A 72,089-nucleotide genomic window follows, 5' to 3' on the forward strand; every position below is an offset into this window, starting at 1 on the left:
TACTGCCCTGATCCTGGAGTGACCTTACAGATTGCAGGCCTGAGAGTCCACAGATACTTGTCAGGCGACGGCAGTCAGTCCACCCTTGGAGGTAAACAAATTGGGGTCCGGCTTAAGAGAGAAAAAAAAACGTCTTGCTAAACTCCAGACAACGGAATGTGCCTCCTGAGATCATGTGTTGGATACATGTGTATTTAAAACAGCCCCACTACTGTGTTGAGCTTTTGCAGTACGTCAACGCTTTACCAGAGTGGTTGCACTTTAGCCTCCAGACAGCCTTACGAGGAAAACTGCAGTTTGATATCTTATGAGATAGAAGGCTCCATCTTTGAGGACATTGGCGAGGCAACGCCCTTATGACTCATCTGAGGAAACACAGGCCTTGCACTATAGATGGAGACTGACAGCCATAGAAGTGAGAACTCTTAGGTGTGGGCATGTGACAAAATTACAGTCAATGGAATGAGAATGGAAGTGACACCCACAACAAAATTGAATAAAGCAGTGTAATAGAAATGATTAATAGATAAGTAATGAGACTTTCTGGTACCATTTAGAAACCATATAGGTTTCCATGTGTGTATTTGTAGGTAGATAGGTACAAATTTATGCATTCTGATAGTTTGAGAATACAATAAAATTCAATAAAGCAGTGTTATAGAAATGATTAATAGATAAGTAATAAGAGAATTTCTGGTACCATTTAGAAACCATATAGGTTTCCATGTGTATGTTTGTAGGTAGATAGGTAGAAATTTATTCACTGATATATTTGAAAACAACAATTTTGAATAAAGAAATATAGTAGAATTGTTTAATAGATAAATAATGAGACCTTCTGGGACCACTTTGGTACCCCATAGTGTTCCACATCAATGTAGATATAAGTAGGTATGCATTCTGACATGTTTTCAAAACTTATTAATATTGAATAAAGAAATGTAATATATTTGGTTAATAGGTAATAAAGAGACCTTTTGTTACCATTTGGTTAGCAAATGCTTTTCCACCTATATAGAGATAAAATTTTATTCATTCTGATATTCTTCTAACAATAACATTGAATAAAGAAATGTAATAGAATTGATTAATAGGTATGAAATGAAAGAACTTTTGAGTTTTAAGTCGCTGGTAACTGTGGTTTCTTTGGTAGAGGTGGGGATCACACCTGAGTGAGAAGATAGGAACTGAACCTGGACAGGGATAACAGGGGTAAAGGACAGGGTAGAAGAAGGAATACGATCCATTTCTAGCAAGGGAAAAAGAAGATTCTGGAGAGTATAAGAAGAATCACGAATGGATAAAATGACTGAAGTAAGACACAAAGTTTGAGGGTAGGGTTAAAACATAAAAGCTGAACCAAATTGAAAATGGCAGAAGAAGGTATCAGGTTGACAAGAAGAAATGCAAAAAACCCGCATGGAGAATGGCCTAGGTCTTATGACCTACCAGAAAGGCATTCTAGAAAATAAGATTCAGGGCACATCTTCCAGCATGTTTGGGTCACCTAAATCATAGCTGGGGAAGGTGAATACAAAATATGGGGGAGTCTACCCGCGGTGGCAAGGGTTCACAAATATCCTGAGGGCAGCTGATAACCTGGGACCTAGCCAAGGGAACTGCAGCAGTAGAAGGCCCACCCAGAACACAGCCTGGAATAAATCACCATTTACTCAACACCCATGCAGCAAGGCAGCAGAACTGCAGTGCTTCAATTAACCTTCAAACACACAAGGCCAGTATCACTGAGCCACTTTACTAATGATCTAGTGCTGTAGGATCAAATTGTAAGCAGAGAAACAAGGCCTCAATCTGAGGCCTATGGCCTCAAGTCCTTCGTGATCCCAAGTGCCCTCTGGCAGCCAGCCTGGCTTTCAGAGCACAGCATCCGGAAATTACCAGTAGTGGAGATCACACCTCAAAATAAGGATAGATAAACTGTCAGCTCCTCCACAAATTGCATCACGTGCAGCCTTCAGGAACCATTGCCATCAACCCACGCTCACAAGAAACAGTTGTAGGTGTCCAAATCCACCCTATGCGAGCAGACAGTGCTCATGTGAAGGGTGGGGTGGGCACCGCGGGGGACACCAGCCAATTGCCGCTGGACCTGGAAGCTCAATTTGTGCAGTCTCTTCTCGAGGCCAGAGTGCTGGGGTGACGCTGACCTGTTAGAGGCTGAGGGACAGTAGGGAAGGATAGGAAAGGAATGCAGTGGCACAAGAAGATGGAGGCAGCGCATCATCACCATGCAAAGATTACTAATTTACATTTTAAAATTATTTCTGGAGATAAAATTCACATAACATAAAATTCACATAACATAAAATTCATCATTAAAATGTGTGCAGTTCAGTGGCATTAGTAATTTTTCGAGGTTGTGCACACGTACACACTATCTCATACATAAATTTTTAAAATTCATTTTTATTGTAAACAAATGAGATACATCTTGTTTCTCTGTACATGAAGTAGAGGCATACCATTTGTGTAATCATACATTTACCTAGGGTAATAGTTTTTGATTCATTCTGTTATTTCCCCCCACCCACACTCCGACCCCTCCCACCCCTCTTATCCCTCTATAGAGTCCCTCCGTCCTCCATTCTTACCCTCCTCCCACCCCCTATATGTGTCATCATCCACTTATCAGTGAGAGCATTCGTCCTTTGTTTTTTGAGATTGGCTTATCTCACTTAGCATGATATTCTCCAACTGCATCCATTTGCCTGCAAATGCATAATATTTTTTCTTGTGTATTTTTTTTAATTTATTTTTATTGTAAACAAATGGGATACATGATGTTTCTGTTTGTACATGGAGTAACAGGATACCATTTGCATAATCATACATTTACATAGGGTAAAGATGTTTGATTCATTCTGTTATTTTTTCCTTCCCCCCCAGCCCTCCCACCCCTCCCACCCCTCTTCCCTCTTATACAGTCCCTCCTTCCTCCATTCTTGCCCCCCTCCAACCCCCTCTTATGTGTCATCATCCGCTTATCAGTGAGATCATTCGTCCTTTGGTTTTTTTGAGATTGGCTTATCTCACTTAGCATGATATTCTCCAATTTCATCCATTCTTTATAGCTGAGTAATATTCCATTGTATATATATACCACAGTTTCTTTATCCATTCATCAATCGAAGGACATCTAGGTTGGTTCCACAGTCTGGCTATTGTGAGTTCAGCAGCTATGAACATTGATGTGGCAGTATTTCTGTAGTATGCTGATTTTAAATCCTTTGGGTATAGGCCGAGGAGTGGGATAGCTGGGTCAAATGGTGGGTCCATTCCAAGTTTTCTAAGGAATCTCCACACTGCCTTCCAGAGTGGCTGCACTAATTTGCAGCCCCACCAGCAATGTATGAGTGTACCTTTTTCCCCACATCCTCTCCAACACCTATTGTTGCTTGTATTCTTGATAATCACCATTCTAATTGGGTTGAGATGGAATCTTAGTGTAGTTTTGATTTGCATTTCTCTTATTACTAAAGATGGTGAACATTTTTTCATGTGTTTGTTGATTGCTTGTAGATCTTCTTCTGTGAAGTGTCTGTTCATATCCTTAGCCCATTTGTTGATTGGGTTATTTGTATTCTTGGTGTAGAGTTTTTTGAGTTCTTTACAGATTCTGGAAATTAGTGCTCTATCTGAAGTATGCGGGCAAAGATTTTCTCCTACTCTGTAGGCTCTTCCTTCGCATTGCTGATAGTTTCCTTTGCTGAGAGAAAGCTATTTAGTTTGAATCTGTCCCAGTTATTGATTCTTGCTTTTATTTCTTGTGCTATGGGAGTCCTGTTAAGGAAGTCTGATCCTAAGGCAATAAGTTGAAAATTTGGACCTACTTTTTCTTCTATAAGATGAAGGTCTCTGATCTGATTTCAAGGTTGTTGATCCATTGTGAGTTGATTTTTGTGCAGGGTGAGACATAGGGGTTAAGTTTCATTCTGTTGCATATGGATTTCTAATTTTCCCAGCACCATTTGTTGAAGAGGCTATCTTTTCTCCATTGCATATTTTTTGGCACCTTTGTCTAGTATGAGAAAATTGTATTTATTTGGGTTTGTGTCCGTGTCTTCTACTCTGTACCATTGATCCACCTGTCTATTTTGGTGCCAATACCATGCTGTTTTTGTTACTATTGCTCTGTAGTATAGTTGAAGGTCTGGTATTGCAATACCCCCTGCTACACTCTTCCTGCTAAGGATTGTTTTAGCTATTCTGGGTTTCTTATTCTTCCAGATGAATTTCATGATTGCTTGCTCTATTTCTGTAAGGTACGTCATTGGTATTTTAATTGGAATTGCATTGAATCTGTATAGCACTTTTGGTAGTGTGGCCATTTGGACAATATTAGTTCTGGCTATCCAAGAACATGGGAGATTGTTCCATCTTCTAAGGTTTTCTTTAATTTCTTTCTTTAGTGTTCTGTAGTTCTCATTGTAGAGGTCTTTCACCTCTTTTGTGAGATTGATTTCCAAGTATTTTATTTTTTTCAAAGCTATTGTGAATGGGGTAGTTTTCCTAACTTCTCTTTCTGAGATTCATCACTTATGTATAAAAATGCTTTGTATTTATGAGCATTAATCTTTTATCCGGCTACTTTACTGAATTCACTTATGAGTTCTAAAAGTTTTCTGGTGGAATTTCCTGGTTCCTCTAAGTATATAATATATCATCAGCAAATAGGGATAGTTTGAGATCTTTTTCTATTCAAATCCCTTTAATTTCCTTGGTCTGTCTAATTGCTTTGGCTAAAGTTTTGAGGACGATATTGAATAGCAGTGGTGAAAGAGGGCATCCCTGCCTTGTTCCAGTTTTTAGGGGGAATGCTTTCAGTTTTTCACCATTTAGAATGATATTGGCCATGGGCTTAGCATAGATGGCCTTTAGAATGTTAAAGAATGTTCCCACTATCCCTATTTTTTCTAGTGTTTTGAGCATGACGGGGTGCTGTATTTTATCAAATGCTTTTTCTGCATCTATCGAAATAATTATGTGATTCTTTACTTTAAGTCTATTGATATGGTGAATTACATTTATTGATTTCAGGATGTTGAACCAAGCTTGCATCCCTGGGATAAAACCCACTTGATCTTGGTGCACGATCTTTTTAATATATTTTTGTATGCAATTTGTTAAGATTTTGTCGAGAATTTTTGCAACAATGTTCATTAAGGATATTAGTCTTTTTCTTTCCTCAATGTGTCTCTGTCTGGTTTAGGTATCAGGGTAATATTGGCTTCATAGAATGAGTTTGGGAGGGTTCTCTCCTCTTCTATTTCATGGAATACTTTGAGGAGTATTGGAATGAGCTCTTCTTTAAAGGTTTTGTAGAACTTGGCTGAGAACCCATCTGGTCTTGGACTTTTCTTTGTTGGTAGGCTTTTGATGACTTCTTCTATTTCATTACTTTAAATTGATCTATTTAAATTGTGTATGTCCTCCTTATTCAGTTTAGGTAATTCACATGTCTCTAGAAACCTGTTGATATTCGAGATTTTCTATTTTGTTGGAGTATAGATTTTCAAAATAGCTTCTAATTATGTTTTGTATTTCACTCATGTCTGTTGTGATATTTCCTTGTTCATTCTGAGTTTTAGTAATTTGGATTTTCTCTCTTCTTCTGTCTGTTAGTGTGGCTAAAAGTTTATCAATTTTGTTTATTTTTTCAAAGAACCAACGTTTTATTTTGTCAATTTTTTTATTGTTTCTTTTGTTTCAATTTCATTGATTTCAGCTCTGATTTTAACTATTTCCTGTCTTTTACTACTTTTGGTGTTGATCTGTTCTTCTTTTTCTAGGGCTTTCAGCTGTAGTGTTAGGTCATTTATTTGTTAATTTTTTCTTCTTTTATTGAAAGCACTCCATGAAATAAACTTTCCTCTAAGAACTGCTTTCATAGTGTCTCAGAGATTTTGATATGATGTTTCTTTGTTCTCATTTACCTCTAAGAATTTTTTAATTTCCTTCCTGATATCTTCTGTTATCCATTCATCATACAATAGTGTATTATTTAATCTCCAGGTGTTGGAGTAGTTTCTGTTTTTTACTCTTTCATTTATTTCTAATTTCAATCCATTATGATCTGATAGAATGCAAGGTATTATTTCTATCTTCTTGTATTTTCTAACAGTAGATTTGTGGCATAATATATGCTCTATTTTAGAGAAGGATCCATGTGCTGTTGAGAATAAAGTGTTATCATTCTTTGTTGAATGGTATATTCTATAAATGTCCGTTAAGTCTAAATTATTGATAGTGTTTTTGAGTTCTATAGTTTCTTTGTTCAATTTTTGTTTGGAGGATCTGTCCAGTGGTGAGAGAGGTGTGTTAAAATCACCTAGTATTATTGTGTTGTGGTCTATTTGATTTCTGGCATTGAGAAAGATTTGTTTGACATATATGGATGAGCCACTATTGGGGCATAGATATTTATGATTGTTATGTCTTGCTGATTTATGCTTCCCTTAAGCAGTATGTAATGTCCTTCTTTATCCCTTCTGACTAGTTTTTGCTTGAAGTCCACATTATCTGAAATGAGGATGGATATTCCGGGTTTTTTGCTGTGTCCATGTGCATGATATGTTTTTCCCTATCTTTTCACCTTTAGTCTGTGGGTATCTCTTTCTATGAGATGAGTCTCTTGCAGGCAACATATTGTTGGATCTTTCTTTTTAATCCAATCTGCCAGTCTATGTCTTTTGATTGATGAGTTCAGGCCATTAACATTCAGGGTTATTATTGAGATATGATTTGTATTCCCGGTCATTTGGCTCATTTTTTTTTTTTTGACACGACTTGATTTCTCCTTTATTTGGTTGTTCCTTTAGGGTAGTTCCTCCCGATGCTGATTTGCATCATTGTTTTTCATCTCTTCCTCATGGAATATTTTGCTGAGAATGTTCTGTAATGCCAACTTTCTTTTTGTAAATTCTTTTAGCTTTAGTTTATCATGGAACGGTTTTATTTCGTCGTCAAATCTGAAGGTAAGTTTTGCTGGGTTTAAGATTCTTGGTTGGCATCCATTTTCTTTCAGATCTTGAAAAATGTTGTTCCAGGCCCTTCTAGCATTTAGGGTCTGGATTGAAAAATCTGCTGATATTCATATTGGTTTCCCTCTGAATGTAATTTGATTCTTTTCTCTTGCAGCCTTTAAAATTCTGTCTTTATTTTGTATGTTAGGTATTTTCATTATAATGTGCCTTGGTATGGGTCTGTTGTAATTTTGTGTAATTGGAGTCCTATAAGCCTCTTGTACTTGATTTTCCATTTCATTCTTCAGATTTGGGAAATTTTCTGATTTATTTCATTGAATAGATTGTTCATTCCTTTGGTTTGTTTCTCTAAGTCTTCCTCAATCCTGATAATTCTTAAATTTGGCCTTTTCATGATATTCCATAGTTCTTGTAGATTCTGTTCATGATTTCTTACCATCTTCTCTGTTTGTTCAACTTCGTTTTCAAGGTTAAACATTTTGTCTTCAATATCTGACGTTCTGTCTTCCAGGTGTGCTATCCTATTGGTTATGCTTTCTATGGAGTTTTTAACCTGGCTTATTGTTTCCTTCATTTCAATGATTTCTGTTTGGTTTTTTTTTTTCAATATCTATAACTCTTTATTGAAATGATCTTTTGCTTCCTGTATTTGCTCTTTTAACCGTCAATTGGTGCAATTATTCAAAGCCTGCATTTGCTCTTTCATCTCACCATTCAATGCCTGCATTTGCTCTTTCAACTCCTCATTTGCTTCCCTGATCGTTTTGATTATATACATTCTGAACTCCCTTTCTGACATTTCTTCTGCCATGCTGTCATTGGATTTTATTTTTATACCATCTAGGTTTGTTTGGGACATTTTCTTCTCTTGTTTTCTCATATTGTTCAGGTATTTACCCCTGTAGTACTTAAACTCTGGGATATTGCAGATTTCCTCTATTGACTAATATTGTCTCTGTAGATTTCTAATACCTCACCTCTTAGCCTTCAGTAGCCTGAAGTCCTTGAAGAACTTGATAATGTGGTGCTCCACTAGGTAGCTGGCCTTCTAGGGGTGGTGCCCTTCAGGTGGGGTATATTTCCCAGTGGCTCTGAGTTGGTCCCGAGTCTCTCAATACTTCCTCTTCCTGGCTCCTGGGTCTTATCAAAAGTCCTCTAGCCTCCTGTGGTGTCTCAGGAAGGGAGTTGTCCTTCCAATGATGATGTCCACACCCTCAGGAATAATTCAAAATGCCTGCACCAGCCTATAAAGAAGGTTCTGGCTAACTCCTTGATGGGGGGTTGGGTGACCGCCTGCTACCTCCGTGATGCATGTGGACTGACTCGCTCGCCAACTCACTCTGCGAATGCGACCAACCGGTGATGGCACCAACCTAGGTGCAGGGGTCAGGAGGGGTCGCTCACTTATGATGTCTGTCCTTGGCCTGCTGGCGGGGCGGGATAGTTGCCTGTCACCTACCTCCAGGATGTAGGCAGCCTGGCTCACCTGCCAGCTCGCTCTGCGACTGCCACATAATATTTTCATTATCCCAAAAAGAGATCCTGCCTCTTGTTAGAGGTCATTCCCATTCCCTCCTCACCCTGGTCCCAGGCAGTCATCAATCTCTCTGGTTTTGACTTTTCAGGACATTGCATATTAAAGGAATCATACAATATGTGACTTTTATGTTAGGCTTCTTTCACTTAGAAGACCCTTTTCAAGGATTATCCCTGCTGTAAAGTCCAAGTCTTCATCCCTTTTGACATTGCCTAATATCATAATACCACTTTTGTTTATCCACACTTCACTGGTGGACTTTGTGTTGTTTTCACACTAATTTACTTTTATTGCCAGTTGTTGGCTCAAACTTATCCCTCTTCTTCACAGATAAGGAGATAACGTCAATAATTTGCTCTAGATTAAGAGCTATCCACCAACTGGGAATCTAGGATTTGAACTGTGGCATTCAGACTTTGGAAGTAATGTTCACATGATAGAACAATGAGAAAGATTCAGGAAGAGCACTCAGTGGAAATTCATTCATTATCTCAAATTTTCCAGCCACCATCTTTCCCACTCTGGAGGAGGAGATATCTGCTTTTGCCACTTTTGGGATCTTTCCAGAGAAATTATTTACTTAACCCCGAAAAGTACCTATCACAATTAATCCAACGATCTGCCCCACTGATTTGAAATGTCACGTTTATAGCATACTAAGTTCCTATGTGTTTTTGCATTATTCTCTTTAGAATGTGCCTAGCTTTTTTGTCCTTTATATTTACCATTTGTCTGGAATAATTTTTGATGTTTTAAAAAATTTTCTGTTCTTTTCCATTATCTATTATGTTCATTGACTCTATGTTCCCTTTAGTTTAGTCTTCATATGAGTTCTAGTATCTCATCTAATCCCCATTTATGTTGCTCTTTTTTTTATGTGGAACAAAATATGTAACATTAAACTCGCTATTTCAACCACTTTTAAGTGGATAACTCCTTAGCATCAAGCAGATTCACAGTGTTATTCAAGCATTATCCACTGTCCATCCCAAAATCTTCTCACCATCCCAAACAGAAACTCTGCATCCATTGATGAGAATTCCCCATTCCCCTCTCATATTCTCTCATACTTTGCATTGCTTTGCCTAACGATTTTAGCCAGTTTTGAAACAGAGGGCTACATTTGATCTGCCTGGTGGGTTCTTTTGTGACTTGTTCTCATTGACTGAGAGGATGACTCTTCCTTTTCTTAAAATACCTTTATATGGGATTTGGTTTTAATCTTTTCTTCTCATGCATTTTTACGTGAAATGAGTTTTGTTTGTAAAAGTATGATTGAGGATAAAGATTCTAATGTGATGGAACAACAGCTTCCTCCTCTTCTCCCTCTACCTCTTTCTCTGCTCTTCCCCTCCCCTCTTCCTCCCCTACTCCTCCTGGTCTGCTTGCCCTGGTCTCCTTCTCCTTCTCCTCCTTCTTATTTCTATTCTTCTTGTAGTATTCAAAAACATGGTGGCTTGCTTTCTAAGAGTTTCTGCCTGGTTTCCACCTGCAGTTTTATCCTCTGTGTCTGTTGTTCCTCCCAGCAATTCCTCTTCCTTGTGGGGCCATATTCTGAAAAGAAGCACTGGCTATTCATTTTTCAAGAGAGGAGAAGGACTGAACAGCTTCAGCCCTTCAGATTCCATCATGGGACACTTGTACTTACAGCTGCTCCTTGGTTTCCACAGAGAATGCTTTCCAGGACTCCTCACAGACACCAAGATTCTCAGATTCTCAAATCTTATGTAAAATGAGGTAGTATTTCTATAGAGACTGAATACATCTTCCTGTATGCTTTAAATCATCTCTACTTCTCATACATAATACAACTTAAATGCTCTCTAAATCGTTGTTATACTCTATTGATTAGGGAATAAAAAGAAGAAAAAATCTGTATAGTTTTAGTACAGATGTGATTTTTCTTATGCATGTGTTGTCCTGAAGTTGGTTAAATTCGCAGATGCAGAACCTATAGATATGCAAGACCAACTGTACTCATGTTGTGGTTGGCTAAAACCCCTCTGCTGACCTGCATGCAGTACTTTCCAGGGAATGTCTGCTAGAGGTGCAAAAGCCTCCAGTCTCCCATTTCCTCTGCTGCAAGTAGGACTGCCAGGCAGCTCTGGTGCCTCCTGATGGTGGTTTTCCCTATCCTCTAGTTCTGAAGTTCATAGGGAAAACTCTATATTTGTGGGAAATCCTACTCCAGGGTTTTGACTTTGTTTGATCTATTTCAATGGCCCTAGTCCTAATATATCTTTTTCTTTTCTGTGTTAGGGGAGAGTCAAAACTGCACTGCTGCCTCCATCTTTCTGAAATTCTGATTAACATTTTAATGTAATTATTTTAAATTTAGGACCTTGTAGTTTTCAGTTCCCTGAAGCAGAGCTCTGTTTCCCCCAAAATAGATAAGACTCTGAGGCAGAATGTGAGTCCCCTCTAAGCAACATGGCACCTAGTGCCTGTGCTTGCTCAGGTGGTGTTTTGAATGAGAAGTCAAACAACAGCTTCAGGGTTCATGAGAAAGGGACATCTGGCCAATAGAAGAGAGAATAGTTCTGCAGGACAGGTGGAGAATCTGGACGTGACCTCTAGTCCAAATGGGTCATATTCTTTTCTTTGTAACTACTTTCTAAACATGTATGAAGCAGAATCTCCAATTTGCTCTCCTTCCCCTGGTGGAAGTAGGGAGGGGGGATCTGGTCTATGCATACTTTCCTTATTTTAGTTAATGCCATCTTCCGAGTTGCCTAGGCTAAAAACCTTTGACATCATTTCACTCCTATCTTTCTCTCCCAAACACACAGTCAGAATATTAGGAAATTCCATCTGCCCTCTCTTCACATTGCATCTAGAACCTATTCATTTCTAACTACATTCCTCCATTTTACCTCTAGCATAACCCCTAACTATTTCCTGCCTGTCTCTACCCATGTGAGGGGTCACACACATTTTCTATACAAAGTTGGAGAGATGGTAAGTAAGTCAGTGTTTGTGAGCCAGATTGTCTCTGTCTCCATAACTCTACTCTGCAGTTGTAGCATGAAAGTGGCCATGCAGAATAGTAAACAAATGGACATTAGCTGTGTTCTAATAAAACCTCATTCAGAAAAATCAGTCTGTGCTGATTCACTCACTCTGGATCTGCCTAATCTGCTATGCTCCCTTTCACTCACTCTACTTCAGACATACTGAACCCACTTGCTGTTCCATGCCTGGAATGTTCTCCTCACCTCCTTCAAGCCTTTTCTCAAACCACGTATTTTCAGTGAGGGTTTCTTTGACTACAGTATTGGAACTACCAATCACCTCTTGGTGTTTCTCCCTCCCTTCCATCTTATTCCCTTCACCAAGGACCACTTCTCCTATAGTGCTCTGAAATTTTAAATGCACTATGTAATTTACTTTCTGTTGTGTTTATTATTTTTACTCTCCATTACATCATTGACCATCAGTAAAATTTAACATCCTTGAAGGCAGGAAATTTTCTTGTCTGCATTGTTCACTCTAACATGCACAATGTCTTAAACAGTGTCTGGAACACAAGAGGTAATCAATACACATGTGTAGAATGGCTGACTGAATCAATTTGTTCAAGGAGTATAAATGTAGTGGCATGCAATTCTTCATCCCTCACTAAAATTATACTGTCATCCCACTCCTAGGCCAGCATATACCCACAGAAATTAAAATCAGCACACTTAAGGACATGACCACATCAATGTTTATAGCAGCTCAATTCACAATGGCTAAGCTATGGAACCTAATGAGGTGCCGTTCAGTAGATGAATGGCAAGGAAAATGTGGTGTATAAACACACTGGATTATTACTCAGCCACAATGAACAATGAAATTATGGCATTTGCCAGTAAACTGGAGATTATCACACTATGTGAAATAAGTCAGTCCCCATAAACCAAAGGTCAAATGTTCTCATATGCAGATGATAACACACAATTTTGGGGATAGGGAAGAAGAGATGTTCATCAGATTAGACAAAGGAGAATAAAGGGAAGTGTGGGGTGGGAATAGGAAAGACAGTACAAGGATTCAGACATAACATTCCTATGTTTGTATACCAATACATGATGAGTGTAACTCCACATCATGTACAAAAACAAGAATGGGAAGTTATACTTCATGTATGCTTAATATATCAAAATACATTCTATTATCATATATAGGAAAAAGAACAAATAAAAATATTTTTAAAAAACTTTTAAGTTAGAAATACAAAATGTGTAGTGTCTGCTTATAAGCCAATTTATAAAATAAATATGTGAACCAAATATAAAATGATAAATTCCCTCACCTGAACTGCACCAAATAACCCTAAAATTTCTTATCTCACTTAACTCTTTTGTAATTCTGAACCTTGGGATTACACCTTTTACCTAAAACAAAGATTTTGAATTATTAGGAAATAAATTATATAACTCACTGTTCACTAGCCAGAAATAAAGGACAAAATATGTCTCAAATTAAACTGATTCTTCATGTACACATTTAATGATTAATTTTAACAAACACATCTTTAAGATCTTTCCAAGCATGCATAAGAACTTGCTTTGCTAACTTTTCATTTTTCTTGCTGACAGGAAAGACCAGTCTTTCAAGAAACTATAGGTGGCACTCAAAGCCCCAGATTAATCTCAATGTTATGGTTTTATTGTAACCTTCTTCTGAAGGGACAACTTCACCAGGTAATTCCTACTCCATGTGAAAAAGAACATCATTTGCATCCAATAATAATGTACAAGCTTAAAAGACTGCAATGCATTTGAGGCATTTCCCTATATTTGAACAGATTCATCCCATCTTCTTCTTTCCAAGTATTTACTTTTCAAAATCTGTCATTTAATCATCCCAATGAATTCTCAGCAACCATTTTACCAGTGTGAACAATTTCTCTTTAATACACATTCCATTTCTGCTTTCAGAATCTGGAGCAATGTTCTAGATAGGCTGTTTTAGTGTTGCAATTCATGCAGTTCACCTAGCATCCCCCTGAGAATCTTGTTCACCTTTTAAAGTTGTTTGTCCTGATGGCTCTATGAAAGCCTTAAAGTAACAAAAATATTTCTTTTCATTATAGGTGCTTCCCTGGCTTTAAACTTCAACACCTGAGGAAGCAGGACTCATCAAGGTAAAAGGCAGTATCAGAACCATGACAGAGACCCCTTCAGTAGCATCATGCGGGAACTACTGTGGCACCTGAAACAATGTGTTAAATGAATTATCTGGTGGCTGATAGCAGGTACTGCTGCTGTGGCTGCCATCATCACCTCTGCCTCCACTGCAGTGGTGGCATTGCAACAGCAAGTCCAAAACAACTCATTACCTTCCAAAAATCCATAAAATTTCCACTGAAATGTGGCAAGCTCAAGTACACATTGACTAGGAAATTTTGAGGGAAATTTAACAACAAAAATATTCAATCATGTCAGGAGCAAGAAAAGAATCATTGCTTTGAACTCCATAGCCTTGAACAGCTAGACCGCCCTTTTGGGTTCCTCTCAATACAGCAGTGCTGAAAGATATGTCCACTTGCAGGTGACCGCTGTTAATGGGGCAGAGTTCATCCCTGGTGTGGAATTTATGGGTTCAATAGCTCTGAATTCAGATGCCTGCTGCCCTGGGGTGAAAAAGATACCAGGGCAGCTAAATAATAAATAATCTTGAGGCACCAGCTACTTGGAGAAGGGAGATTTACTGCACAAGTGATGAATCCAAGTCAGGCCAACTTCTCCACAGCTTCTCGCTTTTTGTTTACCTTGAACAATCCTTCCTCACATCAAATTCCTTTGGGGTGTGTTTAACTACAAATAAAGCATTTGAGGCCTTTTTTTTTTTTTTTTTGGCAGGTTCAGACCCATCAAATCTTTTCCACCTGTAAAGCCCTTACCTTCAAAAATATTTTTCATGTCTTTTGTATGATTTCTTAATACTACTTTTCAGATTTTTATTTCCAGCCTGTTCACAACTCCACAAGTTATTTATTCCCTCCCCACGCAGGCTGTGACTGAGAAATTATATGTCTAGGAGAACAAGTACAAGATTGACAAGTTGCTGAAAGACTTCAGTGTCACTATGACATTACCCAATTTTGTATTACTAGAGTTCCATATAATGACACTGAGATTAATTGGCAAAATGTACATAATCACCTGATGGGAATTGGTCCTTTTCAATATACTTCTTTGGATGTGTTAAAATTACAGTCTCAGGTTCCAGCCATGGTAATCCAAAAACTCCTACTTTTGATAATGAAGAAACTTGGGGCAGTTTAGCTGAAAGAATTTCTTGCTCTAACCCTTTTAAATACTTTTCTACACTTGTAACCAGGCTACTAGCTAAAATTATACTGTTAATTTTGTTCTGCACAGACTGTCAAGCTATGTGGAAATGATTGAACCATCAAGAAAATATGGTTCCTAAGTTAATTGTGCTTACAATGCTCCAAAGGACCTGAACACATGAGATCATGGAAGTTGCACCCTGAATTGGAATGGGACATGAAGAATAGGGTCCCCAACTATGTTACTTCCTAAAATTGTTTTCCTAGTACTAGCAAATCAGTTAACCCTCACCTTTCTTATAATAAACTTTCTTCTCCCTATTCTTAATTTTGTACACAATAATTTCTTAATGAGAGGATCTTTCCAGCACAAGCCACCTGCAGAACACAGTCTGACTTTCTGAAACTATAAAAGGGGGATTTTGCCTGAACCCGAAGTCTCTTCCCATATATACCACTCTTAAGCCTCAATCACAAGTGTCCTCATGCCCACTTCTAGAACTCTAAAAGGAGTGGTCCCCGTACTTCACCCCTTCTCATCAGGAAATATTCAGACCTGATATCATCACCCCAATCCTTTATCCCTTTCAGAGTCTGGACTGAAGACTCCAGAGATTAAGAGCATGGAAATGACAACCACCAAAACAGTGGCCTGGGAAGAGGGAGAGAGGAAGAAAGAAAAAAACATTAATAACATCAATCCTTTCCCAATACATCCTTTCCCAGTGACAGGACAATTTGGGGGAAGGAAGCAAACATCACCCAGTGAGAAGAATCCCTGGAAATGGGCAAGTATCGATCACCTCCCAGTATATCCTTTCTCAGGGACAGTACAGTGCACGCTCCTTTCTTGCCCTGTAAAAACACTGCCCAGGAAAAACAAATTTCTAGTATTTGCAACCTTTTTCCTGAATGCCCACATTCTACTGATGTTTTCAATGGCTAAGTCACCTTCCATGTGGTAACCCATATAAACCTAGACCCCTCCTGTAATCGAACCATTTTCCAAGCAGAAAGTATGCCCGTTCAATGCCTGACTCCACCTCTGCAAAGACTTTGCTGAATTCATGAGGTCTGCACAAGTCTCCATCATTTTGTGCTTAGAACCTTAACCTGTAGGAGCTATGTATTCCCTTGATTTCTATGAGAACATAGGGATTGATGTGGCTTATGGATACTTAATATATGCTCTTAATCTCATATTAATTCCAGAAGTAAGCTTTCTGAAGTATGACACTGAACTGAAAAGAAAAAAACCAAAACTTGAAAATTTCACATCATCCAAACTGTATGTTATGCTGCCAAACTATCCACAATTTTTTCTCAGGTAAACATTGTCCCATACACAACCGTCAAGAAAACAGAACAGAATGAATCAAACATCATTACCCTATGTAAATGTATGATTACGCAAATGGTATGCTGCTACTCCATGTACAAACAGAAACAACACACATCCCATTTGTTTACAATAAAAATAAATTTAAATAAATAAATGAATACATAAATAAATAAAAAGATCTTCCCAACTGAAAAAGGACACAAGAATTTTCAATGTTGACTCGGGGGCCCCCAAGGGTCTCCTAACACCTCTCAGAGTGACTGTAAACTCAAAAAACTGTGCCCAAGGGGTTATTTTCTTCTGTCTCATTTTCTCAGCAGTATATGGTGATTTCCAGAAGCTACATGTGAAATTGCAACAGAGTGAATGCAGAAGCAGATAAGAGCCCTGCAGGTTCTATTAAGCCAGACATTAAAAATAAAAATAATGCCACTTTTTTTCACTAACTTCGCTTTGAAAAGTACCATCATTTTTTTTCTAAAAATGTCAACATGTGCTAGGCATGGTGGTACATGCCTGTAGTCCTAGCACACAGGAGAGGCAGAAGAATTGCTTGAGCCCAGTAGTTCGAGGCCAGCCTGGGCAATATGGTGAGACCCCATCTCAAAAGAGAGAGAGAAAAAAAAATGTAGCTGGTATATTGTTTGTTTTCAATGCTGGGGATTGAACCCAGGGCTTGATGCATGTTAAACATTTACTCTACTACTGAACTCCCCCCCAGCTTTGTTTTTATTTTTAATTTAAGTAATGAGTATGTTTTAAACTTCTCAATTTCTACTTCTAGTATAGTAAATATGGATGACTGTATTGCACATAAAGAAAAGCTCTCAGGGTCCTCAACAATCTTGGTAGAGGGATCCTGAGACCCCAACACTTTCCCACATCCTCACTTGGCTCTTTGCTTCTCTCTCCTCTTGGCGGCCAAATCTCCTGAAACCCTGTCTGCTTTCCCCTACTGGCCTAGGAGGGCCTGGCCTTGTGGCTTCCCACCCCTGCTCCTGCAGTTCCTCACATGGAGACCTTCAAGGACCCTCTGGCATTTCATCCAGTGAACACTCCCCTGCCATTTCCCTCCACATCCTGGCAGCATGACAATGTTTCACACCTCCTAGAGACACCCATCCCTTTCCTGGTTCTCCTCCTACCCTCCAGTTGTGTTCCCAATTCCTCTTGCTTTACTCAGACCCCCAGCACTGGGGACCCCAACATTAAGCCTTCCCCATCTTCTCTTTCTCTCCCCTTATGGCCTTAAGCACCATCTGCATGTGTCTGATCTCCAACTCTAGCCCAGATGTCTCTCCTGAGTTTTACACCAACACACCTAGCTGCCCCCAACATCCATGTGGATGGCATGGCCTCGATCCCACAGGCAACCCAAACTTATGCCCACAGTAGATCTTCACCCTTCCCTTTCCAGCTCCAAGGATGGCTCTACCTTCACCCTTTGGTTTTTATCCATAGTTCCTGGCTCATAACTCCCTCTCCAAGGTAGGTCACAGAAACTCTAATCTTACATTCTCTGACATGTCTGATAGTAGATGATAAGACCCCCATTCAGTAGGGGTCCTGACCCATTTCTGCAAGGAAGGAGTGCTGAAGAATCTGAACATCCTGGGGTAGCAGCATGTGCTTGTAATTCCAGAGGCTCAGGAAGTTGAGGCAGAGGATTGAAAAAAAAAAAAGAAAACATATTTCATAAGAACTGGAAGAGGAGGGGGTTTCAAGATGGCGGACTAGAGGGTGGCTGCATTTCATGTTGCTCCAGGACTCAGGATTCAAAAGAGGAGATATTGAGAGACTTGGGACCAACTCAAAGCCACCAGGTGAGTCTCTCCCGTTGGGGAGGTGTCCCGGATGGGGCGGTAGTCCCAGAATGCAGGGAACTTTGTGAAGTAGAGTTGCCCAACGACACACACCTCCCCCCGCTGGAGCAGTGAACTCGGACAACTGGGAGCATCGTAGAGGAGGCGTCTGCCCAGGAGGAGGAGGAGCGCGGTGGGTCACTGGGACTCCGAGTGACTGCCCTGGGCTATTGGCGGTTGGCGGGAGGAGGAGGCACGCAGTGAGTTGCTTGGACTCGTAGTGACCGCACCGGAACACTGGGCGGCTCTCTGGAGGAAGAGGCGTGTGGCAGGTCCTGGGACTCAGAGCGACTGTACGGGGCTCCAGGTGGCTGCTCAGAGGAGGGGCCGCATAGCCAGGTAATTAGGTAAAGAGCAGGGTCCCAGGACCTAGGAGGCTTCTTGGTGGAAGAGCCGCACAGAGACACACTTAGGGGCGGAGCGAAGGTTCCAGGACTGCGGGCAGATTCTCTGAGGAGAGGCAGCCTAAGGAGACTCGTCTGCGAAGGGTGAGGCTCCCAGGCCCAGGAGGTAGGTCCAGGACCCTGGAAACATTGCAGAGGAAGGCAGCCCAGCCCAGGCAGTAGTTGTAGATTGAGGGGAACCTCTAGGAGGGGAACTGACCAGCGAGACGTCCCCACCGGGTGAGTCTTCCCTGCTGGGTGAGGTTTTCCCAAAAGGACGGTAAAACCAGAGACACAGGCCCAAACAGGCCTTGCCTCAGCCCGCAGCCTAGTTCCCCTTTGGATGACCATTGGTCAATAAGTGGAGGCACCTCTGCCCACTAGCAGGGAATATACCACACCTGAAGGCCACCACCCCTAGAGAGGCAGCTTCCTTGTGGAGCACCGCATTATCAACTCCCTCCAAGATTTCAGGCTACTGAAGGCTAAGAGAGGATATACTAGAAATCTTCAGGGACATTGTAAGACAGTAGAGGAAATCTGCAATATCTCAGCAGTCCACTGATACCTGAACAATATGAGAAAACAAGGGAAGAAAATGCCCCAAACAAATCTAGATGTTACATCAATAAAATCCAATGACAGCATGGCAGAAGAAATGTCAGAAAGGGAGTTCAGAATGTACATAATTAAAATGATCAGAGAAGCAAACGATGAGATGAAAGAGCAAATGCGGGCATTGAATGATCGCACCAATCGACAGTTAAAAGAGCAAACAGGAAGCAAAAGATCATTTCAATAAAGAGTTAGAGATATTGAAAAAAAAACAAACAGAAATCCTTGAAATGAAGGAAACAATAAACCAAATTAAGAACTCCATAGAAAGCATAACCAATAGGATAGCACACTTGGAAGACAGAACCTCAGATATTGAAGACAAAATGTTTAACCTTGAAAACAAAGTTGACCAAACAGAGAAGATGGTAAGAAATCATGAACAGAATCTACAAGAACTATGGGATACCATGAAAAGGCCAAATTTGAGAATTATTGGGATTGAGGAAGGCTTAGAGAAACAAACCAAAGGAATGAACAATCTAATCAATGAAATAAATCGGAAAATTTCCCAAATCTGAAGAATGAAATGGAAAGTCAAGTTCAAGAGGCTTATAGGACTCCAAATACACAAAATTACAACAGACTCACACCAAGGCACATTATAATGTAAATACCTAACATACAAAATAAAGACAGAATTTTAAAGGCTGCAAGAGAAAAGAACCAAATTACATTCAGGGGGAAACCAATATGGATATCAGCAGATTTTTCAATCCAGACCCTAAAAGCTAGAAGGGCCTGGAACAACATTTTTGAAGCTATGAAAGAAAATGGATGCCAACCAAGAATCTTATACCCAGCAAAACTTACCTTCAAATTTGACGATGAAAAAAAATCCTTCCGTGATAAGCAAAAGCTAAAAGAATTTACAAAAAGAAAGCCAGCATTACAGAACATTCTCAGCAAAATATTCCATGAGGAAGAGATGAAAATCAAAGAAGCAAATCAGCAAAGGGAGGAATTATCCTAAAGGAATTGTCAAATAAAGGAGGAACCAAATCATGTTAAAAAATTAAATAAATAAATAAAATTTTAAATATGAACCAAATGACCAGGAATACAAATCATATCTCAATAATAACCCTGAATGTTAATGGCCTGAATTCATCAATCAAAAGACATAGACTGGCAGATTGAATTAAAAAGAAAGATCCAACAATATGTTGCCTGCAAGAGACTCACCTCATAGAAAAAGATACCCATAGATTAAAGGTGAAAGGATGGGGAAAAACATACCATGCACATGGACTCAGCAAAAAAGCTGGAGTATCCATCCTCATTTCAGATAATGTGGACTTCAAGCCAAAGGTAGTCAGAAGGGATAAAGAAGGACATTACATACTGCTTAAGGGAAGCATAAATCAGCAAGACATAACAATCATAAACATCTATGCCCCAAACAGTGGCTCATCCATGTATGTCAAACAAATCCTTCTCAATTTCAGAAACCAAATAGACCATAACACAATAATACTAGATGATTTTAATACACTTTTCTCACCACTGGACAGATCTTACAAACAAAAATTGAACAAAGAAACCATAGATCTCAATAACACAATCAATAATTTGGACTTAACAGACATTTATAGAATATACCATCCCAACAAAGAGCGAATACACTTTCTTCTCAGCAGCACATGGATCCTTCACTAAAATAGACCATATATTGTGCCACAAAGCTAATGTCAGCAAATACAAGAAGATAGAAACACTACCTTGTATTCTATCAGATCATAATGGATTGAGGTTAGAAATAAATGAAAGAGTAAAAAACAGGAATTACTCCAACACCTGGAGATTAAACAATATGCTATTATATGATGAATGGATAACAGAAGATATTAGGAAGGAAATTAAAACATTCTTAGAGGTATATGAGAACAAAGAAACATCATATCAAAATCTCTGGGACACTATGAAAGCAGTACTTAGAGGAAAATTTATTTCATGGAGCGCATTCAATAAAAGAAGTAAAACTCAACAAATAAACGACCTAACACTACAGTTCAAAGCCCTAGAAAAATAAGAACAGATCAACACCAAAAGTAGTAGAAGACAGGAAATAGTTAAACTCAGAGCTAAAATCAACGAAATTGAAACAAAAGAAACAATACAAAAAATTGACAAAATAAATAGTTGGTTCTTCGAAAAAATAAACAAAATTGATAAACCCTTGGCCACACTAAGAAAGAAAAGATGAGAGAAAACCCAAATCACTAAAATTCAGAATGAACAAGGAAATATCACAACAGACACGATTGAAATACAAAACATAATTAGAAGCTATTTTGAAAATCTGTACTCCAACAAAATAGAAAATTTCGAAGACATCAACAGGTTTCTAGAGACATATGAATTGCCTAAACTGAACGAGGAGGACATACATAATTTAAATAGACCAATTTCAAGTAATGAAATAGAACAAGTCATCAAAAGCCTACCAACAAAGAAAAGTCCAGGACCAGATGGGTTCAACAGCTTGGTTCAACATCCTGAAATCAATAAATGTAATTCACCATATCAATAGACTTAAAGTCAAGAATCACATGATTATTTCAATAGATGCAGAAAAAGCATTTGATAAAATACAGCACCCCTTCATGCTCAAAACACTAGAAAAAATAGGGATAGTGGGAACATTCCTTAACATTGTAAAGGCCATCTATGCTAAGCCCAAGGCCAATATCATTCTAAATGGTGAAAAATTGAAAGCATTCCACCTAAAAACTGGAACAAGGCAGGGATGCCCTCTTTCACCACTTCTATTCAATATTGTCCTTGAAACTCTAGCCAGAGCAATTAGACAGACCAAAGAAATTAAAGGAATATGAATAGAAAAAGAAGAACTCAAACTATCCCTATTTGCTGATGACATGAATATATATTTAGAGGAACCAGGAAATTCCACCAGAAAACTTTTAGAACTCATAAGTGAATTCAGTAAAGTAGTGGGATGTAAGATCAATGCACATAAATCTAATGCATTTGTATACATAAGAGATGAATCTTTGGAAAGAATAATTAGGAAAACTACCTCGAAATAATAGCCTCAAAAAAAATAAAATACTTGGGAATCAATCTCACAAAAGAGGTGAAAGACCTCTACAATGAGAACTACAGAACACTAAAGAAAGAAATTCAAGAAAACCTTAGAAGATGGAAAGATCTCCCATGTTCTTGGATAGGAAGAATTAATATTGTCAAAATGGCCATACTACCAAAAGTGCTATACAGATTCAATGCAATTCCAATTAAAATCCCAATGATGTACCTTACAGAAATAGAGCAAGCAATTATGAAATTCATCTGGACGAATAATAAACCCAGAATAGCTAAAGCAATCCTTGGCAGAAAGAGTGAAGCAGGGGGTATACCAGATCTTCAACTCTACTACAAAGCAATAGTAACAAAAACGGTATGGTATTGGTACCAAAATAGAAAGGTGGATCAATGGTACAGAATAGAGGACATGGACACAAACCCAAAAAAATACAATTTTCTCATACTAAACAAAGGTGCCAAAATATGCAATGGAGGAGAGATAGCCTCTTCAACAAATGGTGCTGGGAGAATTGGAAATCCATATGCAACAGAATGAATCTAAACCCATATGTCTCACCATGCACGAAACTAAACTCAAAAAGGATTAAGGATCTCTGAATCAGACCAGAGACCCTGCATCTTATAGAAGAAAAAGTAGGTCCAGATCTTCAACACGTCAGCTTAGGACCAGACTTCCTCAACAGGACTCCCATAGCACAAGAAATAAAAGCAAGAATCAATAACTGGGACAGATTCAAACTAAATAGCTTTCTCTCAGTAAAGGAAACTATCAGCAATGCGAAGAAAGAGCCTACAGAGTGGGAGAAAATCTTCGCCAATCATACTTCAGATAGAGCAGTAATCTCCAGAATCTATAAAGAACCCAAAAAACTCTACACTAAGAATGCAAATAATCCAATCAACAAATGGGCTAAGGAAATGAATAGACACTTCACAGAAGAAGATCTACAAGCAATCAACAAACATATGGAAAAATGTTCAACATCTCTAGTAATAAGAGAAATGCAAATCAAAACCACCCTAAGATTCCATCTCACCCCAATTAGAATGGCGATTATCAAGAATACAAGCAAGAACAGGTGTTGGCGAGAATGTAGGGAGAAAGGTACACTCATACATTGCTGGTGGGACTGCAAATTAGTGGAGCCACTCTGGAAAGCAGTGTGTAGATTCCTTAGAAAACTTGGAATGGACCCACCATTTGACACAGCTATCCCACTCCTTGGCCTATACCCAAAGGACTTAAAATCAGCATACTACAGAGATACAGCCACATCAATGTTCATATCTTCTCAATTCACAATAGCCAGATTGTGGAACCAACCTAGATGTCCTTCAATTGATGAATGAATAAAGAAACTGTGGTAAATATATATACAATGGAATATTACTCAGCCATAAAGAATGATAAAATTATGGCATTTGCAGGCAAATGGATGAAGTTGGAGAATATCATGCTAAGTGAGATAAACCAATCTCAAAAAACCAAAGGAAGAATGATATCGCTAATAAGTGGATGAAGACACATAATCGGGGGTGGGAGGGATTAGTGTTAGGGTTAGAGTTAGGGTTAGGGAGGGGGGCAAGAATGGAGGAAGGAAGGACTGTTTAGAGGGAAAAGAGGGATGGGAGAGGTGGGGGGAAGGGAAAAAATAACAGAATGAATCAAACAACATTACCCTATATAAATTTATGATTACACAAATGGTATGCCTTTACACCATGTACAAACAGAGAAACAACATGTATCCCATTTGTTTACAATAAAAAAAAGAGCTGGAAGAGATGGGAAAAATAGGCCTATCAAAACAATATTTATGTATGAGCTTTATATATGAGCTATTTGTCCTATATATGAGGTTATCTTCCTGTGGGCTCTTGCCATATTGAATCACACACTATCTACTCACTGTTTCTACAGACATCCCCAGATAGATCAATCCAGCCATCCTTAAAAGCTAAACACTGAGCTGGGGTAATAGCTCAGTGGTATAGAGCTAGCCTAGCATGGGTGAGGCACTGACATCAATTCTCAGATTCAATATAAATAAAGAAATTAAATAAAGGTCCATTGACAAATAAAAAAGTGTTAAAGAAGACAAAGCTTACCACCAAGGAAAACGTTTGAATCCATACATTTACTCCCTCAATCTGTTCAGGCCTCATTCATATATCATTACATCTCAGTCCTGACTTACTTTATCACAGTTACAAGAGAAGTTAGTGAAACAAGCACTCTCCAGGGGATCAAATCAAAAGCAATCTAGATCAAGGTGGCCTGAACACAGACACACTTGTTCCTGGAATGCACAGTATAACTTATCACAATGCTTTTCCCACATGCCTTTCTTTAATTGTCTTCACAAATTCATCAGGTCAATTTAATGCATGATGATTCAAAATGAACAATCATCAATAGAAAAACATGCAACATATCTTACAACGTTGAATTCCTTTAAAATATGACAAAAAAATGAGTTGAAAATCCAAACCCTTTGGGAGTCACTCACAGTCTAAAAATACACTGAGGGATGGAAATGAGATGTGACATAAAACAAAATAAGTAAAATATATTTAAGACCGGTATCCTCACTGAATAGAATTCATGGCAGATTCTGGACTTTCTACCTAGCTACATCAAAAATACATATATATTGAGCCAGGCACAGTGCACACACCTGTAATCCCAGCAACTCGGTAGGCTGAGGCAGGAGGACTGCAAGTTCAAGACCAGCCACAGCAACTTAGCATGGCCCTAGCCAGCATGGTGAGACTCTGTCTCAAAATAAAACACACAAATATAAAAGGGTTAGCAATGCGACTCAGTGGTAAATTATCCCAAGTTTAAATTCCAAGGAACCTCTCACAAAAAAATGGAATTATCTGTTTTATTAACACATAATGAAATCAAAATGCGTTACCTTGTTTCTGACAAAAGAAATGAAAAATCTACGTTATCCTTTTTTTTTTCTTTACACTCACTTTCCCTATATTCTACTAATGTTCTCTTCTAACTATTCTCCTGACCTTCCACCCACGCATGGCTGACAAAGAATGTGAGAGGCCCAGGATTCTATAGTGGTTGTTTGCAAGGGGGAGGAAGATTCAGCAACTGCCACACTGGATTCACTTACATAAGAAGAGAGAAAGAATTCTCAGTGCCACTCACACATGAAAGAGCCCAAAGGCAGGATGTCTATGTGACCCAAGGAGCCATCCAAGGCAAATGATGGTGAAAGAAGTACAATCCAAGTTCAGAACAGGGACATTTTACAGTGAGCCTCTCTTCCACCTCTCCACTCTTTGAGTCTAATGTTCAGAGTGCATTTTTCAAAGAATCAAGTCACAAAATACAAGACCTCTGGTTTTGGCAGTCAAAAGGTAATAATATTCATGAGTATAAGAATGCAAACTCAAGGCTTGTCCATGAAACAATGTCTACAATGAAGAGGAATGGGAGGAGGAGAGCAGAAGAGAGTTAACAACTCCAACCTGGCCCAGCACACCACAGCTCAAGGAAAGTAGGATTGAAGAAAACCTAAAGAAAAACTTGGACCTCCTCATTCCCTACAGGTTGCACTCAAGGAACTTCACCCTACTCTTAGGTTATGAAAAAACTCTTTAGGGCTGAGGTTGTGGCTCAGTGGTAGAGTGCTCACCTGGCACATGTGAGGCACTGGGTTTGGTCCCCAGCACCACATAAAAATGAATGAATAAAATAAAGGTATTGTATGCACATTCAAAAAGAAAAGAGAGAATGTTTTTAATCCTTACTTTCATCCTTGGAAGCAGAAGTAAGTTCAGATCAACTTCTATGGCTACAGAACAACTAGAATGCTCAAACCAGATGTCTCTTTCTTCTGTTCCCAGGGATATTAACTGTATACGTAATATAAAATTACGTGCACACTATTACCTATGATAATGTGAAATATATAACATATACATAATTTTTAATAAACATAATAAGGAACACTGAGATTATCCTCCTAACACAAGCACCTGGAAAAGTGGCCCTACCTTGTCCCTCTTGCAGGATTTCACCTCCCCAGACTCAGCCATTTAGGTTAAATGATAAATCTCCTGTCACTTTCTCTACCCAATCAACTCTCTTGTCAGTGTCTCCACCCAATCCCACCTTCTGGTTGGGAATCTGAACTCCCTATTGGCTACCTCATATCTTTAAACTGCCTTTTTGGTGACATCATTCTCCCACCAAACCTACTGCCACCTGGGAGAATCTTAGGGTTTCCATAGAGTTGTAAACAAATTTGGGTCATCGCAAGTGACCAGTGACCAGTGACCAGTCATCAGTGACCAGTGACCAGTGGCCAGTGACCAGTGAACTCCATACTGGGAAACATGCATTCTCTAGCCTCGGTCACCCAGACATCCTCTGGGGTGGTCTCCTCATCCTTTGTATCTGCAATTGATGTTACCACTTCTCTGACAATGTCAGGTAAGGAAAGAAACTTTTTAAAGTTTTTCATTAGACTTTTTGCTGCCTCAGTGTACTAGTGGAGTCCAATTAGCTTAGAGTAATAGGGAAATGATGGAAGAAGAAATCTGGAGACCTAATTTGAGTTTTCACTTCGACATGTACTAGGTATGGGATGGATGATCATTTACTCTCTCATAAAATCTGTTTCCCCATCTGAACTAGGAGGATAACAGACTGCCTCTGCACTGGTCCCTTTCTTTTCTAATATTGAGACTTAAGGGACATATTAATAGAGAAGGAAATTTGATTTGGGGAGGCCTTCGTTTCAACAGAAAAAGAGATTCTGAGATGGAGAAGAAAACTCAAACTGTGTACCAAGAGCATCATCTGGAATAGTCTCCTTCCACCAATATTTCCACTAGAGTATTTCAAATTTAGTGCTATTCAAAAAGGGACAGTCACATATATTGGAGTTTTCTGTTTAAACTATGTGAAGGAGAACTAGGGAAAGGGGAGGGGGAAGACAGGGCTGTAAGGAGGCAGATATTCCAGGGCAAGGAAGTTTGGGACTGTTGAAGCACAGGGCAACAGGAACTTGGTGGGCAAAAAAATATCAAAATAAGGGAGAAGAAAATGTGAGAATTACAGAGACAAAGAGCATGGAGATGTTGTCAGTTAAAAAGTAGTTGGTTGGAATGGAATATACAAAAAAAAGTGATTTAAATCGATGCAGAGAACATAGAGTGAAATCTTCCCACCACTGGACAGTTGAGGTGAGGCTGGTTAAGAGGATGTCTAGATTAATGGACTGGCAAGGAAACTTAGGGTAGAATTAGGGTATCACTGGGGAAAGCAGTTTCTCAGAAAAGTCACATTTGGTTCTTTGGAGTTTTTCTATGGCCTCTCTGAACACAGATGACCTGGGCAGTTTGAACATGAACATTTTAAAAGTATGTTTTAGAAATGCTTCTTCCTCTAAACATGCTAATGAAAGTGAATAGAGACAGGCCGGGGGAAACAGCAGTTTTCCATGTCCTATTTTACTCTGATTTTTAAACTACATGAATTTTTTAAAAATGATGTGCCCTAACCTGCATCAGAAGGACACATTCCTGTGGTGATAGGTAGTTTTCAAGCAGAAGCTGTTTTCCATCTTTATAATAACTTTTTTTCTTCATGAGAATATATACAAATACTCATTAACATGTTTTAAACCTAAGAACCAAAAGAAAGACCTATGTAAGAATAAAACCCAAGTTCCATATCTCTAATCCCACATTTATCTAAAATAACTTTTGATTTTTCTACATTTCAAAAAATTGTTTTTGAGTGGGGGTATAGCTCAGTGGTAGAGTGAATGCTTAGCATGTGGGAAGCCCTGAGTTTGATTTCCTGTTCTATTAAACATCATAGAAATTTGTTTTACTTGTATGATTATATTCTGGTGGTGATATATTTTTCAGACTTCAGGGACAACATTTTCCTGTTAAAGATAATTATAAACTAGATTGTGATGATAAATATAACTTTAATGATGACTAATAGTACTTTTCTGCTTTTCTATAACCAATGTTTATCAGAAAATGTTTTATATTAATTGAAATATCTACATAGTGGGATTACTATCTATCACATGGTGTGGGTAATATTTAGAAGAAGATGAACAACCACAGAGATGAAATTATATTTGTGTTTCATTCTCTACTTTGTAGAAAATTTCCTTCTCTCCTTCCTTCCTTCCTTCTTTCCTTCCTTTCTTCCGTCCTTCCTTTTTCCTTTCCAGTGCTGGGGACTGAACACAAGGTCTCATACATGCTAGGCAAGCAAGCTATCACAAGCTATATCCCCAGCACATCTTGTTTTCTCTCTGAGACAGGATCTTGCTAAATTGCCCAGACTGACTTTGAATTTCTGGACTCCAGCAATTCCAATGCCTCAGCATGCAGAGTGCTGGGACCACAGGTCCAACCCCCCATGCCTAGACTCATAGTGCTATTTTGCTTCAGTTTGTGCATATGGCGGGGAAGAAGAGGTTTGGTTTAGGTTTCATTTGTTTTGCAGTACCAGGGATTGAACCTAGGGGCACATAACCATCCTGAACCCTTTTTAAATTTTATTTTGATGAGTCTCGCTAAATTGCCAAGGCTGTCCTCTAACTTGTGATCATCCTGTCCCTGCCTACTGAGAATCTGAGATTGCAGGTGTGTGCCACTGCACTGGATTAAAAACATTTTTCTTGAAATATTTATCTACATACATTGTGGCTACCTAAACATTTACATTAACGTCAATTAGTTGCATATTACACAATTTTTCATGATATACTTTCTCTGTCTATAGGTACTGGTTAGAAATTCATTCAAAATCATCTTCAATTTTGCACAGTGTTTTGATTAACAGTATTCACTGAAATAAAGGACAAACATTCATTTTCATTATATTCTATGTATGATAATGGAACTTCATTGGTTAGTAAATTTACTATGCTTTGATGCTTGCTAAATATCCACGTTTTCATTAGTATCCACGTATTCTTTGTAGTTCTGGGCTGTTTTTTACTTTTGTCTTTCTATATTTCAGAAATTACTACATCTTAGCCTATATAAATCTAATGTAATATGTCACTTATTTCATGGATAGAATTATGACTGTTTTTATTATTGCAAACACCTTACTTGAGTAACTGGAAGCTCAAAAAGTTCAAATATATTTTTCTAACAAGAAGCATTTCTTGAAAAACTTACTCTCAATTAGTAATGTTGATATTAGATGAAAAATCAGGATCAAATATCAAAAACAATGGCCCTGTAAATTACCATCTGGATGGTACAAGTGAACTCCAGAAAATGGCATGCAACTTGCACAAACAAAATGAGGTGCTGAAGAAAACAGTGGTGATATCAGTACTATTTTCTCTGAATAGAGAAAAAAAAATGTGTTTCTCCTCATTTCTGGTATTTGTCTACAGCACAGAGTCCTGGCAAGGGAGTAAATTTCCACAACCTGGTGTTGATATGGAACAAGTCAATGATATTTCCCTGACCCTTGGTTTAATCACTTGCAAACTGATAATGTTAGACGTTCTCTAACCTCTAAATGCTTCTGTTGAAAGGCATATTCATGGGCCAAAATTAGTGGAGGCTCAAGGGAAAGCTAAATCAGGGAGAAGGAGACTGTGTAGGGAACGAGGTATGGTTCAGACCACTTTGGTCTTTGGTACCCAACTGGAGAAATACAGCAGTTCATCAGCAGAGTACCAAACTGCTCCAACACTTGCATCCATGCTAAATGGTTTGATCTGGGGGATCTCAATGATTATTGGTATTAGAGGCTTCCTGACTGCCACAACATTAAGATAATACCGTTTCTCAAGTATCTTAAGAATCTGTGAGTCTCATCAATTTTTTCATCACCCTATTGCTTCCTACAGAAAATTTCCTGAATTCTTCTATATTTGGAACTACAAATTCTCTGCCTCTCTCTCTTCCTGTGGTGAGCAATGCAGCTTCCCTAACAGGAAGTGTATGTAACTTCTCCAGAGTCTCTGCTCCAGCTGTCAGTTCAGCATGGCTACTGCCTTCAAACTCAGGCACCTCCTTCCAGACACTCATGGGCAGTGCCTACCTTTATCAACATTCTAGCACAGCCATGTTGTCTGGGGTTTCTAGCTGACACCTGCCTCCTATCCAAGTATTTTTGAGTGGGATATCACAGGAGGTGCTGAAAAGAAGTCATCTTCATTAGGGGACTTTACTCTGACTGTCACTGATCAGGACACAGCAGCTCCTTCCATGTCTATGACAGCCCAATATGATACACCTTCAGATGCCAATGTCATAGTCCCTGAGTATCCATCACTGACGGCCAGGCTTGTCCAGGTGACAGCATCTCAGATTCCAAATCAGGCACATACCCTATCACTTCCATACCAAGAAGGAAGCCAGGTCTATTCTATGATCAAAACACTCCGGGGTCTCTGCTCTCTGGAGATCTTGGCCCCTACCTGCAATCCTATGACTCTGTGTCATATGCAAGAAGTTGAGTCGCTGCCCCTCAACCAGAAATGGTGATGACACTGAAGGAGGTTCAGCCTACGAATATCCTACCATTAGTCTCTAACTCTGTCACCTACTACTGTGTGTCTACTCCACCTATTACAGAAGCAAATTTTCAAGGTGAGTAAACAGGAGCATGGGGAAGAAATAAGATCAGAAATCAAAAGTGGGTCAAATAGGCAGCTGGGAGCTATGGGTCTACAGATATATAGAATTTAAGTCCTGAGACTTTAACCCCTATTCTTATTCAGCAGTTTGCATTTTCAGACTCTGCAAGAAGAAGATGCAGGATGCTCTAATGTTCATTCACAATGCATTTAAAAGACCTTCATGAACACACTGGAGGCGATTAATTTTCAGTGCCTTGGTAGACCAGTCCCACTACACCAACACATTATGAGTCTATTTCCCTAATTTTGCTTCACTCTTTAAGGAAGATACTTCAAAACTGACCATGGTAGGGACAGTTTAATTTTCCTTCCTTAATTTCAGGATTTAAACACTCTATTCAGAGATCCTGTGCAAAGCAGGTTTCTCAGAATCTGTTCATTAACAAATATGTTATAAGGAGCTCCACCCTCTTCTAGTACATGGTGTTAAGTGTTCATAGATTTTTGGGAGAGTGGAGAGAATTCAGAGGTTGCAACATGAGAATGACAGATTTCATCAAACATTTTTTGTGGGTATCACACATAGGAGGTAAGTGTGCTACCAATCAGTCTTGCTGCCATGATTATGTTGTCAGTGCAAATCTAGGATATCTACTGATCACCTGTAACTCAGGGGGTCAGCACCCAGCAACTAACAGAGATCTGTCCATGGTCCTTCGGAGGAGCTACTAGAAATGCCTTCTTCACAGTTGACAAGTTCCATGATTATTGTGTTCCTGTGTAGGTGGAGCATCTTACTTACCATCTCCTTGATTCCTTTGCAGTGATGGAAACTTCCCTAGGGATGGAGGCTTCCGTGGGATTGCAACCTCCAAGTCAGACATTTTGTCTGCCACAACCTCCAGAATTCCCCAACTCCTGCAGTAGCAGACGTATCCAAAATCTCCAAATACTTGAGAGTAACCCACCAACTGAACTTGGGGACATTTCACTAATAACTCCAGACCAGAGCTCTACTAATTTCATGGCATTGACTCCAACTCAAAGCCAGGAAGAAACAGGCAGTAACAGTTTGGATGAGGAAAAAGCCATGCTTTCAAACCCTCTGGATGCCTATCTGTTTGGAATAGAAAACCAGGATCCTCCACTACTCCCTTTAGAAATCTCTGATAGCCATGAGCTCCTGGCCTCCATTGGTCCTCTGGACCAAGAGGAGATGCCTCATTCTGAACATATCAATCTGGGAAAGAGTAGCCTGAGTCTTTAGGACCAAGGCACACTTGAAAATGGGATTGAATGTAGCAGTGATTTTGCAGACCTCACTGCACTGGTGGGGATATTCACCTTCCCGAAATTTTCAATTTCTTCTAAGACCTTGACCAACCTGAAAGTCCTCAAATCATAAAACCCAATGATACCAGGGACATCATGGTGAATCAGGAGCAGGTAAACTCAAGTGACAGAAAGGATCCTGCTGACACAGTTAGGAAGAACAAACATAAAGCCTCGGAGCCTCCTGATGGGACTCCTAAGGCCAAAATGCAGCCAAAGCACACACAGTGCCCATTAGAGGGAGAAGTTGCTTGCAGGGATGCAGACAGTTACAGGGCCCTGTGAACGCAGCCAAGCATTCTAACACCAAAACTCAAAAGGCTGCACCCAGTTGGAACAGCAAAGCTAAGGATCATAGGCAGGAAAAGCCCAAAAGGGGCAGAGAAAACAACTCCAAGAAAGCTGAGGAGAGTAAGCAGGCAGGCAACAAGATCAAGACAGAAGAGAAGCCAATGCTTCCTAAGGCAAAGTGCAGGAGAAATCAACCTGAGCTTAGCTAAGAGACCTTTAAAAAGCCTCGAAGTTATCTAGGCATGCACATGCTGGAGTCGGTGCAGGTTTTTCATGCACTGGGGAAGAAGAACAATAGGAAAACTGGGCTCTCTTCCTCCTGGGCCCTAGGAAACTCAAGCAGTAACAAAGATCCCCGTCCTTGTCCAGCTAGGAAACCCTGGCTGCAGGTTAAAGGTCCTGAGAAAACTCAAGTCAGCGCCCAGAAACCAGATATCAGTGCTGACAAAGAGTATCCATCTACATCCCAGCATGAGCTTCCACCTCCTGGGAAGGTTAAATTGGTGCCTTTGCCTTTTCTGTCCCCAGAGAAACCTCAACCTCGACCTGTATATCGCAGGCCACAGTCTCTGGCCTCACGTAGACCCACTGTGGCTTACTCTGCCCAGCCTGCTTCTACCAGCTCAGCTCAACCCAGGGCAGTCAACCAATCCTGACCAGCTCCTGCCAACACATCTTTCATGCGTCCTGCCAAGCCAGCTCAGCCAGCTGTATCCCATTCAATCCATTCAGGCTTCACCACATCTACCCAGCCTAGTGTCCCTCAGTCTGCTGCCTCTAGGCCTGCAGCCTACACAACATCATCTTGCACTTCTGTCCAGCAGGGCCCTGTTTCCACCCTTGTGAACAAGCTGCGGTCCCAACTGCCCAAGCCTCAAAACCGATATCTGCTCCAAGACTTTGCCTTACAACCAATTCCATGGAGGAAACCCAATGTTCCTGAGCCTGTAATGTCAACTCCCATCACAGAAGAGCAGAGGCCAGAGCGGGAAGCCACGATGAAGAAGTCTCAACAAGAGTGTGAGAATGCTGCCAAATATCCTTTGGGGAGAGTGCAGTTTTTCATTGAGAGGGAAAGAGAGATGGAATTTTCTCACTACTATGGCTATACGATATAAGAGCTGCTAAGGCTAATGGTGCCACGTGGCTGCCAGTTAGTTTCCACGTGTATATAGATAGATACAAATTCAATTATTTGCATATGTTGTCAAATTTTAATAAAATTAGTTTAAGATATGTAAGAGGCCTTTTGGTACCACTCGGGTACCATTTAGTGTTCCAAATATAATACAAAGGTAGATAGATACAAATTCATTTATTTTGATATAGTCTCAAAATACAATAAAATTGAATAAAGCAATGTAGTAGAAAATATTAATAGATAAGTAATGTGACTTTTTTGTACTATTTGAATACCAAATATTTTCCACATTTATATATATCTCCAGGTACAAATTTATTGATTGATACATTTTTAAAACTTAATAAAATTAAATAAAGAAATGTAATAGAATTGTTTAATAGAAAAGCAATAAAGAGGTTCTGGTACCACTGGAGCATCACATACTTTTCCACATAGAGGTAGATATGTGTAGGTTAGGGTTAGGGTTAGGGTTAGGATTATTCATTCTGATATACTTTTCAAAGTTAATAAAATTGAATAAAGAATTAACAGATAAGTAATAAAGAGAAATTTTGAGTTTTGAATTGCTGTGAACTGTGGTTTTCTTGGAAGTGGTGGGGATTAAAGCCTGCATGAGAAGGAAAGACCTTCTCATGGGACAGGATAACAGGGGAAAAGCATAGGAATTGAGGAAAGAGGAAGTAATATGACTTAGCACTAGGAAAGCAAAAGGATTTACACCAAGATTCAGGAATGGATGAAATGAAGTCACAAAGTTTGAGGTTAGGGTTAAAAGCATAAAATCTGAAACAAGTGGAAGATGGCAGAAGATGGGTTCAGGTTGACCAGGAGAAATGCAAAAATCAAACAAAAACCCCCATGGAGAATGAATGGCCTAGGTATACCTATCAGAAAGGCATTTTTAGTAAATTAGATTCAGGGGATAAGTCTAACATGTTTGAATCACTTAAGATCATGGCTGGGGTGGGAAATACAAAACACATGGGAACCTAACAGGGGTGTGGCAAGGGTTCACAAATATCCTGAGGTCAGCTGATAACCTGGGACCTAGCCAAGGGAACTGCAGAAGTATGAGTCCCACCCAGAACACAGCCAGGAATAAATCATCATTTACTCAACACCCGTGCACCAGGGCAGCAGAGATGCACTACTTCAATTAGCCTTCAAACACATAAGGCCAGTGTACTGAGCCACTTTACTAATGATCTAGTGCTGTAGGATCAAATTGTAAGCAGAGAAACAAGGCCTCAATCTGAGGCCTATGGCCTCAAGTCCTTCGTGATCCCAAGTGCCCTCTGGCAGGCAGCCTGGCTTTCAGAGCATAGCATCTGGACATTACCGGTAGCCGAGATCACACCTCAAAACAAGAATAAATAACTAAACTGAGGGACCTGTCAGTACTCGTCCACTGATTCCTGCACATGCCACCCTCAGAGACCACTGCCATCAACCGATGCTTACGAGAAACATCAGTTCTTGGCGTCCATCTCCACCCTATGCGAGCAGACAGTGCGCGTGCGCAGGGAATAGCCGGCCAACAGCTGCAGGACCCAGAAGCCAAAGCTGTGCAGGCTCTTCCGGAGGCCGGAGGCCAGAGTCCTCGTGCACAGCTGCCCTGGGAGAGGGTGACCGACAGTGGGTGAGAATAGGAAAGGAATGGAGTGGCGCAAGATGATGACGCAAGCAGCGGATCATAACTATGCAAAGATTACTAATGTACATTTTAAAATATTGCTGTGGATATAATTCACATAACGTAGAATTCTTTATTGAAAAATGTGCAATTCAGTGGCATTTAGTAATTTCTCGGGGTTGTGCAACCATCGCCACCATCTAATTCATAACATTTTCATAATCCCAAAAAGAAACCCTTCAATGTGTGAGAGGTCACTCCCATTCCTTCCTCACCTTGCCCCCAAGCAACCATTAATCTTTGGTTTTGTCTTTTCGGGACAGTTCATAGAAAAGGAATCATACAATATATGACCTTTTGTGACTTCTTTGAATTAGACTGTTTTCAAGGATTATCCGTGTTGTAAAGTGTTGAGTCCTTAATCCCTTTTTCAGATTGCCTATGATTATATTGCATTGATATCCCACATTCGTTTATATGAATACATCACCAGTTTAACTTCAAACCATGTACAACCACAGGGAAGGGAACTTGTACTCCATGTACATAATATGTCAAAATACATTCTATAATCATGTATAACTAAAAGAACATAAATTTTATTTTTAAAAATCAGAAATACAAAAAATTACAGCATGTGCTTATAAGCCAATTTATAAAATAAATGTGTAAACGAATTATAAAATAAAATCCCTCACCTGAAGTGTACCAAATAACACTAAAATTTCTTACGTCATTTACTTTTTTGCAATTCTCAACCTTGAGATTGTAAGTTTTTACCAAAAAAAGTTTTGAATTATTAGAAAATAATTTATATAACTCATAGCTAACTCGTTGGAAAGAAACAAAATTTGACTAAAATTAAACTTATTCCTCATTTATACAATTATCATCACTTTTAACAAACACACATATTAAAGATCTCTCCAAACATCCATAAGAAACTTTTTTGCAAACTTGTCACTTTTCTTGCTGACAGTAGAGACCAGTCTTTAAAGTAGCTATAGCTGATGCTCCAAACCACAGATTAATTTCGGTGTCACATTTTTTTTCTTTTTTTTTTTCACGGTAATTTTTATTCATTTATTTTTTAAATTTTCTTAATATTTTCAGTTTTTTTCAAGTATATTTACTCCTTATTGCATTCCTCTATTTGTATTAAACAATATAATATTCATCAATTTCTATACAGTTTTGGGCAGAACACAAAGATATAATCTTTATTCAAAAGAGACATAATATAAAATATGCTGCTTCTCAGGAAGAGGTCAGATGGCAAACAGATTGGGGATCCAGGACACAAGCCACCAAGGATCACAGAATTTCACAGTATAATCCACTGTTGTAGAAGCCACAAAATGAGCCAGCGAGGAAGACCCCAAACAAAAGTATCCGGAGAGCAAGATTTGGAGATGATCTGCTTTCCACGGTGCGGACAGATGACAGAGCCTCACCCAAGTGCCACTGTGGCAACAGACTATCTGGTGACAGACTTTGACCACTTTTCCTGGTATTTTAAGCAGCAGTGAGGGAAGGGGCAGCTCAGCATGTCTCATCACCATATGTGATAACCTAATTAAATTCCTCACACCACAGTGATAAGACAAGTCACCTTCAAAAGGTCTCAAGGTGTTCTTCTTCCCTTTGGAAGAAGTGTGTGGAGGGTGAGGGAGGGATCAGTATGAGTTCTCAAGGGCTTAGGGAGAGGGTAAGGACTTGTCTCTGTATAATAGTTTTTATATGTATGCTAGATATCACAGATAATTTAAAATAAAGGAAGGATAAATTCTAAGGAATTAGGTGAAGGAAAAGAGAAAAGTGGTGATAATAATAACCCATTAATATTAACCCAAGGAATGCACCTACTTAGAGTTCGACAATAATTCGTGCTGAGAGGCTTGTAAATTTATTTTAATGATTCTTTTCAGAATGTTCAGGGTGTACATTTTTCCATACATATCTTTCATAAGATTTTAACAATGCAATGTTATGGTTTTACTGTAGCCTTCTTCTGAAGGGACAACTTCACCAGGTAATTCCAACTACAAGTGAAAAAGAACATCATTTGCATCCAATAATAATGTACAAGCTTAAAAGACTCCAATGCATTTGAGACACTGGCCTATATTTGAACAAGTTCATCCCATCTTTTTCTTTCCAAGTATTTACTTTTCAAATTCTGTCATTTTCATATTCCCAATGGGTTCACAGCAAACATTTTGACAGTGTGAATAATTTCTCTTTAGTATACCCCATTTCTGCTTTCAGAGCACTCCCAATCCTTAGCAATGTTCTAGATAGGCTATTGTAGGAATTGCAATGCAAACACTGAAAGCCTGCATCTCCCAAGACAAATGTTCCTAGGTGCTAGCTGCAGACAGGGAGGAGGTGTTTTTTATCACTCCTAAAGTAAGAGTCTCTAGGAGGCGTTAGTTAATCTCCTTCAAAGTAAATCCTCTCCAGATGCTGCCCACAGATCCCCGGCCCAAAAAAGGTGAAATTCCTGAGTGCCGAAGAAAATTGTTATGCTCACTAGAGACCCTCTCAAAAAATCTTATATAAATCCAATCCCTATCTTTATTCAGTGGCTTATTTTGCACCAGGAAAGTGTGTCTATCAGAACTATGACTCCATTCCTCAATAAGCCTTTTGGCTGATTCTTTTTTTTTTTTTTTTAACTTTTTGATCATTTTACCCTTTTTTTTATTTTTTTAAATTTTTTTAAATTTTTTTATTGTAAACAAATGGGATACGTGTTGTTTCTCTATTTGTACATGGCGTAAAGGCATACCATTTGTGTAATCATACACCTACATAGGGTAATGTTGTTTGATTCATTCTGTTATTTTTTTCCCTTCCCCCCCACCCCTCCCACCCCTCTTTTCCCTCTATACAGTCCTTCCTTCCTCCATTCTTGCCCTCCTCCCTAACCCTAACTCTAACCCTAACACTAATCCCTCCCACCCCCCATTATGTGTCTTCATCCACTTATTAGCGATATCATTCGTCCTTTGGTTTTTTGAGATTGGTTTATCTCACTTAGCATGATATTCTCCAGTTTCATCCATTTGCCTGCAAATGTCATAATTTTATCATTCTTTATGGCTGAGTAATATTCCATTGTGTATATATATATCACATTTTCTTTATCCATTCGTCAATTGAAGGACATCTAGGTTGGTTCCACAATCTGGCTATTGTGAACTGAGCAGCTATGAACATTGATGTGGCTGTGTCTCTGTAATATGCTGATTTTAAGTCCTTTGGGTATAGGCCAAGGAGTGGGATAGCTGGGTCAAATGGTGGTTCCATTCCGAGTTTTCTAAGGAGTCTCCACACTGCTTTCCAGAGTGGCTGCACTAATTTGCAGTCCCACCAGCAATGTATGAGTGTACCTTTCTCCCCACATCCTCGCCAACACCTGTTCTTGCTTGTATTCTTGATAATCGCCATTCTAATTGGGGTGAGATGGAATCTTAGGGTAGTTTTGATTTGCATTTCTCTTATTACTAGAGATGTTGAACATTTTTCCATATGTTTGTTGATTGCTTGTAGATCTTCTTCTGTGAAGTGTCTATTCATTTCCTTAGCCCATTTGTTGATTGGATTATTTGTATTCTTCATGTAGAGTTTTTTGAGTTCTTTATAGATTCTGGAGATTAGTGCTCTATCTGAAGTATGATTGGCAAAGAGTTTCTCCCACTCTGTAGGCTCTTCCTTCGCATTGCTGATAGTTTCCTTTGCTGAGAGAAAGCTTTTTAGTTTGAATCTATCCCAGTTATTAATTCTTGCTTTTATTTCTTGTGCTATGGGAGTCCTGTTGAGGAAGTCTGGTCCTAAGCCGACATGTTGAAGATCTGGACCTACTTTTTCTTCTATAAGATGCAAGGTCTCTGGTCTAATTCCGAGATCCTTAATCCATTTTGAGTTTAGTTTCGTGCATGGTGAGAGATATGGGTTTAGTTTCATTCTGTTGCATATGGATTTCCAATTCTCCCAGCACCATTTGTTGAAGAGGCTATCTTTTCTCCATTGCATATTTTTGGCACCTTTGTCTACTATGAGAAAATTGTATTTATTTAGGTTTGTGTCCGTGTCCTCTATTCTGTACCATTGATCCACCTTTCTATTTTGGTACCAATACCATGCCGTTTTTGTTACTATTGCTTTGTAGTAGAGTTGAAGATCTGGTATTGCGATACCCCCTGCTTCACTCTTTCTGCCAAGGATTGCTTTAGCTATTCTGGGTTTTTTATTCTTCCAGATGAATTTCAAAATTGCTTGCTCTATTTCTGTAAGGTACATCATTGGGATTTTAATTGGAATTGCATTGAATCTGTATAGCACTTTTGGTAGTATGGCCATTTTGACAATATTAATTCTTCCTATCCAAGAACATGGGAGATCTTTCCATCTTCTAAGGTTTTCTTCAATTTCTTTCTTTAGTGTTCTGTAGTTCTCATTGTAGAGGTCTTTCACCTCTTTTGTGAGATTGATTCCCAAGTATTTTATTTTTTTCGAAGCTATTGTGAATGGGGTAGTTTTCCTAATTTCTCTTTCTGAAGATTCATCGCTTATGTATAAAAATGCCTTAGATTTATGTGCATTGATCTTATATCCCGCTACTTTACTGAATTCACTAATGAGATCTAAAAGTTTTCTGGTGGAATTTCCTGGTTCCTCTAAGTATATAATCATATCATCAGCAAATAGGGATAGTTTGAGTTCTTCTTTTCCTATTCGTATCCCTTTAATTTCTTTGGTCTGTCTAATTGCTCTTGCTAGAGTTTCAAGGACGATATTGAAAAGAAGTGGTGAAAGAGGGCATCCCTGCCTTGTTCCAGTTTTTAGGTGGAATGCTTTCAGTTTTTCACCATTTAGAATGATATTAGCCATGGGCTTAGCATAGATGGCCTTTACAATGTTAAGGAATGTTCCCACTATCCCTATTTTTTCTAGTGTTTTGAGCATGAAGGGGTGCTGTATTTTATCAAATGCTTTTTCTGCATCTATTGAAATAATCATGTGATTCTTGACTTTAATTCTATTGATATGGTGAATTACATTTATTGATTTCCTGATGTTGAACCAACCTTGCATCCCTGGGATGAAACCCACTTGATCGTGGTGCACTATCTTTTTAATATGTTTTTGTATGCGATTTGCTAAAATTTTGTTGAGAATTTTTGCGTCGATTTTCATTAAGGATATTGGTCTGAAATTTTCTTTCCTCGATGTGTCTCTGTCTGGTTTAGGTATCAGGGTAATATTGGCTTCATAGAATGAGTTTGGGAGGGTTCCCTCCTCTTCTATTTTATGGAATACTTTGAGAAGTATTGGAATGAGCTCTTCTTTAAAGGTTTTGTAGAACTTGGCTGAGAACCCATCTGGTCCTGGACTTTTCTTTGTTGATAGGCTTTTGATGACTTCTTCTATTTCATTACTTGAAATTGGTCTATTTAAATTGTGTATGTCCACCTCGTTCAGTTTAGGCAATTCATATGTCTCTAGAAACCTGTTGATGTCTTCGAAATTTTCTATTTTGTTGGAGTATAGATTTTCAAAATAGCTTCTAATTATGTTTTGTATTTCAATCGTGTCTGTTGTGATATTTCCTTGTTCATTCCAAATTTTAGTGATTTGGGTTTTCTCTCGTCTTCTCTTTGTTAGTGTAGCTAAAGGTTTATCAATTTTGTTTATTTTTTTGAAGAACCAACTATTTATTTTGTCAATTTTTTGTATTGTTTCTTTTGTTTCAATTTCATTGATTTCAGCTCTGAGTTTAACTATTTCCTGTCTTCTACTACTTTTGGTGTTGATCTGTTCTTCTTTTTCTAGGGCTTTGAGCTGTAGTGTTAGGTCGTTTATTTGTTGAGTTTTACTTCTTTTATTAAATGCGCTCCATGAAATAAATTTTCCTCTAAGTACTGCTTTCATAGCGTCCCAGAGATTTTGATATGATGTTTCTTTGTTCTCATTTACCTCTAAGAATTTTTTAATTTCCTTCCTAATATCTTCTGTTATCCATTCATCATATAATAACATATTGTTTAATCTCCAGGTGTTGGAGTAGTTTCTGTTTTTTACTCTTTCATTTATTTCTAACTTCAATCCATTATGATCTGACAGAATACAAGGTATTGTCTCTATCTTCTTGTATTTGCTGACATTAGCTTTGTGGCATAATATATGGTCTATTTTAGAGAAGGATCCATGTGCTGCTGAGAAGAAAGTGTATTCACTCTTGGTTGGATGGTATATTCTATAAATGTGTGTTAAGTCCAAATTATTGATTGTGTTATTGAGATCTATGGTTTCTTTGTTCAATTTTTGTTTGGAAGATCTGTCCAGTGGTGAGAGAGGTGTGTTAAAATCACCTAGTATTATTGTGTTGTGGTCTATTTGATTTCTGGAATTGAGAAGGATTTGTTTGACATACATGGATGAGCCACTGTTTGGGGCATAGATGTTTATGATTGTTATATCTTGCTGATTTATGCTTCCCTTAAGCAGTATGAAATGTCCTTCTTTATCCCTTCTGACTAACGTTGGCTTGAAGTCCACATTATCTGAAATGAGGATGGATACTCCAGCTTTTTTGCTGTGTCCATGTGCATGGTATGTTTTTCCCCATCCTTTCACCTTTAGTCTATGGGTATCTCTTTCTATGAGGTGAGTCTCTTGCAGGCAACATATTGTTGGATCTTTCTTTTTAATCCAATCTGCCAGTCTATGTCTTTTGATTGATGAATTCAGGCCATTAACATTCAGGGTTATTATTGAGATATGATTTGTATTCCTGGTCATTTGGTTCATATTTAAAATTTTATTTATTTATTTATTTATTGACACATCTTGGTCCTCCTTTATTTGACAGTTCCTTTAGGATAATTCCTCCCTTTGCTGATTTGCATCTTTGTTTTTTATCTCTTCCTCATGAAATATTTTGCTGAGAATGTTCTGTAATGCTGGCTTTCTTTTTGTAAATTCTTTTAGCTTTTGTTTATCATGGAATGATTTTATTTCATCGTCAAATTTGAAGGTAAGTTTTGCTGGGTATAAGATTCTTGGTTGTCATCCATATTCTTTCAGAGCTTGAAAAATGTTGTTCCAGGCCCTTCTAGCTTTTAGGGTCTGGATTGAAAAATCTGCTGATATCCGTATTGGCTTCCCCCTGAATGTAATTTGGTTCTTTTCTCTCACAGCCTTTAAAATTCTGTCTTTATTTTGTATGTTAGGTATTTTCATTATAATGTGCCTTGGTATGGGTCTGTTGTAATTTTGTGTATTTGGAGTCCTATAAGCCTCTTGGACTTGATTTTCCATTTCATTCTTCAGATTTGGGAAATTTTCTGATATTATTTCATTGAACAGATTGTTCATTCCTTTGGTTTGTTTCTCTAAGCCTTCCTCAGTCCCATTAATTCTCAAATTTGGCCTTTTCATGATATCCCATAGTTCTTGCAGATTCTGTTCATGATTTCTTACCATCTTCTCTGTTTGTTCAACTTTGTTTTCGAGGTTAAATATTTTGTCTTCAATATCTGAAGTTCTGTCTTCCAGGTGTTCTACCCTATTGGTTATGCTTTCTATGGAGTTCTTAATTTGGTTTATTGTTTCCTTCATTTCAAGGATTTCTGTTTGGTTTTTTTTCAATATCTCTAACTCTTTATTGAAATGGTTTTTTGCTTCCTGATTTTGCTCTGTTAACTGTCAATTGGTGCGATCATTCAATGCCTGCATTTGCTCTTTCATCTCATCATTTGCTTCTCTGATCATTTTAATTATGTACATTCTGAACTCCCTTTCTGTCATTTCTTCTGCCATGCTGTCGTTGGATTTTATTGATGTAACATCTAGATTTGTTGGGGCATTTTCTTCCCTTGTTTTCTCATGTTTTTCAGGAATCAGTGGGTAATTAAGATATTGCAGATTTCCTCTATCGACTTATAATGTCCCTGAAGATTTCTAGTATATCCCCTCTTAGCCTTCAGTAGCCTGAAATCTTGGAGGAAGTTGATAATGCGGAGCTCCATGAAGAAGCTGCCTCTCTAGGGGTGGTGACCCTCAGTGGGGTATATTCCCTGCTAGTGGGCAGAGGTGCCTCCACTTGTTGAGCAATGGTCATCCAATGGGGAACTAGGCTGCGGGCTGAGGCAAGGCCTGTTTGTGCCTATGTCTCTGGTTTTACCGTCCCTGTGGGAAAACCTCACCCGGCAGGGAAGACTCACCCGGTGGGGACGTCTCGCTGGTCAGTTCCCCTCCTAGAGGTTCCCCTCAATCTACAACTACTGCCTGGGCTGGGCTGTCTTCCTCTGCAACGTTCCCAGGGGCCCGGAACTACCTCCTGGGCCTGGGAGCCTCACCCTTCGCAGATGAGTCTCCTTAGGCTGCCTCTCCCAGAGAATCTGCCCGCAGTCCTGGAAACTTCGCTCCACCCCTAGGCGTGTCTCTGTGCGGCTCTTCTACCAAGAAGCCGGTCCTGGGACCCTGCTCTGCACCTAATCGCCTGGCTATGCGGCCCCTCCTCTGAGCCACCACCTGGAGCCCTGTACAATAGCTCCGAGACCCAGAGACCCACCACACACCTCCTCCTCCGGACAACCGCCCGGTTTCCGACGCAGTCACCAGGTGTTCAAGCAACTCACTTCACGTCTCCTTCTCCCGCCAACCGCCCGTAGCCCTAGGCAGTCACTCCAAGTCCAAATGACCCGCCCTCTCCTCCTCCTCCTCCTCAGGGTAGCCCCCCTGGTGTTCAGGAGCAGTGGCTCCGAGACCAAGGGACCCACCACGCTCCTCCTCCAGGCAGGCCACCGGTGTTCAGGAGCGGTCGCTTTTAGTCCAATCAACTCACCACTCGCCTCCTCCTCTGGCAACCACCTGTGGCTCTGATGCAGTCACTCCCAGACCAAGGGACCCGCCGCACTTCTCCTCTTCCTCTGGGCAACCCCCCGGTGCTCAGAAGCGGTCGTTCTGAGTTCAAACAGCTCGCCCCACAGCTCCTCCTCTGGCAACCGCCTGTGGCTCTGATGCAGTCACTCCTAGACCAAGCGACCCACTGCGCTCCTCCTCCCGGCAGGCCACCAGTGTTCAGGAGCCCTCGCTCTGAGTTCAAACAGCTCGCCACGCAGCTCCTCCCCCGGCAGCCGCCTGTGGCTCTGATGCAGTCACTCCTAAGTCAAGCGACCCGCCGTGCTCTTCCTCTTCCTCCGGGCAACCCCCGGTGTTCAGACGCAGTGGTTCTGAGTCCAAACAGCTCGCCACGCAGCTCCTCCTCAGGCAGCCGCCTGGAGCCCCAGTGGTTGCTCGGAGTCCAAGCGCTGTGCTGAGCCGCCTCCTCTACGATGATCCCAGTTGTCCGTGTTTACTGCTCCTGCGGGGGGAGGGGCGTCTCGCCGAGCAACTCTACTTCACAAAGTTCACAAAGTTCCAGGGCTACCGCCCCATCTGGGACACCTCCCCAATGGGAGAGACTCCCCCAGCGGCTTTGAGTTGGTCCCAAGTCTCTCACTATCTCCTCTTTTGAATCTTGCGTCCTGGAGCAAGGTGAAATGCAGCCACCCTCTAGGCCGCAATCTTGAAAAACCTTGGCTGATTCTTGAAGTATGCATCTGCCATTCTCCTAAATGCTGTCTAAAAATGAGGACACGTGGTCAGAAGCCACCACCATTATTTGCCACAGTGGCACTTGGGTGTGGCTCTCTCATCTGTCCCCACGGTGGAAGGCAGATCATCTCCAATTTTGCTCTCCAGATACTTTTGTTTGGGTTCTTCATCCATGGCTCATTTTGTGGCTTTTATAACAGTGGATTATATTGTGAAATTCTATGATCCATGGTGGCTTGTGTCCTGGTTCCCCGATCTGTTTGCCACCTGGACTCTTCCTGAGAGGCACCACACATTGTATTAACTTAGTCTCTTGTTCAATAAAGTCTTTGTGTTCTGCCCAAAACTGTATAGAAATTGATAAATATTATATTGTTTAATGCAAATGAAGGAATGCAATAAAGAGTACATATACTTGGGAAAAAACCTGGGGAATATCGAGGGTATGACCTAAACTTGTATTTTTAAAATGTGACTATTGGCTGTTATGTGGAATATGGTAGAGGGTCACTCAGAGAAGGCAGGAAAACCAGCTGGAAACTCTTTCAGCAACTCAGCAGAAGGCTAGTGGTTTGGAGTAGTGAAACATGGCAGCATGGGGAGAGACAGATGGATTTGCTGAATGGAGGTAGAGTCCAGGGGATTTACTTACAGTCTAGAAAAAAAGATGCTATCATGGTTGACCTCAGATTTTTGCCTTGAGCAACATGGTAGTCCATTTCCTGAATATGTGTCCAAAAGGGGTTGAGGAGCTCAGTCACTTGTAATCCTAGCTACTCAGGAGGCTAAAGCAGCAGGATTGTAAGTTCAAGGCCAGTCAGGAAAACTTACTGAGACCCTGTGTCTGAAATATATAAATGGTATTTATCAATAAAATAGAATTTATAAATAAAATGGGAATATAATTCAGTGGTGGTGCCCCTAGATTGTTGTTTTTTTAACTTGTTGAACTTTTTGAAAAATGAGATGCATATGAGATGTTCAAGCAGAAATTTCAATAAGAGGTTGAATGTACCACTCTGAATGAACTCAGAGGAGAGATCCAGGCTGAAAATATAAATAAGAGTGACCTCAAAATGAAAATGGTTCTGAAGCCATGAGAACAGTTGAGACCTTCTAGTGAAGAGATTCATAGCCCAAGGTCCAGGAAACTCTGAGGGATTCATGGATAGAATTCAGGGGAACCATGAAGTTGAATGAGGAAAATGGTTCTTACTATTACTATCCAGCAACTGACATTTAGCAGTTTTTTCCATGTTGAATGTAGGCTTAAACAAAATCCATGTTCAAAATATTTCTAACTTTGTCGCCAATAGCTATGAAGATATTTTCATGTCATATTAAAATTGTTCTGATATCCCAAAATACCATCTACATTTATCTCTACTTCAGAATCATGGTATAGTATTACTAAACCAATGACTAGATCCTGTTATGTAATGTGTTAATAAATTCATTCACATTTGGTTATACATAAAGCTGAAAGTACTGGGACTTTAACTGTGTTTGGTTAAATCATGGTGGCTGGGTAAAAAGGGGTGGGGACTGTATCTCATCATTATATTGGTACCAAGGGAAGCATGGATCATGTGTTGAAAAATCAAACTAGCACAGAAGAATGTTTTGAAAATCTCTTTCCCCGGGAAGCCTTTCTTCCGAGGTGTGAAGTGTTGGCCTAAATCTCTCTCCCTTTGCAGAAGAAGGAAGTGGAAGAATTTGCTGGGAACATGGCTATCAAGCAAGAGCTAGAACAGCAAAGACAGAGGACAGCATAGCAGCAGCAATAGCTGGAACAGGAAGAGTTCCATGCCTTTGAGGAAGTGATCCAGAACCAGGAACTAGAAAAAGTCTGACTGAAAATTTATAGGAATTTGGAAAGGTGGACCCTGGCCTAGGAAGCCACTGGTTCCTGACTTAGAAAAATGCTCCTTTGACGTGTTCCCCACCTCACCTGTGTCATCCACACAGCCTTCAAACGGTAACACAACAGCAAGGCCAGCTAGGCCAACAGTGGTGGACAGGTCCTTGCAACCTGGAGCACTGAGCAGCTCTGAAAGTAGTGAGTCTGTTTGCTGTTGTCCTCCCATTTTTGCCTCCACAGTATCATTCTGGGGGACTCAGCCTTGGAGTGCCTGTGATCCCACCTACCAGCGTTTGATAACAGAACCCCTTGGATAAAGACTGCCATAGTGTGTCCTGTCACACTGGCTACCTTGTTTGAGGCCTTTGTTTAAAACATACAATTTACCTGAAGCCAGGTCAGTTTCCTGAAAAGTTGGCACTATCCTTGAAAGTCAAACCCTCAGCTTTTAACGTCATCCAGAGATTGAAAATGATCAGTGAATTAGAGAGCAACATTGGCTTTATGTAACAATCCTAAAATGTACAGAATCTATGGTGCAATTCAATGACTGATTTTAAAAAAGAAAAAACAGGGTACTGCTTGCCCTGAAAGCATTCCTGATTCTTAAGGCACTTGGTCAAGGTAAACCTCATGTGATAACTCAGTTCAACCATCAAAACTACCGACAGTCTTACCTCCTGTCACCAATGATGGCAATCAAGAAAATAGGAATGGGGTTAAACGATGAGTATATCTTGATCATTAGAGGAATTTGTGGAAGGCAGGAATTGACTTTCAAGTAGTCACTTAAAGTCGGCTTTGGAGTTTCCGAGCCCTCCTTGTGTGAAGCGGGCGAGCGCTCAGGCACCCTGCACTGGCTGCAAAGCCGCTATGGGCCCGCTGGGCCCGTGGCGCCCCGACAAGCGAGCACCAGCTTAGAGCCAGGATTGAAACAACAAAATGGCTGACCATTTCCTTGTGGACATTAGCCCTCTCCAACAAATTATGGCCTCGGGGGCTGGGGCTGTGGTCACCTCCCTCCTAAGGACACCCCAGGACGTGATGAAGGTCCACTTGCAGTCTCAGCACCCCTCAGTTCCAGTGAGCTCATGCCTCCCTCCAGACTCTGGAGCCTCTCCTACACCAGATCCCCCTCATCTCTCCAATCCACAGGGAAGTGCCTCCCGTACTGCAATGGTGTCCTGGAGTCCCTGTACCTATGTCCAAATGGTACTCACATGGTTTTGTGATCCTACCCACTTCACTGGCACTCTGAATACTTTTGTGAAGATTGTGAGGCATGAGGGCACCAGCATCCTGTGGAGTGGCCTCCCAGTCACCCTGGTGATGACTGTGCCAGCTACCGCCATCTACTTCACTGCCTATGACCACCTCAAGGCCTTCCTCTGTGGGCAAGCCCTGACTTCTGACCTCTATGCACCCATGGTTGCTGTGCACTGGCTCACTTGGGCACTGTGACAGTGATCAGCCCCCTGGAACTTATGCGGACAAAGCTGCAGGCTCAGCATGTATCATACCATGAGCTAGGAACCTGTGTCCAGGCTGCAGAGGCTCAGGGTGGCTGGCGCTCACTGTGGCTAGGTTGAGGCCCCACAGCTCTTCGAGATGTATTCTACTCAGCTCTGTATTTGTTCAACTATGAACTGGTGAAGAGATGACTGAATAGACCCAGACCAAAGGACCAGATATCTGTGGGCATTAGTTTCGCAGCTGGCGATGTCTCAGGGACGGTGGCTGTCATCTTGACTCTACCCTTTGATGTGGTGAAGACGCAGCACCAGGTTGCAAGGGGGGCTGTAGAGGCTGTGGGAGTGAAGCCCCCACCAGTTCACTCCACCTGGGTGGTGCTTCGGAGAATACGGGCTGAATCAGGTACCAAGGGACCCTTTGCAGTTTTTTTCCAGAGGATCGTCAAGGTTGCCCCCTCCTGTGCTACCATGATCAGCACCTTACGAGTTTGGCAAAAGCTTCTTCCAGAGGCTCAACCAGGAAAAGCTTCTGGGCCATTAAATGGGGCCAGGAAATGGACTCTTAGCTCTTCTGTGGACGGGGGGCAGGAGGAGACTGAGTCAGGTGCCTTTTCCTCAGCACTCAGGGAAGGGGTCACCTTTCCCTTTTCTCCAACCAAGAGCCCCAGGTAGGGCTGTCCCCCAACCCTGCATAATCCAGGCCTTCCTTAGACCCAGTTTGCTTCCTGTTGCTCCCCCTTTCTAAGATCATCCCTTTCCCACCCCCAAGTTCAAGACCAAATCTGATAATTGCCTGCCTCTTGTGTTCCCTTTGTGTTTGTCTGTAGCTGGGCCCCCAGGAGCCAAGAACCCCTGGGCTCAGCTTAGTCTCCCTGTCCTGTTAATGCTCTAAAAATTAAAAAAAAAAAGTCAGCTTTGATGGAAATCCATTTACAAGTAAGAAGGGAAGGAGGCTGGGCTGTGAGGTCTGAGATTTTGACACCCATCCCCATTTACCAGGCAGCCTTACCTCCCACTACTGTTCCTTCCTACATATTCTTAGTTCAGGGAAATTGATCTGTCATGTTCCCAGAACATTCCCTCCACTGCCTTATCCAATGAGGTTTGTTAACATTTGCCTTCTACATAGATTCTGTTTCTGCCTTCCCTGCTTTTCTGGAAGCCTTTCCACTTCCTCTCCCTTCAATCAGATTGATTCGGTTCTCTGTAAAACTCACAGAGCTCTTTTGATCTGTGATACAAGTTAGATCATTTATCAGACTGTGTAGTTATTTGTCAATAACTTGATTTTCACTTCCTGCAAGTGAGGACCTGAGTCTTGTTCGAGTCTGATTCACATTTGTGTTCCCTGTAGGCTGAACACAGTGTCTACTTGCTATACATTTAATAGGCAAATTTATAGAATTAAAAGTAAAGGACTGTGCCAAACATTAATTCCTCATCTGTAGATGTCATCATCAGACTGCTGATTCACAGTGCATCGCATGGTCTGACTTTGTCACCTCTCTGGCAGTTCAGACCTTGCTGTAGAACATCCAGAAAATAATGTACTTTTTAACTTTTTTAAATTAAAATATGACTGTGAATTTGCTTCCTAACCTTAGCTTGCTGGCTTTCTCAGAGGGTTTCTCCTTGGTGTTCAGGAACTGGGTCCATCCTTGGCATCCTGAAGCAGTTTTAGAATTTCTTTGTTAATGTATTTTTAGAGACCAGACTTTTGTTATTTTAGGGTGTTGGGACTTGGGATTTAAACATTCTTCTCAAGACTAAACTCAGAAGGAAATAACTACCTAAGTCATTTTCCATTATGAAGACTATATTATTTTATGCCTCCATGAAAGTTATACTCTAACATTCTTATGAATTCAAACAGAGATGAAAAATAAAATGTTCAATTGAAAGGGGAGGTTATTTTTAAATCATCCTTTCTAGATTGTGGCAGAGAATTTCTAAATATCTTAGAAATATTTTGGAAAGGAGTAGTTTACCCTTGTCTGACCTTAAATAAGTAAAGTCTACTCTTCTTGAAGTATCGAGAACATGAACTCTAAGTGCAAACTTTCCAATAAATCACATATAGATGAGACCCAAGACACAATTCATCCTTCTCCAGCTGGGAGCTGGAAATGAATAAATTACATGCTTCCAAAATACAATGCTGGAACTGGTGTACGACAGTCAGTCCCAATCCAAAAGGGAGAAATAAATGAAGAACTGAGTGATTGGAGCAGGCTTGGTAGTGCATGCCTATGATCCCACTACTAGGGAGGCTGAGGTGGGGAATTCCCAAGTTCAAGGCCAGCTTGTGCAACATACAAACCAAACATGGGAAAACAACATTAAGTCTTAATGTTGGAGAACAATCTCTTTTGATTCCATGTCCTACATCCTGGGCACACTAGGACAAGTGTTGGACCACCCGGAAGACCTCAGACAGCCCATTTCTATATTTTCTGCTGAGCTCAATTCACCCAGAGCTCTCATGAGTTGGGGTCTTATGCCCAAATTATTCAGAATGGAATCATGGACTGATGGCTCTCTGGTTCTGGGTCTTGAAGCACTGCCCCACTCTTCCAATGCCAAGGTGCTACCCCCAAAGGGCTTTGGTGGCTCTGCTCCTATGACACGTCTCTGAACAGGCCCTCAGACTGTCTGCAACATATTTTGAAACCTAGGTAGAGACCACATGGCCCCACAGTTCTTAGAGGAATTGGCTTATATGAATAAGGAGGCTGAGAAGTTCCACAAAATATTTTTGCTAGATGAACACCCTGGAATGTTGGTCATGTGGCTCAGTCCACATCCAAAATCTTCAGAACTAGGGCAGCTCATGGCATAATTCTCAGTTTCAGTCCAAAGACCTTAGAATCCAGGAGCCACTGGTGCAAGTCTGAGAGTCCAAAATCTAGAAACCCAGTCCTGATTTCCAAAGGCAGAAAAAGAATGCCTGTGTTGTGATTCTGTCTGGGGTCCCGCTGTTTGCATGGTGCCCACACATATTGAGAGCACATCTTTCCCACTCAGTCTGGAGAACCACACATCAGTTTCCTTCAGAAAACCTCTGGAAGTCACACCCAGAAATAACTCTTTACCATGTATGTATTCCTTAATGCAGTCAAGCTGACACATAAAATTGACTATCACAACTCCTAATCAGCTGTGGCCTCAGGCTGGAGAAGAGATTTTATGACAGTTTTTTGATGTCATTAGAATGAGATGATCACTCAGTGTCTGAAGTTGGGGGGATTCCAGTGACTTAGCATTGCTCTCCCAATGCTAGCAGCTGTGAGCTCTGCTTGGAATGATTCAGCCTCATGGTCTCAGACTTTTCCCTTCTCCATTGCAATTCCTACAATTGACAGACTGCACCATAATGTGGTGCCCAGGAGATTCAGTTTCTTCAGTTAGCCAGTGCCAACGCTGCTCAGGAGTGGAATTCTCTTTGAGATAATGGCAAAAAAGAAAAAAAGAGGGAAAAAAATGGAAAAGAACAAAAACTAAAACTCGTTCCTGAAGTGAGACTTTCCTTTTCCTTGACCTCCCATGACTCTCAGAGAAGATGTTCAGGGTCAGTTTGTTTTTGCATGAAATCCTCCACAGATGCAAACAAGGACTGTACAGTGTAGTCCCATAGATCTGTTGACTCTGTATTTGGTTGCTTTTCAGATTCCCTTGAAATGAAGTGATTATTATTATAGTTTGAAACACCAAACTCTAAACATAGTAGGAAGAGCTAGCCACTACCTATACCACCATGTTCTGAGCACCTACTCTTTGGTAGGGCCTATAAATATAAAATATTTGTAAGACACATAGTTTATGTTCACAAAAAGTGTCCAATCAAATTGGAGATGGGAAATATGCAATAAAGAGACATAGCATTCTGATACTATGTATGATATAAGCACTAGGAATTTTGAGGAAGGAAAGAGCACTGAATGCAGGCACTTAGAGAACCCATTACTAACTGCTGAATGAATCCATGAAGTGGAACAGATGTAGCCAGAGTTTAATGAAGGACTTAACAGTGAGAGGAAAACTGCTCTAGACATGAGCAAAGAAAGAGAAATGCTACTCCTCTTGGAGCTTTTCAGGAACCACGAGTACAATGCAACAGGTATGTGGTGTTTACCCAAGCTGGGCTTCAGAGGTAGGTTAGGGGATGGTCACAGCATCTCTGGTTATGAAGAGAACCCAGTAATACACATTAGTAGTCAAGGTGGTGAACCACTGAGGCGAGGGATTCAGGGAACACAGAAGAGACTCATGTTGTGTTGGGAAGTAACTTTGCTTGTGTAGATGTTTGACTTTCCACAGTGAAGTTGCAGGAGTGCACGAGAATCGTGACAAGCTGTTTTCTTCTTTGCATATGAGGAATGAATTTACCCCCAAGCAAAGTGCTGGTATGATTATTGCAACACAGAGAAAGAACTTTTCCTCATTCAGGATCAGCAGGGTCTCATCAACCTGGGCGGGATTCATGTAAGCAAATCTCAGCTGTCTGAGGGTTTGTCTCATCTCTGTTTGTGTTATGAACACTGCTTGTTTCTTGTGTTGAATGGATTGTACATAGTTATTTATTATTTTCCTTTCCTTTGGATACAGTTCCTAGTATACTTGAGTGTGTGTACTAAGAAATCAGCAAACTTTTCCAGAATCTCTGACAGTGGTGTTAGGTCCAGCTAATGTCCGTCTTCTAAACAGAAAATGGAATTCTCACTCAGTTACGCCTGTACTACATTCTGGTAGCAACACTAACGTGGAAAAAAACAGATGAGTCTTTCTGACTGGCTCAGTCACAGATCACTTCCACTGGAACAGCTTCAAAACTTCCCTCCACTCTTACAAAACATCCATTGCTTAGAGCTGCATTCTCAGATGGGCTCAGTGCTGAACAACTCTCTGCTACATTACTATGTTAACTGTGACAGAGATGAGTCAATGTCACTGAGGCTCTGTTACTAGTTCAGTCAGACATTACAAGAAGAATGTATTTGGTATAACAGGAATAATTTTGAACATGGATAAGACTTTACCAACTTCCTGGACACTATCATCAGGGCACAGTGCTTCCTATACAAGGGGTTTTACTCCTGTGAAGCATTCCATTATGAGTGCCTTCCTCCCCTGGATGGCCTCTGTTGTTGGTCACAATTCCTTCAGCTTGTGAGCTGGATTTCCTTTGTCATTTCTCAGAGATGAAGCATATTTTTTTTTGACCATCTAGCACAGCTCTTCTTTACATCAACCAAGTCTTTCAAGTGTAGTGTTCTTCAGAGTCTGAAAGAGGTGCTGCAAAATTGGCTGCTGGGGTTTTCTGTGGACACTGGCAGGAAACCTCTGGCAAGCAGTCCTCTGGAGACAATCTTGGGTGGATCCATGAACTCTGTGTCTAAACTGATTCACTATGAAGGATGGTTGTGTACTACTGCACTGTGATTGGAGAGTAACAGTACTTTCTTGTTATAGTTCAGGTTGGATTTGTATGAGTAGGATATGACAGATATGTAAATTATGACCTTCCATTAGTGGTATTATTTGCTCCTGGGATGTTCTATTCTGCACTCCTCAGCCTGGATACCAGTAAACTGAACAAGCTCTAATACAGTATGCACAGGTAATGTAAAAATTTGATGCTGCCAAGAAAACTAACTTGGCACAAAAGACAAAATCTGAGTTCAATTTCAGCAGCAAGACACATCAATAAATTTGTCACTAATTGACAACCGGTTGGTTGCCTGTGGACATACGAACCCATTGAGAAAGGAACATAGATTGACCTCCAAATCTAAGAAAGAGGTGTAGTAGTGGAGTACAAAAACAGGCTAAATTTAGTCTAATACCCTTCTCTATTAAACTATGCTCTTCCTTTTACCTGCAGGAAACCCCAGAAGGACGGATAATAAACATTGACTGTACTCAGGGGAAGAAATGGAACTGGTATTTGGAGTATTTATTCTCAGAGGTTATAAGGTGTGAAACATTTCATAAGAAGTAATATTCATCATTCTTCTGTCCCATGGTCAGAGCTGGCCCTTTATCAGAGAGCAAAATCACCATGATAAATATTAAATTAATGTTGACATACAAAGTGAGCACATCAGACTAAGTTCTTTCCTCAAGGGTAGAGAGGCCAAGTAGCTCGACTTCTGCTTCTCTATTCATTTCAGTAGCAGACTGCCATCAAGGAGTATTCAGAATGGCCTCCTGTCGGTGGCTCAGGAGGGCCTTGGTGTGGCCAACTATATTTCATCATTTAAATTTTTAGCTGACTAGTGAAAAATGACCTCTTCATCATACTCTGCCCTCCACCAAATTATACGTGAAGAGACACATCTGCTTTGTGGTGGGAGATTTCACATTTTTCTATACTATGAGCTGCATTGATAGAAGACAGCAGGTAATATATAGTGCAAGCTAATCTACATACATACTTTTGCATACTCTGCTGTCTCTGTGAAAACTCTGTGGATATTGACATTTTTTCTTATGTGAACAACAGCAGCAGTGCCAACTTAATAGGATACAACGCATATGAGTCTAAGGGCCCTGAGTAGCTGATGGCCTCCTGGGCTGTCACTGGTAGGAATATGTTGAGGGAAGGAAGGAGAAGATGGGGGGGAATCAAGACATTTCTGTTCATAGTGATACAGTTTCATTAAACCATTTTATTTGTGTGTATATGTGTATGCATACGCATAATTTTTAAATGTTCAGGTCTATGTAAACTAACTGCAACTTTACTTTGAGAAGGATTTCTGAAGCTTTTTATGAATTTCCTATTAATTAAATTAAGATGTTGGAAAAAATTTTGGAGGGCTGGCGTTGTAGTTCAGTGGTAGAGAGCTTGCCTAGCATGCATAAGGCACTGAGATCAATTTTCTGCAGTGCAAATAAATGAATAATGTCCATCAACAACTAAAAAATAATGTTAAAAAATTGTCGGGGTCTTAAGCCCCGGTGCTCTTCTCAACCAGCGACAAGGGAAGGGGACACTCCCCAACAAAGTCAGACCGGGATAGGTAAGGCCGACTGACCGCCTGCTCCCAGCCCTCCAGGTGGAGGACAATCAGATGCGTCAGGGAGACCAGTCACAGCAGGAACTCGTTTATTGAGGAAGTCACACAGCTTTTATGTAGGGTGAGGGCTAGGCGGGAACCAATCAGCTTAAAGGTCAGCAAGGCAGGGGGATTCACGCAGGCAAGAGTCCCATTGGACTATATGGCAAGCACGAGCTGATCACGTTCGCAGAACTGTTGTTAACCAATCCCTGACGGTGGTCCGATTCATCATCACTAACTATTGAAACTGCCTTTGAGGCCTTGATCTAGCTCACTTGCCAGGGAGTAAGCAGTCAGCCTGAGTTAGTTAACATGTCATTAGTCCCAACCAAAAAATATGAATTTTTTCTCCAGGGTTACTTAATAATGCTGCTACTCTTAATAAAATTCATATCATTTTAGAGGAATGAAGCTGAATTTATCCTTGCATTGAAGGGTCCTGTAAGAACCCAGAAACCACTCCAGAAACGGGAACTCACGTAAGAGGGTTTATTAAGCAAACAGAGTGTCTCCCTGCAGGGTAACAGAGAAAATGAGAGGAAAAGAGAAAGGGTATGTGCAACAGAGAATGTGTGAGGAGGAGAGAGAAAGAACAGTGAGTAGAAGAGAGAAAGCAAGAAAAAAGATGGCGGGGGAGCTATCCTTAAGCAGTTGAATTCTGCTGGGCTAACAGGGGACCAATAATGGACAAGGATACTTGTAAGCTGACTGTTGAACCAATAGCTAGGTAGGATGTTCACAGACTGACAAGAAGTTGGGAGGCGGGGAGATGACTGCAGCGGAAAGGGCGGGGGAGCAGATTTATATTATATGTATGTTCTCAGTTTTTTTCTGTTCATTAAAACATAAATTATAATTGGACAGTAGAAATCTCATTCATGTATTCATAGAGTGAATTAATATGTATTGAGTTCCTTACTGTGGGGCAGGTATTCTTTGGTGTGCTGGTTATATAGCTGCATCCCATACAAAGAACCTTCTTTTATGGAGTTTATGTTCCAATGAAGAAGAAAGATAATAACCATGTAAGCAATATATAATGTCAGGTGCTAAGAAGAAAAAGCTGGCATTAGGGATAGGACGGGGAGGTGGTTGCTAGTATTTATAAGGTGGTTAGGGAAGGTTTGTCTGAATAGGTGATATAAGCAGAGAACCTCATAAGCATATGAGCCATTTGACTAGGAAAGAGCATTCTGCACAGGGGAAAAGGCAAGTAAAAAGGCCCTATAATGTTTATCTATGTCGCATATTTAAGGGACAACAGAGGCTGGTGAGGTTACCACATGATGAAGAGAAAACAGTGGGAAGAACTAGGGACAAAAGGCAGAGACTACTTTATGAAAGGTCCATTTAGCCTGGTATGGACCATTAGGGAGACCGAGAAAAGATGGCATAATTTGGCTTACCTGTATGAAATACAAAGATACAGTGTGAAGGTTAGACTAAAAAGGATTGAGGGCCAAAGCAGAGAATACATAGGTTCTTACAGTATTCTGGGCAAGAGTCAGGCTAGTCTCACAGATGATAGAGAAGTGTTTAGATGTTGGATTAAGTCTCTATTTTGAAGTTAGAGAAGTTAGGATTTACTGATCACTTGGATATTAGGAGGAAGAAAGAGAGGAGTCAAGGATGAGTCCTAGACGTTTGTTTACCTGAACTAGGTGAATTCTGAGATAGAGATGAGGCATACTGGAGGAAAAGGGTTTGGAAAAGCATGAAATCAACTTCTATTTTGTCCACGTTGGGTTGGAGATGCTGAATAGACAACTGGATTTCAGGGTATAATTTAGGGCTTGAAATTTAATCTGGGAGTTACCAGGGATTAACCATGGCATTAGATGAAATCACTTAATGCAGCTGGAAATGAGAAAATGGAAAAGCATCGAGCTCTGGGGTCTTCCAACATTACAGAGTAAAGAACAGGAATAACAAAAGACTGAGAAACTTACAAATGTTCTAGAAATGTACTAAAATGAGAAGATTGCTATGCTGGAAGCCAGGTAATAAGAGGGTTTCAAAAAGGTGGGAATATTTCCATTTGTTCTCATAAATGAGAAGAAGCTCAAATATTTGATCTATAAGAGAGAGTAGAATAATGATTAGTAGAGGCCAGGTGAGTTGGGGAATTGAGTTTGAAGAGAGGATAATTTATAGGTATCAATTAAAATGTTTTAAGTCAAATAAAAAATACAGTTCTTCAAAAATAAGAGGAAGAAAAAAGAAAGTGAACTATGTAGTCACCATGTTGTATAAGAAATCTTTTAACAACAACACAAAATAAATTATAGGTCTCTTCCCATACTTGTTTTGCATTTATTGTTTACAATGCTGGAAAGAAATATCCTTGCTTTGTGTGAACTTCAAGTGTACCCCTCATGGTTGTAAACAGCTTTTACTTGAAAAGGATTTGGGGGTCAGCTTTGAGACGGTCTAACATGGCCATACCTTTCTTCGTGCACCACACATGACTGTCCCTGCTCACCAAGAGTTCTCTGGCTCCTTTCTCTTCTTAGTCTCATCCCACGCAGATCTCCTTTCTCTCCAGTGTTGACCTACACACTCACTGTTCCTACCAGATGATGCTACCACAGTCAATAACTAGTGTCTGCTCCCCCAAGATTCAGGAGTGAGTACACAGGACTTGGTTCTGGGTGTTATAGGGAGGCAGGAGCAAAGAAAGTCTCAGAACAACAGGTCTTTATACTTGAGACTTGTTCTTTTGAAAATATAGAGATTGTAGCATTAACTGGCTTCTTTCCAAAATGCTTCTTGAAAGTTCCATATTCTGGTAAACCTATGATGCTTGTTTTAAAAGATATATAAGCAATAGTTTTGTTGCTTTTCTAAGAGAAGCCAGGTGCAGTGACCCATGCCTGAAATTCCAGCAACTTGGGGGGCTACGACAGGAGGATAGATCCTCAGCAACTTAGTGGGACCCTAACTCAAAAAGACAAAACAAACACAAAACCAAAAAAAAAAAAAAAAACCAGGGCTGGGTATGTAGGTCTGTACTAAAGTGCCCCTGGGTTCCATTCCCAGTATCAAAAAATTAAAATAAAAATAAATTTTAAAAAGTCCACCAGAAATTTAGAGTATTTGACTTGAAGTGAAGGGAGTTCCAAGAGTTCAATGTTGTGTTAAAGAATTTCAAATTTGTGCTAAGCCGGTGGAGCTCAGTGGAAAAGCACTTCCATGCATGTGTGAGGCCATGGGTACCATCCCTGGTACCACACATGCAGACAAACAGAAGTTCTAAGTCAAACTCATGATATCAGTGTTAGCTCTTTTTCATTCCAAATACTGTTATTTACTATGAGTTCTCCCAGAAAAACCAATGTGGTTGCACTGATGAATCATTCTGTAACTGTGCTTCATTCAATAGATAAGACTCTTGTAAACCAGCGTACTATAGAAGCTGTCTTAACAGCTTAGTTGTACTGTGTGTGAGAGTGCATGCCTGGTCCTGTGTCAGTGTGTGAGAGAGAGAGGCTGAGGAACACCTTTGCTTGCCTCCGAATCTTCCTTTTCTTATTTGAGAACTGGATTCTTTAAATTAACTGACCACGGACTAGAGGAGATTTCTTCATGTTGCCAGAAAGGATTTCATCCACACAGCAAGGATCCACCTGTTTTATATATACACCCAGTGTAGAAGAAATTGAAGCTGTACTTCAGGCAAGGAGGATAGTCAGAGATGATGAGGTGTATTGTTCTGCCTGGCCCACATGGAAGATCTACCTTGTCACTTGTCTTTCCAGATCTCTGTAATAAAGACAGACATGGGAAGCAGTGTGAGATGGAAATAGATTTGAATCTGCGCTCTACCACTGATTCACTCTATGTCTTTGAGGTTACCTCCCTACCTGGACCTCATCTTTCTGATCAGTAAAGTGAGGATAATAATAAAACATGTTTATAGGCTTACTGCAAGGATTGAAGGAAGTAGAGGCTGGAGGTGAACCTTACTAGTACAACAGGTGTTCAGCATGCATAAGGCCCTGAATTCAATCCCCAGCAATAGGTGCACAAAAGAAGTAATTTGCAGGAAGTACCTAATACAGTAGCTGGGTAATGAAATGTTTCTTTTGTTCTTTATTGGTGTCAACTGCTATGCCTATACCTTGGCAAGAGGTTTGAATGCAAAGGAAAAAAGCACCTAAGATAGGTTACTTAAGTATACTTGACCTGGAATTTTGCTCAGACAGAGGGTAAGTGAAAAGACTATAGCTCAGGAGTTAATTGGAAAATATCAGCATGAACCCAAGTTTTTACATTATAAACACCTACAAACATAATTTCACAGAAAAAGCCTAGGAACACTTTCAGCCTGGTAGCAATGCATATCTCTAGCACTCAGATGGTAGTCTCTAAGTATCATTCCCACTAAAAGGAATCTAAGTACATTGATTCAGGCTGGGGCTCAAAATGAACAAGATGACCCTGGAACATTTTTATACAAATAGCAAAAATAGTGAACAAAGATTCCAAAATTTTGTTTTGAAATGTCTCAGGCACCAAATTGAGGTGCTCCAAACATCCAAAGACAGAGCTTCAACTTGTACCTCAGTAACAAAAAAAAAAAAGGGCATGGCGTTCATAATGATATAAAAAGTAAATTAATTAAACAAAATTCTACTATTTCAACTCACTGTACAAATTTAAACAAAAGGAAAGAATCATGCCTACACAACTGGGCCTCCAGTTGATAAGGGGAAACTTGTCTTTATAGAAAAATCCACAGATAATAAAGGAAGAAAGAATTATTGACCTTTCTATTTTTTGAAGTCTCAAAATAACTGATGGACCAATCATCAAGAACTGCTAACATCAGAGAAAGAGATAACCACTCATTGATAAGCTTCCTCAGAGAAGAGCAAATACAATGTCACTTCTGAAACAGTTTTGCCACACACAAAAAAGAGAGAGACAGAGAAAACAAGTCTGAATATGAACAAGCTAGATCCAAGTACCAGTTTGCAGACAGAAAAGGACTAGATAAAAATATTAACAACACATGGGGATGCAGTTGTCAAAATCTCATACCACAGACACTACCTGATTAATATATAAATTTCAAGGCACAGTTGGAGGAGTTAAGAGAGACATGAAAGGGAATCTGTGGATTAAATAAGACATAAGAGTCTTAACAACTAATTGCAATGTGACAATATTTTATGGCATTTAGGAGCTAATTGCAAGTTTGAGCACTGATGGGATATGTGCCATTCAAGAACTGATATAAAAAATAAAAGTCCATACATTTAAAATACACTCACCAAACAGTTAGAAATAAAATTATATCACATCTGAGCCTTGCTTTCAAATACTACAGAATGGGGTGACACAGGTAGAGGTACAGATGAAACAAGACATTCATCAGTTCATAAACATTAAAGCTGAAGGTATTAGTGGATATAATAAAAACCTATAAGTATTGTGTCTCTCTGTATCTATGTGACATTTAGGACAACAGCTTAAAAACAGGAAGATAACACTGCAAAAGTACAGCAGTTTCTCAGTAGGTCAAAGACCATGTGACCCAGTAATTCTATTCATAGTTAGACATGTAGAAAAACTGAAAGCAAGGATTCAAACAAATATTTATACAGCAGTCCAGCAGGGTGGCACACGATGTACTCCCAGTGACTCGGGAGGCTGAGGCAGGAGTATCACATGCTTGAGGCTACCTTTAGTAAGACCCTAAGCAACTCAGTGACACCCTGTCTCAAAATAAAAATTAAAAAGGGCTGGGGATCAGGCTCAATGGTAAAGTTCCTGTGGGTTCAATCCCCAACAGCAAAATACCAAAAAAGAAACATCTGTACACCAATGTTTATAGCAGCAATATTCACTATAGCCCAAGAAACACCCAAGTGCCTATGAATAGATGAAGGATAAACAAAAGGTGGCACATGCACACAATGAAATATTTAGCCATGAAAAGGAATAAGATTCTGAAACATGCCCCAAAATGGATGAATCTTGAAAACATAATTAGTGAAATGGGCTAGACACAGAAGGACAAAGATTATTATTCCATTTCTATGAGGTGCCAAGAATAGGAAAAGTTAGAGAGACAAAAAGTAGATTAGAGGTTACCAGGGGCTGGAGGAAGAAAAGAGAATTACCTTTTATAGGTTATTGACTTTTCATTGAAGATGATGAAAAAAAGATTGGGTACAAACAGTAGCAATGGTGACCAAACAGTTCATGTCTACAATCTCGTTATGAGAGAGCAATTAAATGCATGTAATTCAGGAAACCATTTGGTTTCCTTTTAAAATTATTACCCATGGAAGAAGGCCAGGCTTCACATGAGCATAAGATGAAAATTATGAAATCGTTACTGAATTACTATGAATTATTTTAACATCATAATGAAGAATGTGCACACCTGCAATCCCAGCAGCTGGGGAGGCTGAGACAGGAGTATGGCGAGTTCAAAGTCAACTTCAGCAACAGAAAGGCACCAAGCAACTCAGTGAGACCCTGTCCTCTAAAAAAAATACATAATACGACTGGGGATGGGGCTTAGTGGTTGAGTGCACTTCAGTTCAAGTTCAATCCTTGGTTGGAGGAAAAACAAAAAAACAAAAAAATGTTCCCTTCAGTTAAAGGTTCAATTTACCTCTGACTCATATAGTGCTGAGTATTCATTAAATCAATAATCAATCCAAGCTCTTCATTTTGTTCTCGAATTTTCTTAAAAAGATCCAGAGGAAGAAGGGTTCTTCTGGAGCAAGTTTGGCTTCAAAACTCTGTCAGAGAGAATGAAACAGAGAGACAATGTGTGCTAAAATTCAGTTATATATTTATTCAAATCTGAAGACACCAAAAACTGTGAGATACAAGGAGGGTTTCTACTCTTCTAGAAGCTAATTTACAAACCTCTCTTCCACTCATCTGAAGGAAGAAAAAGCTCACTCTAAAGGCTCACTGAATATATAAATGTATGTGTTACTTGAGTTCCACATACTAAATGACTCGTGAACATACTAGTCAACGTTAATAGTTGCTTAAAAAAACCTGCTCTTTATCTAAGTTTTGGATCCTAACTCTGATTCACAAATAAAGTATTTTTGGACAATTATGTCCATTGAATGTCTCAGGACAATAATCACCTGATCAACAAAGTGAAGACTGTATTTCATTTTGTTTGGAAATCTATTGAGTTGTTCACTGTTTTGGAAATACAACCTAGGTCACGATCTATATTTGTAGATCTTGCATTCATAGTATAAACACCTCTTTCCTTTTATCTTCTAGTGTGCTAATGTTCATTAATTTAGATACTGAAATATATATGACTTAATTATAAATTTAGTGTATTATTCATAGTTAAGGCATTATAATGACTTCTTTGAAAGTATGGTTTGAAGTAAATTATATTCATCTATAAATATTTATGGGGAGCAAAGGATACATTAAGAAGCATTGCTACAAATGGAAAATGGAATGTGACAAGGTTGAAAACCAGTGTTCAAATAATTTGTTCATATATTCATGGCCTCTATTAAAAATAGTAGCCCAAATTTAAAAAAATATTGGTGGGAATCAATTTTCAATACAAAGTTACAGTACTATTGGCTGGTAGTTAACTAGAACATACAGACTTCTAAGCAGATAGCAGTGAGAATTTACTGCATAGATCCTCATGGAGAATCCTCAGTTCTATAGATTCAGTTAGGTACTGCCTTCTTTGGTGCAGAGCAGGGAAAATGAAATCTACAACACCCACCTCAGCAGAGGTAGGCTGGTTCCTGGAGGAGGGCAGGAAAAGATGGTCACCAAGACACCATAAAAAACAGGGAAGCTGTTACTTAATATTATTTTGGGAAGTAATTATTTAGCTGAATACCATATGTGTGAGACAGATTGAAAGGAGAGAGACTGAAGGACTTTCTCCATATTTCCAGTCTGGCTACACTTGGCCATGCTTCTAAAACAATGTTGTATGAAGCAATGGCACAAAGGCTTAAGTACACAAGCCACCAAGCAGCTATGGCACTGAGTAGCAAGTTGTGAAAGCTGTGCATCGTGGGCAGCAGGTGGGAATTTATCAGATGCAACCCAAATCACTGTAATTTCATAAATAATATCCCTGGATAGAATAAGCTTTCCATGGCATGGCTCTGAGAGCTAAGAAGTAAATTTACCTTGAAATTTTTGAAGTATGCAAATCCAAGCTGTCCCTATACAGTGGATGCAGTCGGGTCCCTTCTAGTACTATGATATCCCTGTGGTCTCAATACATGTACTCTGACTAGAGGTCACCATGATCAAGACAAACACAAAAAGTTCACCAATCCCAACAAACAGCATAATTTAAAACAAGAATAATTCTCTTTTTTTTTTTTTTTTTTTTTTTTGCGGTGTTGGGGTCAAACCCAGGGCCTTGTGCTTACAAGGGAAGCACTCTACTGACAGAGCTGTATCCCCAGCCCCAATTTAAAACAAGATTAATTCTTAATATCTATGTGCAGGGCTGGGTATGTGGCTCAGTGGTAGAGTGCTTGACTAGCATGAGTGAGGCACTGGTTTCAACACTCCCAACCACATAAAAAATAAGTAAATAAAATGAAGATATTGTGTCCATCTATGACTAAAAAATAATTAAAAAAAGTTTTATGTGTAAATAAAACTACTTTCACATTAAAAAAATGAATGTCTGGCATCACAATTTCATTGTGGAGTGCTAGGAATCTGGCAGTTTGAGCCACCAATGTCAGGTGTTGGGTCATTTTTGTTTGTTTTTAAATATTTTCCATTTCAAGGAAGGTGGTCTAATAGAGTGGCCAAGCACAGAAGCAATGAAGTCAAGCTGCCTGAATGTCAACACTCTACTTCCCCACACCCAGCCCTGGCTGTATGATACTGTGGATCATATGGATGCCTGAGTTGTGACTCCTAGTCCCAGAGACAGTCACAAATAAGGGTTCCATTGCTTGCACATGTGTAAAAATCAGTCAGATGAGTGAAGATGGCAGAGACAATGTCCACTCTACAAAGGCCAACTGTAGCATGCTTATGAGCAGCTGCATCCCAAAAGAACATCTCCAAGCAAGGAAGCTCCCCACCACAGAAAGTCCCAGCTTGATAACACCATCTCTCTGCAGTCTGTGGTGTTCCTCTGCCGGATATAACCACCCAACTTCCTGCTAGCTATGTGGCCCAGGCAGAAACCTGAGAACACACCTTCCCTGCAGGTTCCACCTAGAAGCCAGATAGTGGAGCTTTTAACCTCTACCCCAAAAAGGAACCTATATTTATGCTGTACACATTGAGGAAAGTTTTTTAAAAACTTGTAGTGAACATTTTTTTTTTTTTGTGGTACTGGGATTGAACCAAGGACCTTATGCTTTTGAGGCAAGTACTCTACCAAATGAGTTAAACTCCCAACCCCAACAATTTTTATTTTATGAATTTCATGTAGTGTTAAAAAATAGATATATAAATATATATGTAAATTAAAATTCCATATCAATTTCAAAAGAGAAAAAGAAAAAAATACCCCAGTCTTCAACAGGGCGAATTTAGATTTCTGAAGGAATATTGAATTAACTTTTGCTTACCTTTTGCAAAGGGACTTTGAAAGTAATCAATCAATCTCAGGCATCCTGTCCAACTGGGAGATAGTCTTTCCACCTAGGAGATACATTCTTTGTTAGCCAAATTGTATGTTAGCCTTGTCTTCCTGCATAGAATAAAGGCTTCTGGAAAGCCAGAGTCCCTGCCCACACAGCATGTCCCTTCCCTCTGCTTTGATTTCTGCTACTTTACTTATTCATCCCTGTCTGGTAATAATTCCTTCTTCCCATCTCCCCATCTTGAAAACAGATCAAAGGCAACAGATAAGGCCTCCACAAATCAGGACTAGCTAAAATCAGATGACCAGAACTTTTGTATCCCTCACAAACTCTAACCTTAGTACCAATACTAAGGAGTTATTATTACAAACACAGTGCAACACTTTAAATTTAATTCTTTAACTAAACATGATTTTTTAAGTTTTCATACAACTGACAGCATCAAATTTAAAGTTCATTTTTGAACAGAAAACTCTTCAAATAGAAAGGGACTGTGAGCTTCACTTAAAAAGGCTAGGAGTCAACCCTGAAAAGTATTATTTGAGCTCACTTCTGTAGGACAAGTTAGAAGTAAGTATGGTGAATTCAATATATCTTAAGCACAGAAAGTCAAGAGCAGTAAGAAGTGGGACTGGAGAAGCAGAGAGGATCCCACACCACACAGGGCCTCACAGACTATGTAAGCAGATTGTTTTTATTCTTAAAATAATGCTTTACACTGATATCTATGAGCTACCCTGTAATTCCATTTCAATTTCAACATGGTTTGGGTGCTGAGGCTAACTAAACCCATGAGCACTTCACCACTGAGCTATTCACACTTTTTTTTTTTTATAAAAGAGACCAGGTCTCACTAAATTGCTGAACCTGGATTGGAACTTGTGCTCTTCCTGCTTTAAGGCTCCCAAGTAGCTGGGATTATAGCCATGCACCACTGTGCTGGGCTCTCAATTGTTCCTAATGACCTACTTAGAAGACTTGTGCGAAGAACAGACTGGAAGAAAGTAAAGAATAAATGTAGGGACACTACTGCACTCAACTGCAACAGGTCAGGCAAGACCTGTGTTAGGATGCTGAAGGAGAAGAGCTGGCAGATTCAAAAGATATTCAGGAGATAAAATCAGAAGGACTCAATGAAGTTTGGAAGGGAGAAGAGGAAGATTTCGAAGAGTAAACGTTTTCACTGCAACTTGGCACACAGTCTCAAAACTGACCATCTGGCCACCCATTAGGAAGCACCTGTGTGCCTTCAGTGATTCCTGGCATGGACACAAACCTAGTTTTCATAGAAGGTCTCAGGCAGGTACTGAGGGATTCATTCGAATTTAAATCTTGTTACTCATATTTTCTGTGCCAAACAATAACACAACCTGAGGAATTCAAGGGGACGTTCTATCTGGACGATTAAGGAGCGTTCCCAACACCATGGCCCGCCTCAAAGGCATACCTGACCCGAGGAGAAAGGGACACAGCCTCACTTCTAAAAGGGTGGGGCGAATCACAGAACATCCCACGCCATTTCTTTCAGCTTCTGCTGGAGGCACAGGGAGGGTCAAAGGCTCTAATCCCAGGCAGAAGGGCCAAGCTCGCTGCGGCGACAGGGCGAGGCTGAGACCACAAGAGCTGGAGCCCACTCCAGAAGGTACGAGCCAGAAGGGCCAACCCAGCAGCAGGGCATATCACCTTTCCGGGATGCGGTTTCCGCCCTTCCTCTTTGCTGAGTGACGTCCAGAAAAGTCGCGTCCCCGGCCTCAGCCCCTGCGGACAGGATGCCATTAGCTCACTTGGGCGCCAAGTTGCCGCCCACCCGATGCCAAGCGGGTCAAGGCCGTCACAGTGGCATTGGTGCCGTAACAAGATGCTGGACGGGAGTGCGCCAGGCAGCTACCCAAGGAGTGCAGCCGGGCACCACTGTGCCTTCGCCACTTCCCGTAGTAATGGTGTCACATACCCGCTTGCTGTGTTGCTCGACTTACATACGGGACTCTGGCGCCCACAGCGCCCACTTGGCTGGAGGCCTGTAGCACAGGTCTGTGAGTTCCTGTGAGCACTCCTGAATTCAAATCTGCTGGTCCTGGATTAAAGGGTTAAATTCCAAGAGATCCAAGATGGCGGAGTAGAGGGTGACTGCATCTCCCGTTGCTCCAGAACTCAGGATTTAAGAAGGGGAGGTATTGAGAGACTCGGACCAACATAGAGTTGCTGGGTGAATCTCTCCCACCGGGTGAAGCTCGGCCAGGGCAGCAGGCCCAGACAGTGGGCAGCTTCTCGGAGCAGGGCAGGGCAGCGAGAGACTTCCCAAAGCAGTCCTGCTCCCTCCCACGGCAGGCCTGCTCCACAACCAGGTTCTCAGAGCAGGAACGCCCAGTGAGAGCTTTCCCCCAGGGAGACAACCCCAAGCCCTGAACCCAGTGGTGTGCCCCGGCTTGCAGGCAGCTTCTGGGACCAGGGCAGACAGCAAGAGGCTTTCCCCCAGCAACCCAGCTCCCTCCAGTGGCAGCAGGCCCTGTCTACAACCAGCTTCTTGGAGCAGGCCCACCCAGTGAGAGGATTTCCACACAGAACCAGCCTCCAGCCCTGGACCCAGTAGCGGGCTAGGGGCAGCTTTCTTTGGAAGCACTGCATTATCAAGTTCCTCCAAGACTTCAGGCTACTGAAGGCTGGGAGGTGATACACTGGAAATCTACCGGGACACTATAAGCCAATAGAGGAAATCTGCAATATCTCAGAGTCCCACTGATATCTGAACAATATGAGAAAATAAGGGAAGAAAATGTCCCAAACAAACCTAGATACTATATCAATAAAACCCAATGACAGCACAGCAGAAGGACTGTCAGAAAGGGAGTTCAGAATGTACATTATTAAAACAATCAAGGAAGCAAACGAGAAGATGAAAGAGCAAATGCAGGCATTGAAGGAGATGAAAGAGCAAATGCAGGCATTAAATGGTCACACCAATCAACAGTTAAAAGAGCAAATACGGGAAGCAAAAGATCATTTCAATAAAGAGTTAGAGATACTGAAAAAAAAAAAAAAACAAACTGAAATCCTTGAAATGAAGGAAACTATAAACCAAGTTAAAAACTCCATAGAAAGCATAACCAATAGGATAGAACGCCTGGAAGACAGAACCTCAGACATTGAAGATAAAATATTTAATCTTGAAATCAAAGTTGGCCAAACAGAGAAGATGGTAAGAAATCATAAACAGAATCTACAAGAATTATGGGATATCATGAAAAGGCCAAATTTAAGAATTATTGGGATTGAGGAAGGCTTAGAGAAACAAACCAAAGGAATGAACAATCTATTCAATGAAATAATATCAGAAAATTTCCCAAATCTGATGAATGAAATGGAAAACCAAGTACAAGAGGCTTATAGGACTCCAAATATACAAAATAACAACAGACCCACACCAAGGCACATTATTATGAAAATACCTAACATACAAAATAAAGACAGAATTTTAAAGGCCGCGAGAGAAAAGAATCAAATTACGTTCAGAGGGAAACCAATAAGAATATCAGCAGATTTTTCAATCCAGACCCTAAAAGCTAGAAGGGCCTGGAACTACCAAGCCCTGAAAGAAAACGGATGCCAACCAAGAATCTTATACCCAGCAAAACTTACCTTCAAATTTGACGATGAAATAAGATCCTTCCATGATAAACAAAAGGTAAAGGAATTTACAAAAAGAAAGCCAGCATTACAGAACATTCTCAGCAAAATATTCCATGAGGAAGAGATGAAAAACAACGTTGCAAATCACCAACAGGAGGCGCTAGCCTAAAGGAATAGCCAAATAAAGGAGAAACCCAATCATGTCAAAAAACAAATATGAGTCAAATGATTGGGAATACAAATCATATCACAATAATAACCCTGAATGTTAATGGCCTGAACTCATCAATCAAAAGACATAGACTGGCAGATTGGATTAAAAAGAAAGATCCAACAATATGCTGCCTGCAAGAGACTCATCTCATAGAAAGAGATACCCATAGACTAAAGGTGAAAGGATGGGGAAAAACATACCATGCACATGGACACAGCAAAAAAGTTGGAGTATCCATCCTCATTTCAGATAATGTGGACTTCAAGTCAAAACTAGCCAGAAGGGATAAAGAAGGACATTACATGCTGCTTAAGGGAAGCATAAATCAGCAAGACATAACAATCATAAATATCTGTGCCCCAAACATTGGCTCATCCACGTACGTCAAACAAATCCTTCTCAATTCCAGAAATCAAATAGACCACAACACAATAATACTAGGCGATTTAACGCACCTCTCTCACCACTGGATAGATCTTCCAAACAAAAATTGAATAAAGAAACCATAGATCTCAATAACACAATCAACAATTTAGACTTAACCGACATATATAGAATATACCATCCAACAAAGAACGAATACACTTTCTTCTCAGCAGCACATGGATCCTTCTCTAAAATAGACCATATTTTATGCCACAAAGCTACTGTTAGCAAATACAAGAAGATAGAGATACTACCTTGTACTCTATCAGATCATAATGGATTGAAATTAGAAATAAATGACAGAATAAAAAACAGAAACTTCTCCAATACCTGGAGATTAAATAATACACTATTATATGATGAATGGATAACAGAAGACATCAGGAGGGAAATAATAAAATTCTTAGAAGTAAACAAGAACAAAGACACATCATATCAAAAATCTCTGGGACACTATGAAAGCAGTACTTAGAGGAAGATTTATTTCATGGGGCGCATTCAACAAAAGAAGTAGAAATCAACAAATAAACGACTTAACAGCTCAAAGCCCTAGAAAAAGAAGAGCAGACCAATACCAAAAGTAGTAGAAGACAGGAAATAGTTAAAATCAGAGCCGAAATCAACGAAATTGAAACAAAAGAAACAATCGGAAAAATTAAAAAAATAAATAGTTGGTTCTTTGAAAAAATAAAATTGATAAACCCTTAGCTATACTAAGAAAGAGAAAGAGAGAGAAGACTCAAATTACTAAAATTCGGAATGAACAAGGAAACATCACAACAGACACAAGTGAAATACAAAACATAATTAGAAGCTATTTTGAAAATCTATACTCCAACAAAACAGAAAACCTCGAAGACATCAACAAATTTCTAGAGACATATGAACTACCTAAACTGAACGAGGAGGACATACCCAACTTAAATAAATCAATTTCAAGCAATGAAATAGAAGAGGTCATCAAAAGCCTACCAACAAAGAAAAGTCCGGGACCAGATGGGTTCTCAGCCGAGTTCTACAAAACCTTTAAAGAAGAGCTCATTCCAAAACTTCTCGAAGTATTCCATAAAATAGAAGAGGAGGGAACCCTCCCAAACTAATTCTATGAAGCCAATATTACCCTGATACCTAAACCAGACAGAGACACATCAAGGAAAGAAAATTTCAGACCAATATCCTTAATGAACATCGATGCAAAAATTCTCAACAAAATTTTAGCAAATCGCATACAAAAACATATTAAAAAGATAGTGCACCATGATCAAGTGGGTTTTATCCCAGGGATGCAAGGTTGGTTCAACATTTGGAAATCAATAAGTGTCATTCACCATATCAACAGACTTAAAGTTAAGAATCACATGATTATTTCAATAGATGCAGAAAAAGCATTCGATAAAATACAGCATCCCTTCATGCTCAAAACACTAGAAAAAATTGGGGTAGTGGGAACATTCCCTAACATTATAAAGGCCATCTATGCTAAGCCCATGGCTAATATCATTCTAAGTGGTGAAAAACTGAAAGCATTCCCCCTAAAAACTGGAACAAGGCAGGGATGCCCTCTTTCACCACTTCTATTCAACATCATCCTGAGACTCTAGCCAGAGCAATTAGACAAACCAAAGAAATTAAGGGGATACGAATTGGAAAAGAAGAACTCAAACTATCCCTGTTCGCTGATGACTTGATTATATATTTAGAGGAACTTGGAAATTCCAACAGAAAACTTTTAGAACTCATAAGTGAATTCAGTAAAGTAGAAGGTTATAAAATCAATGCTCATAAATCCAATGCATTTTTATACATAAGTGATGAATCTTCAGAAAGAGAAATTAGGAAAACTACCCCATTCACAATAGCATCGAAAAAAATAAAATACTTGGGAATCAATCTCACAAAAGAGGTGAAAGACCTCTACAATGAGAACTACAGAACACTAAAGAAAAAAATTAAAGAAAACCTTAGAAGATGGAAAGATTTCCCATGTTCCTGGATAGGCAGAATTAATATTGTCAAAATGGCCATACTACCTAAAGTGCTATACAGAGTCAATGCAATTCCAATTAAAATCCCAATGATGTACCTTGCAGAAATAGAGCAAGCAATTATGAAATTCATCTGGAAGAATAAAAAACCTAGAATAGCTAAAGCAATCCTCAGTAGCAAGAGCGAAGCAGGGGGTATTGCAATGCCAGATCTTCAACTCTACTACAAAGCAATAGTAACAAAAATGGCATGGTATTGGTACCAAAATAGACAGGTAGATCAATGGGACAGAATAGAAGACATGGACACAAACCCAAATAAATACAATTTTCTCATACTAGACAAAGGGTCCAAAAACATGCAATGGAGAAAAGATAGCCTCTTCAACAAATGGTGCTGGGAAAACTGGAAAACCATATGCAATAGAATGAAATTAAACCCCTATCTCTCACCCTACACAAAACTCAACTCAAAATGGATCAAGGACCTCGGAATCAGACCAGAGACCCTGCATCTTATAGAAGAAAAAGTAGGTCCAAATCTTCAACTTGTTGGCTTAGGATCAGACTTCCTTAACAGGACTCCCATAGCACAAGAAATAAAAGCAAGAATCAACAACTGGGATAGATTCAAACTAAAAAGCTTTCTCTCAGCAAAGGAAACTATCAGAAATGTGAAGAGAGAGCCTACAGAGTGGGAGAAAAATCTTTGCCAATCATACTTCAGATAGAGCACTAATTTCCAGAATCTATAAAGAACTCAAAAAACTCTACACCAAGAAAACAAATAATCCAATCAACAAATGGGCTACGGAAATGAACAGACACTTCACAGATGTACAAGCAATCAACAGATATATGAAAAAATGTTCAACATCTCTAGTAATAAGGGAAATGCAAATCAAAACTACCCTAAGATTTCATCTCACTCCAATTAGAATGACGATTATCAAGAACACAAGCAACAATAGGTGATGGTGAGGATGTGGGGAAAAAGGTACACTCATACATTGCTGGTGGGGCTGCAAATTAGTGCACCCACTCTGGAAAGCAGTATGGAGATTCCTCAGAGAGCTTGGATTGGAGCCACCATTTGACCCAGCTATCCCACTTCTTGGCCTATACCCAAAGGACTTAAAATCACCATACTAC

At 40.0% G+C, this 72,089-nt stretch overlaps 1 long non-coding RNA gene and 3 pseudogenes across 1 annotated transcript in view; 3 read left to right on the plus strand and 1 right to left on the minus strand.

Moving 5' to 3' along the window:
* The first annotated feature begins 26,454 nt into the window (after positions 1-26,454).
* On the plus strand, positions 26,455-33,439 carry LOC124963098 (uncharacterized protein C2orf78-like; annotated as a pseudogene).
* A 14,068-nt stretch (positions 33,440-47,507) lies between these two features.
* LOC124962839 (probable mitochondrial glutathione transporter SLC25A39) lies at positions 47,508-48,578 on the plus strand (annotated as a pseudogene).
* A 3,509-nt stretch (positions 48,579-52,087) lies between these two features.
* LOC124962840 (centromere protein I-like) lies at positions 52,088-54,099 on the plus strand (annotated as a pseudogene).
* A 4,033-nt stretch (positions 54,100-58,132) lies between these two features.
* LOC124963101 (uncharacterized) overlaps positions 58,133-72,089 on the minus strand; it is a 17,685-nt gene continuing 3,728 nt past the window's right edge. Inside the window, exons 2-4 of the long non-coding RNA XR_007104656.1 lie at positions 64,671-64,743; positions 61,727-61,856; positions 58,133-58,860 (exon numbers count right to left, since the gene is read on the minus strand). This is a non-coding gene — a long non-coding RNA (uncharacterized LOC124963101). The remainder of the gene's footprint in view (positions 58,861-61,726; positions 61,857-64,670; positions 64,744-72,089) is intronic.

The sequence above is a fragment of the Sciurus carolinensis genome, chromosome 13 (assembly GCF_902686445.1).
Source record: "Sciurus carolinensis chromosome 13, mSciCar1.2, whole genome shotgun sequence".
NCBI lineage: Eukaryota > Metazoa > Chordata > Mammalia > Rodentia > Sciuridae > Sciurus > Sciurus carolinensis.